The sequence below is a fragment of the Tetrao urogallus genome (genome assembly GCF_951394365.1).
Source record: "Tetrao urogallus genome assembly, chromosome: 19".
Classification (NCBI taxonomy): domain Eukaryota; kingdom Metazoa; phylum Chordata; class Aves; order Galliformes; family Phasianidae; genus Tetrao; species Tetrao urogallus.
The window spans coordinates 9448059-9519055 of NC_136832.1; the positions used below are offsets into that span (position 1 = coordinate 9448059).

The 70997-nt window shown below is 46.6% G+C and overlaps 2 protein-coding genes across 2 annotated transcripts in view; one reads left to right on the forward strand and one right to left on the reverse strand.

Annotated features, from left to right (window-relative positions):
* Positions 1-4664: 4664 nt before the first annotated feature.
* Positions 4665-50214, forward strand: NEK6 (NIMA related kinase 6; the record flags this gene model as incomplete). Its single annotated transcript, XM_079544666.1, is given in 12 exon segments — positions 4665-4721; positions 4724-4777; positions 4779-4791; positions 22165-22289; positions 27578-27718; positions 28005-28067; positions 29803-29913; positions 33282-33390; positions 34616-34723; positions 43339-43433; positions 47411-47524; positions 50104-50214. Coding segments are annotated over 12 exon segments (1101 nt in total).
* Positions 50215-52842: 2628 nt separating this feature from the next.
* The window catches only part of PSMB7 (proteasome 20S subunit beta 7), a gene marked incomplete at its 5' end in the record, with an annotated part of 19335 nt that continues 1180 nt past the window's right edge, over positions 52843-70997 (reverse strand). The window contains 4 exons of the mRNA XM_079544524.1: positions 52843-53026; positions 53781-53932; positions 64810-64868; positions 70052-70167. Of these exons, the coding sequence (XP_079400650.1) occupies positions 52915-53026; positions 53781-53932; positions 64810-64868; positions 70052-70167 (439 nt within the window). The 3' untranslated portion in view covers positions 52843-52914. The remainder of the gene's footprint in view (positions 53027-53780; positions 53933-64809; positions 64869-70051; positions 70168-70997) is intronic.

The window sequence follows — 70997 nt, forward strand, 5'->3', positions numbered from 1 at the left end:
CCCGCATCTCCCCCAGATGCAAATCCCAGTGCCTGAGAAAACGAGAGCAGGAATCGATCTCCTGGCTAGTGTGCTGTTTCCATCTTGGAATACCCTGGAAGCCAAGGCACCAATTTTCCATATTATTATTTTTATGGTTCTGTGGAACAAACAGATGAATATGGTGCTGTGAGTGAATAGCAGGGGAGAAGCTAATCTGTGCTGTAAGTAATTTGATCACAAATCATTTAGAGAATGTAAATTGTAGGGGAGAGATGTCACTCCTGGCAGGAGGTCGCCCGTGTCACCTGTCAGACCATCCCCAATGGTGGTCATGAAAAATTCTTAGCGGATTATTAATAAATAAACATAATGCTCTGCATTTCTGCAGCACCTTTCACAGGAGGGACAAAAAACACCTGACCATTAAGAACTGTGCGATGCCAGTATTTTAACTTCTGTACGTAACATTATTTTAAAGGTTACATCTGTCATTTGTTTCCTGGGATGGTAAAATGACTTTAAATTTAACCTTCGAGATGGTCTCACAGAATTTGTAACTTAATACAAAACTGTGAAAAGCGGCAGAAATGGAGGAGGCAGTGGAAGGTTGGCTGACTCTGTGGCTGTTCAGATCTGCTGTGTGGGACGGGAGGTTACAGTCGTAAAGTTGTAGTGCTGCCATTCTGTGTGCGGCGATTTATTGCCACACTTTCCCAGATCTGGGTCCAGGCCATGCATCTTAGTGTAGGCATTGCCATCACTGCTGATGAGGCAGAGGAGGACACAAAAGGGTGACAGAAAGATGGAAGAAAAGCTGTTGCCATTGTATGAGCCCTAGGTGTTACTCTGACAAGCATTGCCTCTTTTCATTTGCATTCTTATGTCTCGTGTCCATATTGTCAGTCTGAAATGTAACACGCACGTGGAAGCCTTTTCTGGGCAGGAATCTGCCATTATTCTGTGCTTTTCTGCACAACACTGGGTGCTGTTTGAGCCCTGACTCGTGAATGGGACCCAAAAGACCTGAGCCTGTCCTGCTCCTGCTGCAGCCCATGGCAGAGTGCATCCTGCTTTCTCTAGCTGTGAAATTCTATAGCACCAATGCTGGGAGCAGACCTCAGAAGTGAAGAACAACTCACAAAAGAAAAGCATTACCCATATCAGATTTCCCCTTTGTGCAGGGCTGTGAACGGGAAGGTGCACGCGCAGCTCCTGGCAGGGCCACACTCCTAACATCTGGCACAGAGCTGCCGAGCCCTGCCAGCAGCTGAGCAGCAGTGGAGCGCAGAGCTGAGAGCACTGCATTCCTACAGAACTCACCCAAAACTCGTGGAAGGGTCACGAGGAGGAATGTCAGAGAAGTAGGGGAAGGGCCTGGGCCTGCTAAAACCGGAGACGCGCAATCTGGAGTCAGCTGCTTTTCTTTCTTTTCTTTTCTTTTCTTTTCTTTTCTTTTCTTTTCTTTTCTTTTCTTTTCTTTTCTTTCTTTTCTTTTCTTTTCTTTTCTTTTCTTTTCTTTTCTTTTCTTTTCTTTTCTTTTCTTCTCTTCTCTTCTCTTCTCTTCTCTTCTCTTCTCTTCTCTTCTCTTCTCTTCTCTTCTCTTCTCTTCTCTTCTCTCTTCTCTTCTCTTCTCTTCTCTTCTCTTTCTCTTCTCTTCTCTTCTCTTCTCTTCTCTTCTCTTCTCTTCTCTTCTCTTCTCTTCTCTTCTCTTCTCTTCTCCTTTTCTTCCCTCCCTTCCTTCTCCCCTCCCCTCCTCTCCCTTCCCCTCCCCTTCCCTTGGCAAGTGCGCCCCATTGGGCATGGGGAGTGTGCACAAGCAGGGCTGTAGAAAGGAAGTGCACAAGTCCATATTCATCCATATATTCATGATCTGTAGGCTCAAGTGCTGTGATGCTCATTATCCAAGCATGACCTTAAAAACTGGAGCTGATGGAGAACATGGCAGCCCATCTGCTCGGCAGCACAGGCTGCTGGGGACCTCGCCCTGGCCTCTGTGCCTCTGTTCTTTGTCTGAATGCAAAAGTGAGGGCTTGGGCTTCACCTCCAAGTCCTTGGATGGCATGGTGGCAGCTCCTGCCCCATCCTGAGAATTGTGGTGCAGATGGCGTGCAGTGAGGACAGTGTGTGATGGGGACATTGTGTGATGGGGACAGTGTGCATCCCACAGTGTGTGTCCCTCACTGAAGGAAGTGGGCACCCCCTCACCACTCTCCTCCTGTCCTGATGGGGTGAGTAGGGCTGAGAAGGCACACAGGAGGGGACACGGGGCCTCTTCTGCTGCCTCTCCGCCACTCTGCCCTGCTTCCCACTGACCAAAGAAATGAATGAGCAGTGCTCCTTGCCACTTAATCCTTCCAACATGCAAGCACCACTAAGGAGGATGTGATGTTAAATTTTCTATGTGAGCAATCCTTCTGCTCCATCCTGCAGGCAGCCCCCGAGCCTGCATTCCAGATCCCTTCTTCTTTAAAAGAGATCGTGTTTTTCTTCTGGGCAATTGAACTCCACAAAAAGGGACATTTTCTCCATCATACTTTCCCATCTCCCCTTTCCTGGATGGCAATCCCAGGCTCCAGCTCTCACGCTGTGCAGGATATTCTGCCACCAGTCCCATCTGGTTCCCTGATGAGATCCACAGGTGGTGTGGCTGGAGCACTCAGGGTCGCTGTGTCTGTCTGCAGGCCGCTGCTTCATCTCCTCCACTGTATTTCTCTCTTTTTGCAGTGCTCTTATCAGCCTGAGACCAAACTGTTGCACAAATGCTCGTAAGATCCATCTGCAGATCTTAAATATGGTGAAAAAGAGGTGTTTCTCTGAGCAATCTGTTGGAGAGATTTCATACTGACTTTTAGACGAGTTCCATGCTGGTATGCATTCCTTTAGCATTAATGCTTCCTCTGGGACTCAAACCTTACAGAAATCTGAGAACTGAGCGTGGGGCTGCAGACACAGCATGGAGACGGCGAGCACACAGCGTGTGCGGGGCAGCGAGGGGAGGGGAAGGAGCTCATGGCCATCGCCTGTGGCTGCTGCTGGAAAGTGGGATCTCAGAGAGCTCTGCACCTTTCAGTGCAGGAAGGTTTTTTCTTCTGAAAATGACTTCTAGCAGTGGATGCTGTTAGGAGATGAACCATAACTCAGTATGCATATATTAAGTCAGTAAGGCCAGGAATTACCAATACAGGATGGGGGATGAAAGGATTGGTGACAGTTGTGTTTAGCACTTGGTATAAAGTAAATCAATCATATTGACTCTGTGTTGATTTAAAATCCTCGAAGAGCTGGGTTGAGAATGTTGCAGTTCCCACTAATGATAGAATCATAGAATCATAGAATCACCAAGGTTGGAAAAGACCTAAAAGATCATCCAGTCCAACCGTTCACCTATTCCCAATAGCTCCCACTAAGTCTTCCAGAGATAGGGTCATTGCTGGGAACCTCTTATCCACCAGGGTGAGGGCATTCCCCTCTGGCTGTGCTCAGCCCTGCAGTGCAGTGCCACGATTGCAGTGGCCATGATTGCAGTGCCCACCTATGCCTGAGCAGTGGGAGCAGGGCGGTTGGTGGGACAGCAGGGCTGCCTCATGAGCCACCCAGAGCCACAGAGAATTGGGGCAAGTCTGTATGAAAGAAAGCCTATTTCTGACAAGACGTAATTGAGGAAATTTAATTTTCTTTCTTAACTGAATCGCCACAGATAATCCAGATTCTGTCTTGTGTGTCTAATTTAGCAGTGAAAACCTGGATCTTGGAGCTGTGCATGAGAACGTGGTAGATTTTTAAAAACAGCTTTCCTGAATCGAAAGAGGAACTTGTGGCAGCCGAAGGAAGGATCCTTTCTTTGGGTTTTGTTTTGATATAAAACACGTAGGTTCTTGCACCTCCATCCACCGGCACTCTGTTTTTCAGAGGGAAAAAAAAAAAAAAAAAAAAAAAGCGTTTTTGGAACAGAGCACCGACAGACCTTGGGAAAATCGAGTTGGGAGGAAAGAAATGGAATTCACGTTGTTTCTCTAAGCACATTCCATGTTTCAGATTTCGCACCGATAGATTGATGGCATGATTTGCTTTAGAACCAGGTGGCCGCACGGCGTCCATCTGTTGCGTCTCCCGCTCTGTCTCCAGCGAGGAGCGCCGCGGAGCTGCGCGGCATCCGCCCGGCGGGACGGAGCTGCGCGGAGGCCGGGCTGTGCGCGGAGCAGCGCCGCGGGACGGAGCGGGAAGCCTCGCGCTGTGCGGCCCGTGCGCGTTCGCCCTGAATTTGCGCTCGTTTGGCGCAGAGCCGTAGGAGGAGAGGCGGCGGTGCGGCCGGTGGGGCTGCCGGCACCCATCGGGACGCGCTGTCCCCGGGGCCCGCAGGTGCCGCTGCCCGGATCTGGGACGGCGCTGCGGTTCCGCCCGGTCGGGCCAAGTAAACCAGACTTGCGCTTTCGCTTTTATTGACCGCCGCGTTCGCTCTCGGCTTTTTCTCCGCTCGTACAAAACCCAGCGGAGCGCTACGTGGAGGCGCAGCCTGCGGCCCTTCCCCCGCCTTCCCTGCCCCGGGGCCGCGATCGGTTGAGGGCCCGGCTCGGCTCGGTCCCGCCGCGCCCTCCCCGCCGCCTCCGGCCGCGCTGGGTGCGGGGAGCCGGCCCTTTCGGGGGGGAGGCCGGCCGCGGGAGGGCGGTGGGAGGGCTCCGCTCATGCTCCCTCGCTCCGGGGCAGCTCCGCGCGGTGACTCATCGCGGGACGTGGAAAACACGCGCGCGGACGCAGACGCGCCCGGAGGAGAGGGGGCAGCGCCGGCCGCCAGGTAACGCGGGGCCGCAGGTGGGCAGCGCGGGGCCGCGCGCGCTCCCGGCCCGGCCTGCGTGGCAGCCACCGAGGGCGCGCGCGGGAGCGCGCGGCGCGGACGCGCGCGCGGCTGAAGTCGTCTCCGGGACGCGGCGCCGCTCCGCTCCCGCTCCGGGCCGCCCTGCGCGGGCCCCGCCGCTCCCCCGGCCGCAGGTGAGCTCCGCGGGGACCCGCCGAGCGCCGCGTCGAATCCGGCCCCGCCGGACGGCCCCGGGGAGAACGGGCCGCGCGGGGGCGGGGGGCGGCGGGGCCGAGCCCGAGCCCGGGGCTGCGTGCGGGCACGTGCGGGGGGAGCTCGGAGAGCCCGGGCGGCGGGGGGGGCGGCGCCGCATCGCTGCTTTTTGTCTTTCGAATTGTTGGTTCGTCCGCCGGTGGGAAGGGGCGCAGCCGCGACTCCGCGCACGTGCCGGGACGGGCCGCCAGCAGCGGGCAGCGCGGAGTGCGGGCTGTGCGCCGCGGGGCGGTGCGGGAGGAAGCGGGGCAGCGCTGAGGGGGGCGGTGATGTCAGTTCCTGACACATTCTGACTGTCCCGCTGTCATCTCGGCGTCTCTTCTAAAAGTTCAGCGCTGTGAATCACCGCTCGCAGCCGTTTGAGTTCTGCTCCTGCATTGAGACAAACCTCGGCGCAGCACCGCCGCCAACTCTTTCCACTGCTACTTTTTTTTCCTGTTGACATTCTTGGTGACAGTCGTATTCTTTTAGGAAGCAACAGGGAAAAAAAAAAAAAAGGAACTTGTTTCAGAGAAGCGCTGCAGCCCCCACTGCCTACGGCTTTGTGCCCTAGGGGACTTAGCAGCGAGCAGAAAAACGGGGGCGGCTGCTGTGGCAGGAGGGTGCTGTGGGAGCAGTGCTGGGTCTCAGCCCCAGAGGAGGTTTCGGAGCAGAATCGGCCTCTGGCTGCAGCACTTCTGCCGCGTGCTGGATGCTGCTCCAGTTTTCTTTCCCAGCACACAGACGAGAGAACAGACGCAGTTCAGAGAGTTCTGCGCTTTCCGGTGCCTCGGTGCTCGTTTTCTCTAGGGAAGCAGCTGTGGGTGCACGGCTCGGCGGGGCCCGGTGCCTGCAGTCCTGCTGCTTCTGGGGCTTCGTGCCGGTTGGAGCGCTGAGCAGGCCGTGCTCCTGCTCACGCCATCGAGGTGGTGCTGCAGATGGCAGCAGGGCGTTCTGCCATCCATCTCGCGCTCCCACATCTCCGTGAGCTGTGGGTCTGAGGGCCTCAACCGGGCCTGGGTTTGGTTTGGTTTGACATGCAGAAGGATCCATTTAGCAGTTATTTTTTCAGAGTGAAATAAGTTAGGGATTTTTGTTTATTTTTGTGTAGGGGTTGGTGCCAGAAATACTTGTGTGGGTTTTCTCTACTCCTGCATTTTTGTGACTGCAAAATGAAGATAGTGACGGTCAGGTTCATCTCCTGTGCACCTTCAGAACACTTTCTAGCTGTGTAGAAGATGAATTAGTGAATGGAAGGAGCACCTTTTCCTACCTCATGTGTGCCAAATATATTGAACCTTGAGGCCTTGGCAGATAGATGCCCTGGGTTGGGGCAGGCCCCCCACGGAGCTGCAGTTGCTGTGTCTGTGGATGCCAAATCCCGGCTGATGACGTTGGGCATCAGTGCAACCCTGGGGGCCTGACTGTTGTGCTGTCCTAAATGGAAGCCTTGCCAGGACGCATTTCTTGTAGAAAAGAGGTTTAATAGTGCAACTTTCAACTTGAGTTTCTAGCTTTTTTCACTCTGATCTGCTCTTCTTAGATGGTCTTGCTGTAGAACAGGCTGCTTGTGAGAAAAAAACCCTTGAAACTTGTCTTTTTTCCAGTTAGTGAAAAAAAAAAAAAGCCACCCAAACAAACCAGAAGCTTCATTTGAAAAGCTGGGCTGATCTTTACTATGTAACTTCTTCAGTATTATTAAAATTCAGCACATTGAGATGGAAAGTTGCTGGGATGCCTTGTAGGGTGTGGGCGCAGAATTCTGGTTCAAGAAGCCAGGAATGAGCATTTTACCTGTGACACATTCCTGTGTTTGTCTCATGAAGTTGCTGAAGCTGTCCATTCTGCCCTGTGTGGGAGCAGCTGATGGAGCACACACTGTCTGGGTGCTGTGCTGGTCTGTAGGGAACGTCAGCCTTTGTCTCCAGTCTGAATGCATGCTGCAGCAGTGTTATTACCATGTAGAATACAAACACAGAACATCTGTGCAGCTGAAGTAGAGCTCTTGGTTGCATCGATAGCACTTACCGAGGGGTGCTGATGTGCTGGGGCCAGAGGGTGTTTGGTGCAGCTGGGTGATGTTCAGTGCTGGACTGAATGGCCTTCCCCTGTGTAAAGGTATGGGAAGGCTGAGGGTGAGCGAGAAAGGCTGAAAGCTTTGAAAGACAGGGACCCTGAAAAGTTTCTTCTGTAGCAACCCTGTTAGTGCTGGTGTGCTTGCTGTGCTCACTGGCTCTGTTGGGAAGCTTGCAGCGCGCATGGAAGCACTTGGCACAGTTTGTGCGCACAGTAAGGGTGGGTCAGCTCAAAACTGAGGATAACAGAGATAGCGTGACTCGACATCACAGGGAGCAACTGGGTGCTGAATTTGTTCCACAAAATGAGCTGGTGTGAAACCAAGAAGGCGAAGAATTGGATTCTTTGGAACCACTTCATGAGGCTGCTAGGGAAGAGAAACTGCTGCAGGGGCAGTTTTTGCTGCCCCCATGGCTCTCTGCAGGGAGGAACAGACCCAGGTGGGATGTCTTCACAAAGGAGTGCTGAGTGTGTGCACCTGGGGCAGCAGGCAGCCCCTGCCCCTCGTTGTGCTCAGCTGGGCCTGGGGAGGCCGTCCCCACACCAGGTGTGTGGCTCAGTGCATCCCACTGAGGGTTTGCTCTCTGCTTTGGCAGTGCTGTGGCAGGTATGGCATGGTGGTTGGATATGAGAGCAAATGGACAGTGATTATAAAGCTTTTCCACCAACAGCGGTAGTAGGTTCCCTAGGGAAGGGGTGGTATCCCCAGTGCTGTTTGCTTTGGGCAGCAGAATCTACAAAATGCAAAATCTACATTTTAAAGTACTTTTTAAAAGCATGCTGGTTTTTTTCCTCCTTGCAGGTCACAATTGCTGCAGAGTGAATTGCACAGACCTTAAGCCCTTGTTTAAAAATGCTGGGCAGGTGTGGGGGAGGTTTGTGGGGCCGGGCAGGGGGTGCTGAGCTGGGGCAGCAGTGAGGCTCAGTGACATGGGATGGTGGTTGTGTGAAGGCAGAAAGCTGTGGGGACTTGCTTTTAATGGCGGTTCCAACACGGCAGTCTGTAAAACTGTCAAAGCTTTTTATGGCCCGATGGGGCCATATCTTCTATCTTGGCTTATTTCTTGTATGCATATTGGCTTGGATGGTTACTTCAAGTTCTAACCTGTGCTGAGCATTCAGACACCTGGCCGTGCAGCACGTGGGTGTACGCACACAGCTCTCTTGAGTCTTCCTGACGGTTTTAGGGTTTTTTTTTAAAGTTTTCAGAGTATTTAAAGTATTTCAACAAAATACATTTTTTAATGAAATGGATGACAACTGCCTGTTTAGCTTCCAGCATTTAATCAGATGACTCGGTTTATCACATGGCAACTATCATACTGAGAGTACTTCTACACTGTCAGTGCAATTAAAGAAATTAGATTTCCGCAGTGTTTACTTCAGCGTGGTGCTGCTCTGAGTGTCTGCTACCACAGATTCCAGGCAGCGAGCAGCTGTCTGCCGCAGATGGAGAGGAGAAATCCTTCCCCTTCGCTTCTTACTTCTAAAAAGGTTTCCTTCCAGAACCGGCAGTAACGTAACACTACCTGCAGCTCAGATCCCAGTTTCCTGTTACACGTTTAAGTGAACCAGAGGCAGGCTGTATCCAAAACGAAATGGTGCAAGCGAAAGAGACTCGAGGAATTTTGCATTCCAGAGCATTCTTGAAACCTCACAAATGCTTGTTTAGAAGTCAGAACGAGTTATTTATTATGTCTCTTTTTAAGGGGAAAAAAAAAAAAAAAAGGAAGTAGAAATAGAATTGCAGGGCATAGGTACTGATTCAAAGCTCCCCCTCCTTGGGTTGGGGAAGCAGTCCTCACCCACAGCAGTGCTCCTGCACAGACTAGGAGATGACAGGCATGTTTGGTGATTTGGTGACCTGGGGGTACTTTGCAAATGACCTCTTTGGGTTCTGCAGCGTTTTATTAGAATAACAGTGGTATTGGCAGTCCTGTCCTTGTGTTGTTTGCACGACAGAATAGAGAGGTTCAGAAGCTGGAGGATGAGCAGCAGATGCCTGTTAGCATGGTTCGGGCCTGGCATGGAGGGCCCCTCCGTGTCTGCTGGAGCCAAGGCCACCTGCTGAGGGCTGTGCTGGGGAAGTGGGGACCCCACAGCAGTGTTCTGGAAATGGGTTTGTGCACAGAGCTGTGCAGCTCGGTGTTGGGATCAGAGGTTGGGGTGGTCGGGCGTCCTGCTGTATTTCTGTATGTGCTGTATCAGCTATGGGGCGCTGTGGGCGTTACAGCGCAGCCCAGATGAGATACAGGAGATGGTGAGATTGCACTTTTATTTTCTTGTTTTCTTACCTGCAAAAGCAGTGGCTGCTGCTGTACGGCTTTTCCCTTTATGACTGTTCCTTTGCCATTGGTTTGTTTTCATTTTTGGACTGTTGGCGGTGGACCACATCCCCACAGAACTCGCTGTGCTCCTGCAGTGGGTGACGTGGCCCTCAGCCACGGGCTCCATGTGGGCCGTGTGGGGCTCAGCACTGCTCCGTTTGGGGCAGTGGGAAATGCTCTGTGGGGTGGATAGAGTCCTGAGCCCACACTGACCGAGGAGCCGGTGCCGTGTGGATGCTCTGTGAGCGCTGTGCGTGTGGGGAGGGCCTCAGCAGTGGGGAACACGTGTTCCTGGTTCACTGCTCCGTGTTCTCCCTTACTTTGGAGAGTACTTTGTCCTTAACCTGGCGCTGTTTGCTTCCTGCCTGGAAGTTAGAGTTGCTGTAGGTGATGCAGCAGCAGCTGGGAAGTGCTGGCCTGCAGGCGGACGCTTCGCAGGGAACTCAGCACCACTCCTGTAAGGAACTTCAGGTGTAGTCTCAGCTGTGTCCTTCCCCCGTGGACAATTTTCTGCCATCCTGAAAAGCGGTGGTTTTGTCATCGTTGGGATGTCTTGTGTTTCCTGCATAGAAATGCTGTGGGTGCCAGTACTATTGTGGAGACCTTGTGGTGGGTTCTGGTATGCGTGGCCATTATTGCAGGCAGGAGATGGGGAGAAAAAGCCGTCGGTATTGCAGCGTTCCTTTTCCCTCAAGGGGAGGAACTTGTACTGAAATAGATATTAGCAAACGTGGGCACCAGAAGTCCCCTTTTCCTTCATGATACTGCTGTTTTTGTCCTCGTGTGCTGTCGGTATTTAATTAGATCATCTATCAAACAGCTGCTCAAAACGCGAATCTTAAAAATGCTCAACTAGAACAACAGCAGCAGGAGAGCGTTGGAAAGGTCCCCCGGCGCGTGCGGGTCTGTGTCAGAGCAGCCACGTAAGTCAGAGCGGTGTGCGGCTGTGTGTTACCCTTTAGTCAGTCGGGAAATCCAAGTGGTGACTTTCAGCTGTCACTATATTAAGAACCAGCGCTGCCTTTCGTGGCAGTCTGTATATACTGGAGTCGGTGCTATGTAGTAAATATTCTTGCTGTGTTTTCATAATCATTCTACTTAGAGTAAGTGCTTCTTGGGTGGGTATTACAAATCTGTTAATCTTTATGGTATTTATGGGGTAATTTTTAACTCTCCTGAGCTCCTTACTTCCTTACAGGTCAATTACTCAATTTATAACGTTATGTCAGGCGTAAGAACTTCACCGTCCAAAGGGTAAACAGTGCTGGGTACAGTTCTTTACCTGTGTTTGCTCATGGTTTTTTGTGTGCAGTGGAATGCAATAACTTACAGTGTGACCTATTTATTGGGATTTCTTTTACTCTCCCTGGTTTGTACTTTAAAGTGGCTGTGATGACTTATTTTAGCTTTTGTGCTTCATTGCTAATGGAGGGAGCGGGGAAAACTTGCCGCAGCCCTCTCTGAAGAACTCACTGTTAATCACATGGCAGCTACTTAAGCCAAAACTGCTGCAAACAGTGCTTAGGTATTTTCGGTCGGGCACTGCTGTAACTGATGACTGTAAGTCAAACACTGCCGTGCCTGGCAGCACACAGCTCTCTGGGGGAGGCCTTGGCCCCGTGAGATGGGCGCTGACCCCAGCCTGTTCTCACTGCAGCTGTCGGTTTTAAAGTGGAAATCTGTTCAAGTCGACGGGGTTTTGGTGGCCTGTGACAATGAGGCGATATCTCTGCAGTGTCCCCAGGGCACGTAGTGCTGGGGCAGAGGGGTATGCTGTGGTGGAGATAGCTGGTGGCTTGGAAACCCTTCTGCGGACATCGCCGATTGCTTGTGCCGCAACCAGCTCTCGTGGAAGTTGAACGGTGGCAGATTTCTGGCAGGTGGTGGGTTGGTCGGCTGGAAATGCTGAGCAGTGTCATATGGAGCTTTCCTCCTCCTGCTACCTTTGTAACTGACGTGCGGTCTGCTGTGTTTTCTTTCATGCTTTTCTGTTCTGTATGTATAAGATGAATCTTCTGCTGCAGAAGCAGGTTTCAGTGTCTGTGATGGCTCTGTGAGGATCTAATGAATCCCCTCAGGAACCTGTCTTCCGGTTGTGCTTTTCTTTCTTCCCAGAGGTAAACCACAAGATCTCTAGCACTTTGGGTATAGCAGTGTTGTTTTCAAAGATTTGGCCAGGTGTTTCTTTCTGGAGTTGGTTGTGTTTTGCAAGCGCATCACAATGGCATTCTCTGTAACCCTTTCTTTTTCCTCCAGTAATGCCCATAATACTGTTTGCTTATGGGTTAAAAAAGGAAGGGTAATAAAGGAAACAAAGTTTGTTTTCAGAATAGGAAGGTGTTTATGGCTGGGGTATGGGGTCTTGGGGGCATCCCTGGGGCTGGGCTGTGGGGAGGTGGGGCAGCTGGAAGGTATGTGAGGAAGGCAGGCCTGGGTTGGCGCGTGTGTCTGAGTGACCTGTGTGCTTGTAAGAAGCAAGGTTCAAAGTGAGCCACGGATCCTTGGTCTCATCAGGCTTTGGCACGGTTGCCTGTTGTCTTTCCTCTTGTTCATCCGAGGCTGGGGACAGCTGAGTGCCAGCTTGCTCCTTTTATTGCTGGCACAGGTAGCGCTAATGAGTTTGATAATAGCAGCTAGATGATGTGGAATATATTTTTCCTTTGGAGACTGTCTCCAATTTGTTACACAGAACCTTATTACAATTTCTATTTACTCTGAAGTCATCCAGCAGCAGGCACAACCTGGGTAGCTTTTGTTTGTGCGTCCGGTCCATGGCATTCCAGACTCAGTTGCCTTTGCCCGTGGCTTTCCCTTCGCACTGTTCTGCAGAGTGGACTGCTGCTGCTCTCAGGCCTGTGGCTGAGCGCTCTGCTGAGCGCACGTGGCCGCTCTCTTCCTCATAGGGCAGCTTCACTTTGCCAGCAGCTTTTGGGCTAGACTGCAAACTCTTGAAGGAGTGAGTCACTGCGAGCCGTGGCAGAGCAGGCTCCTTGTTGCCTCCTGTGCCGCAGAGGTTGGTTGACCTCCAAAGAGTGGCACAGCTCTGCCTCCTCTCCGCTGTGTTCCCAGTGCTGGGACTTCACATTCGCTCTGTGCCCTGTTTGATCTGAGGCCGTTTATGTCTGCTCACCTGTGGCTCTGACTTCCAACACCTTCTGAAAGGAAAAAAAAAAAAAAAAAAAAAGCCTCTCAGAATACTTCCTCTTCCTGAAGTGTCAGGTGTGTCATCTCTCCTCCGTGAGCTCTGTGCTGGCTGCAGATGCATTTGTTTAACCTCAATTCAGCTCCATTGATTTATGAAGTCCTCTTGCAAGCACTGTGTTGCAGGACTGAAAAATCACTTGTTCACGAGGCTGTGCTTCATGAGTGAGCTGAGTGGGCTAATCAAGTTAATTAGAAACCCCATTAAGGTTTAGGAGCAGTGAGAACACCAGCTTTTCTGATCTGCCATGTCTAAAGCTAGCTGGAATTGTTGCTCAGGCTGCACACTGAAATTCTGGCTCTTGTGTAATGTGTCTGACCTAACTTTGTGGTTTGAAAACTGTGTATGTAATATGTTGTTTTCTGTTTGGTTCTACAACAAAACGAAGCTGGGTTTAAAACAGAGCAGTAGTGTTGCTGTCACTCTGTCTATGAGCCGTGAACAGCAGTTCTGAGCTGCAGGCAGCTGGGAGCTGTTGTCTGTGGGCAGCAGCTTCAGTCTCTGGATGCAGCTAGGACTGCTGCTGGGAGCCATGGCCTTGTTGGAGGCCCTCGGCGTGTCTGTGTGCACTTAAAATTCCTTAGAGTGGTTTTAATTTGTATAGGAGATGTAATAAAGGCACTGGATGTGTTATAGGAATACCTGAAAGTATGACTGCACAATGGAACTTCTTGTGCGAATGCCTTACACAGGCTGGTACTTGTGCTCTGGGAAGTACAGAGGGTTGTGCCTGTGCAGCAGCTCTGTTTTTCACGGCTCTGGACAGAAGGCTTCCTGGCACTGGGAAAAGCCCCGGCCCCTCCTGGTCCCCATCCACCGCTCGTGAGAAACAGCTGCAGGTGCGAGGTGGGGAAAGGAGGGGATCGTGGCAGTGTGTGATAGAAGCACATGGAGGATGGGTCTGAGTTTACCTGCGCTTACTTGGTTTAAGCGATCCCCTGGCACTGCTGGGCTCATCCAGCGTTGGTGCTTATTAACATAACACAGTCATTATGCACAGAGCGGAAGGTGGCACTGAATGGTTTCTGTGTTGCACAGAGCTTGTGCGTTCAGTTATGATTTTCTCAAAAGGTTGATTCCCAGCTTCTCATCAGAACATTCTGTGCAGGCCTCTGCAGCAAGAAAAATTGGACCCAATTTAAATAGACAGTCTTGTGAATCCTGAAAGAATTTGGGCATTTAGCCCGGGAAAGGGAGAGTTCTCTGCAAGAACTTAATTAACCCTGTCTGTCAGCAAAATAAGGAATCAAAGTAGCTGTGCAGACTTCCTGAAGAACAGATCTTCTTGTTCTGCCCCACAGCCGCGATGTGCAGCGCTGATCCAGGAGCTGTGTCTGCAGGAGAGGCGGTGGACGTGCCCTGGGGAGATGAAGCCAAGAGCAGCGTTAGACATAGAGCAGGTGCTGTCAGTTCCAGATCCTCAGGAATGTGTAGGGAAAGACAGTGTTTTACTAATAGAGATGCTAATACAGTTGTCCTTATCATATTTAGTGGACGAAGGATCCAAACCTGTTTCTAATGTGGCTGTTTTTGCAAGTAGAGAAATGTTAAAGCTGTTTACTCTGGGAAGAGTTTCTGCTTCCGTTTGGCTGCTCCTGCAAGGTCCGGATGCTGGGAAGCTCCTGCAGCATCTGGCTGTGTGTCTGCTTCACGCAGGCTTTACGAGGTGGCTTTGAAGTTGCCTTTGGATTTGAATGGTATGAATCTTCAGATCGGCTGTGCTGCGTGGTACTCAGCATCATTTCCTGTGACTTTTGATTAGGAGAAATGTAAATACTTCAAGCTGTTGTCCTGACGTTTTGAAGTTGGATGTGCATATATAAAAAACGTCCCCTGGGTTCCTTTTCCCTGCATGAGAGCCAGGTGTGCTGGCTGCAAGGGCTGTGGTGCAGAGCACCCCTCATGGCCACGCATGAGGTTACTGCAGGCAGGAGGAGAGATGTGGCAGTGTCTGGCACATCTAATCTTTCCTTCTTCGGAAATGAATGAGTTCTGAGGAGGATAGCATAAATGTTCTTAAATAATTTGGCTTCAGGCTTGAAAGTTCTATTGCATTACAAGTTAGAAGATAAGCATGTTGCTGCATGCTTAGTAAGCAACACGGTAAAATTCCAGGTAGTTTGAGTATGTGTTTGTTTTCAACATGTTTCGTTAATGCTAGTAGTGGCCTGCGAGGTCTGTCTCTGCTGTTTTAAAGACTGTGAAAATGAATCACAGAATCACAGAATGGCCTGGGTTGAAAACGACCTCCAAGATCATCTAGTTTCAACCCCCTGCTGCGTGCAGGTCGCCAACCAACCAGGCTGCCCAGAGCCACATCCAGCCTGGCCTTGAACGTCTCCAGGGATGGGGCATCCACAGCCTCCTTGGGCAACCCAGTGCTTTCAGAGGCTCAGAATTGCACGTAGAAGAGTAGGAATTAAGGAGCCTTGGCTTCTTGTCTGAATTTTATGCATATGTGAGTGCTGGCTGGAAAAAACACAGCCCACTCTTGCTGGTCAGTATTTGCTCTATTACTTGTCTTCAGAATAACTGTTTTTCACTTCAAATGCAGCTGAATGCTGTCCATACTCAATTTTGTATGTGAGTATGTATTGATTATATCTGCCTACAGTAGGAATAATGTACACAGAGATGTGCAGGTGGCGGCACAGTAGGAAGTTCTGTGCAGGGAAGGAAGCGGTAGGACTGGTGGAGAGGAGCGTTTGTCTCATTGTCACCGTGACTCCTTATTCATGGCCATACATCACTGAGTACCTCTGGCATGGGTTTCATGGGAGCCCTGTGAAACCGTCCCTTGTAATGAATGGATGGAGCTAAATAGTGTTTAAAATGTGTTCAGAAGACTTCTAAAAACAGTTTTATCTTCTGATTTGGGGCTGAGTTCTAAGGAGGTGATTTCACAGAGTGTTTAAAGAAGAACACCACACAACCAAAAAAAATAGCACTAACAGCAAAAATCTCACATTAAACCTGTTGTGTGCCACAAGAAGGGGATTTGCAGGAAAACAGTGAAACAGCAGCAAGGATCAAATAGAAGGGAGAAAGAAATTGTTCAGTGTGTTTGGTGTGTTTGGAGCCGCGGGGGACAGCACACAGAGCACAGGCACATCAGAGCCTTTTAAGCTGGAGGGTGCTGCTGCATCGAGGAGCTGTGTGAGGGGAGGCAGGATGGATATGTGGGAGATGCTGAACCAAAACTGGAAGCAAGCTGGTAGCTGCCTGCCTGCTTGGTGGTGGGAGCTGATGAAGGTAAGGGCACGAAAACCCTTCTGTCAGACCTGTCAGCTCAAGTACCCTCTTCAGGTATATGTATAGATGGAAGGAGGGGAATGCTGATGCAGAGAATGCTTGGAGGATACTTCCAAGTTGCACTACAGATTTGTCCCTGAACTAGACTGGAGAGTACTTGAGAAGATAATGTTGCCACAAATGGGAATAAGTTTGGGGTAGCTTAAAGTTTGTTGACTTAATGTCATTTTGCTTCTGGGTATGGAGCAGTGAATTACAGTGTCTGTCACAGCATTTATTTAATGAATATCAGTTGTTGACATGAAGCTGTAGGGCTTCTCAGCCATTTTGCTGCAGCATTCTTGGTGGGTTTAGGGCGTTCAGGAGGCAAGCACCCTGTTACTGCCTGCTAAGGCTGTGCAAACTAGGATCTCAACATTTCATTCTTGGAGGTCGTTTCCATAGTTGGAACGTTTGTAACTTGCACCCATATGAGTTGGATGAAGATAACCTTCTGAAAGGCTTCAAAAACATCATCTGTTAAATGTCATTCACATGAACTTTGGTTAAAAAAAAATGCAGCACAGTGTCCTTAGGACTTAAAACTATTGACAGTTTTAGTTTGAAGCACAACTATTAGTTGTGTCTGGTGGCTGATGCTTAGTTACTCACAGCACCAGAGCCAGGCTCTGCCATTTGAAGCTTCCCTGGTTCCACAGATGGAGAAAGCCAATTTCTGCCTGCTGTGGTTCGTCCTTCAGAGCTTACTTCATTCCGAGTGAATAGCATTTTATTAGATAGGATATTAGCCCTTTGGTCATGGATGGCATTACTAAACCTAATCTAAAGTTGCATAACTGGGTGATATTAATATTGTTTTTAAGAGTTTGTTCACGCTTCCATGTATTTTATGCTTTCCCAGGCTCTGCAGGTGTGCTGTATTCATGCTCTGTTACATTTGCTGCTGTGTATGTAGATACAGTTTCCTCTTAATGCAGAGCCTAAGATTCTGACTCTCCTGGCTGATGGCACATCCACATTTGTGCAGCATTTGTGCCTGAATCCTCTCAGTGCAGCCTGGACAGGCAGTAGGACAGCAGCAGCCCGTGGGGCGCTCCTTCCCAAGTCCTCCCCATGCAGTACTGCTTCACTGCCCCGTGCATTTCAGTGGTATTCCTTGTGTTTTTTCCTTCAATGCTTGTATTTACAGGGGCTTTTTTCCAGTGTTGGCAGGTGTGTATTTCACGTTAGCACAAGGGGTTTTTGGATGTTAGACTGCTATTTGCTTATGGTAATTTCCAGTCATCATAAGGTGACTGAGAGAGATGAGCCGGAGAGGAAAAAAATTGTCAAGCATTTACAGTAAATACTCCCTGCTTTTGGAAACGCTGTCAGAAGTTTAATTGTTGGGTTCAAGTGAGTTTGTCACACGCCAGACAGAAGCAGTCTGCTGCGAGGAGCGGGTCGTGCCCTCCCACCAGGCAAAAGGGAGAGTGAGAAGTGGGGCTTTGCAGGGCTGCGTCACCTGGCGCTGCAGAAGGGATGGGGCAGGCGGCTGAACCCAGCCTGTAATGAGGTTCTGCACGGCGTGCATGGCTGCGCTTGCTTTGCCAAAGCTCTTCAGTATGATGGATGAGATTTAAAGGTTGATCTGCCTAAATTGCAATGAGAATACTAACGACTGAGATATTTCTGTTGTGAACTATTCCTACCAGACATCACAGCCGTGACAGAAATGGTGTAAGATAATGGACAATAAAAGTCACTCGGAAATAATACTCTCTCAGGACTGGGCTGCCTTCAGTACAGCACGTACTCTGAACTGCAGCGATAATGTAATCATGAGCCAAGATCATCATTTAAATATATAGGTAATCTCATACAGCATCCTGACAGATTTATTTTACGAGCAGGCAAGAGAGAGAATGTTATTGGGCAGTGGAGAGAAGGAAGCGCTGCTGGTGCGGCTGTGCTGGTGGGACAGCAAACCCTGCAGCTCTGCCCCCAGGGACCCGGAACCCACAGCCAGGCCTGCCCTGCAGCGTGGGCCCTGCCTTCCTGCCCCTGCGGGGGTCGGGGCAGCAGCCTCTGGGCTGTGGTTTAATGCCCACGGGTGGCTGGGATGATGCGAGGACGGGTGTCTGATTGTGCTTTACACTGGGTACCCAGATAGAGCTGTGTGGGGACTGGGAGAGGGAGGTGTGGGGGAGCAGCTGAGTGGAAAAGCACGTACATACGTACATAGCTGTGTACATCTGTCATGATACTGGGGGGCGTTGCAGCAGGTCGGAGGTGCACACAGCCCCGGGACATCCCAAGAAGGGTGCAGATCTGCTGGGAGAAGCAAAGCAGCTCTCAGTGAGCTCAGGTACATTTTCTCAAAGATGAATTTGTTGCAGGTTGGGTTCTGGTCCACCTGGGAGCCTTTCTCTTCCTTCCGTTGTTGTCAGAAGCTGTTTTTTCCCAGTGCTTCAGGTGCAGACTGACTGTCCCCACCACTGACATATCTGCAAATATTGACACAGGCCGCACATTCAGCAGTGTAGGATCTGCCCCTTTGTGGTCACAATGTGTTGCACAGCTAGTGCCAATATTTCAGCAGCGGGGAATTCTGGTGTGTTTTGTGTTGACAAGAGTTCCCTCTGATTTTGGTACTGTTGTGTTGGGAAAAAGGAAGCATTCCCGCTTCTGGAAAGGATCTTGTCATTGAAGAAATAAACTGGATCACATGAAACCCAGAGCCGAGGTATAAACAACTATTTTCCTCAAGAGAAGAGGCTGCTAAAATCTCGCTGTTCCTTTTTTAACCTTCCAACCTTTCAAAGAATAACAGGGACACCTCATCACCAGCCGATAGCAGCCTGGGTTGCAGTGTTGTTGCACGCTGTCTCCTGGCTGAGCATCACGTGGGGCTGCAGGTAACCGCTCACAGGTGGGACCTGTGCGCTCCCTGGGCCTTGTGCTTTCCTTGGGGAAGTCATCCAGCTCCATGGCTTTTGGTGTGCTGTGCCTCATTCAAGTACTTGTATGAGTTGCAAGGAAATGTGTCGTGCTAATTGTTGGAATCCACGGGATAACTGAATGCACAGGTTGTGTGACATGGCTCTCCAAAAGGATTGTGCCGTGTGCTGCATGCACCTCTTTGGATGTCACAAAGGGCCCTGCAGTGCCGACCTCGCGAGGATCCCAGCCACCTCCACATGCTGCCAGCTGCCCAGAATAGCCAGGCTGCTGCTCGGGAGGACACGCTGTCCCGTAGGTGTCAGCGGGCCGCTGTCATGTGAGCTGTGTGTATCTCTTTTCAGAGCTGATATTTGGTTCTTACTGCTTCCTTTGCTTCCAGCTGCAGCGCCTTAAACAAACAGTGATCAAACCCAGACTCTCCAGCTGATGAATTTGTGCTGCCCTGAGATGCTGACTGCCTTTCCTTGGCTCAGCCCTCGCAGTGACACCGTCTGGAGTTTCCTGTGGCTGCCGAAAAGTTTGGGCTCCCCAGGAACGCCCCGGATGTGTGTCAGATCAGGTGGTGGTTCCTCACATTCAGAAGTGTCCACCTGCACTCTTTGAGCTCCAGTCCCATCCTGAGGCAGGACACAGATCCCATGTTGGGTCAGTGTGAGGCTGCGGATGCTTCCTGGCATGGCATGGACGTGCCTTTTGGTTTTGAGACTGCAAATTCCTGAATCCCTTTAGAGATGGGTGATGAGAAGGGCAGCTGCCCGAGCTCCAGGTGCACTGCAGCATTCTCTGCCTATGGCCTCAGATGAGAAAGAGCTGCATGTTGCATTCTGCCTGTAAGGAAATGACATTTCTTAGAATAACTAATAATAAAATAATTAAGATAGTTCTGGCAGTGTAACAGAGAGTAGCAGTTTCATAGGACATTTTAATATTGATATTGAGACACGTTTTTCATTTTTAAGTATTCACCTTTGCTGCTAATAAATCATCAGATACCTGAAACTAAAGGAAAACTAAAATTGGACTTCGTTGTGCTGATAGCAGCCATCCTGCTTGCAGCAGAGCTGCAGAGCACTGCCTTGAGAAGCGCTCTTCCCCGAGGGCAGCTCCTGCAGCAGCTGTCCCTGCGGCCGTGTGCGTCTGTTTGCTGCAGCTCACAGGAGCTGCTGCTGGCCGGGTCTGGCACGGCTACTTCAGGCACTGCTGACAACTGTGAGAAGAGCTGAGCCTGACTTGCTGCAGAAATTCTTCTGCATCGTATTTTCTCTCTCCCCGTTCACCCCCCTCCCCCAAATATTTAAAATACCTTTGCATTTTAAATTAAGAATTAGTCATTGCTCAGATGCCAGGCGTGCACTATTAATACACTAATGAGATCAGGTTGTGCTCTTGCTGAGTGAATGCTTGCCAAAACTCTTCAAACAAAGTTCTGAAAATGCTGGAGCTGCTGTTAAACATTGCCTTGTCAGTGCTAGGGACAGCAGCAATGCAGCTCTAAAATGGATCTCCCCCAGAACGTGTGTGGATGATGAATATTTAGCTAGGAATAGCATTCCTTAGTCACACAGAAAATCTAGAGCATCCTATTGGATGGGAAAGGAGATCAGCGTGGTTACTGTGCATGTGCTGTATATGGGGGGAGTGCATTTCTTGGCTGCGTTGCTCCCAGGCCAGGTCCTCTCACTGCTGCAGGAGCAGCACGGTGCACACTGAAAGTGCCCCTGCGTAGCGGGGAGCCCAGCCAGGCTGCGTCCCGGGGTGGGCTTGGGTTGGGTGGCACCGAAGGCTTTGTTCTCTGAAGCAGCACTGCCCATTGAGGTCACAGTGCCACGTGGCATCAAAACCTGCAGCTGCACTGGAGCTGGTTGTGGCATCCTTCTTGAACCTCCCATCCAAGCGCTTGTCTCTTCCTGTTACCTGCAGGCTTCTGCTCTCTTTTATAATACAGCTCAAAATACACGCAGTGTTGTCTTGCTGAGGAATAACTTGCTCTGATGGAGGTGCAGGATGCGATGCCGGGGGGTTTGTGTGAGGTGCTGGATTTCACAGCTCTCTGCTGTGCTGTGTGCAGCATGAATGAGGTTACGTTTCAATTTGTGTCGTGACTCTGAACTCCACAAATGAGATCTTTGTGCTTAAAATGGAGAGGTTGCTGGATTGGTCTCCATCAGGTATGAAGGGTGATGTCAGAGTGAAGTTGGTGAAACTGTTTTTTTGCCGAGATGCCTCCTCACTGTTGATGAGCTTACTTTAAGTTCTCTGCCTGATAGTTTTGGGGGATTCTTTTCTCCCTGCTGTGGCCTTTTGCTGGGTAATGTGGCTGTGATGCAGAGCGGAGGCTCCAGTTCCCGTGTCCTCAGCAGTGGCCTTCTCACGCTTTCAGATGTGGGTTTATGGAGCGTGCACTTGTGCTCGAGCACTGTCTGGCTCTGAGTAGCACTTGGGCATTGTTTTGCTCTTCCAAATGATTTGAGGTGTGTCATCTCCCATATCTCTCTGTTGAGTCTATAACAAAATAGATAGTAACTCTGATTCCTGGCTTACCAAGTGCATGAGAATCGTAAGGGAAGTTTTGGGTATTCTGTGTTTGAACGTATTACCATCTGTGGAAGAACACACAGAAATTCATGTTGAATGTAAGATACAAAGTATTGCAGGACACTAGAAGATACAGATCCTAAAACAGCACTTAACAAACGTGATGTAGGGGAGAGCTTGCCTTCTCCTTGCCCTATGCATACCTCATTGATTGCGCATGCCTCAGATTTTCAAAGAGCTTTAAATGCCTTAGAAGTAAGCAATGTATGTCTGTTTGGAAATTTTCCGGGGCTGGGTACCACTGTGCATCAGCACAGGGAATGTTCTGCTGGCTTATAGCTTGCTCTGCTGGTTTGCAAGGACTGCTCTGGTGCTCCAGAACCAGCTGGAAGCTGGCACACTGCATCCACTGTGAGTTCCTGATGCCTAGCAAAGGTGTCCGCAGAAGTGACACTCACTGCTGTTAGATTTCATATTGAAGTCTTTTGTGGTGTACCAGAGTGAATAAACTGCTGTATTTCTTACTATGAAGTTACACCCATAGTGTCTGTGATGAAGCCGTTCTTGCCCTGCACCCTCAGGAGCACTGGCACAGCTTGCCCTGGTGCTGTGCTCCCTCCTGTCCGCTTGCATGCAGACGTGCTTGCGCTCGGGTTCGTCCTCTCCTGGCAGCTGCTGCTCAGGGGCAGTTGGCTCTGCTTTGCCCTGGTTTAGGGAATTACACGCATTAGAGGAGGGAGGCAGGGGATGGATGGTGTCCCAGTGCACATTCCTGGTGTGCTGATGGCTCTCTCTGCTCACAGCCCGCAGGTCCAGCAGCGCTTGGCATGTGGGCATGGAGGGGCAGCACGAGCACCCGCAGCACCTGGGGGACCAGACCAGCGCGCTCTGCAAGCTGCCAGGCCAGGACTTCCAGCACGACCCGCAGGTGAGCACAGCCAGCCCTCGCCTTCCCTTCTCTGCCCTTTGTGCCCTTCTCTGCTCAGGACCTCTGTGGTTCTGAGCGCTGTGGCTCTTTTCCCCTTCTCTGTCTATAGGCCAGGCGTATCCAGTTTGAAATGCTGCCAGGCAGCCAGTTTCCTGAATCCGATTTTTGATGATGATAAGAGAAAAAGGAAACACTTTAAATTTTGCTTACAGCAAGTATTTTTAAAACAGCCTGTAAATACATGCATTGCGTTGGCTTTCTCTCTGATTCTTTAAAGAAAAGGACAAAGAAAAGCATGTTTGAATGTAAACAAATAATATTTTATTTCCTTGCATACTTTCATAATAAATGCTGAAGAAGTAGTTACAAAATACCAGACAGAGTTCATTCTGTGTGAAGCTGTAGGCTCTGTGTCTCTGTATTGAGTTTTTGGGAGGTTTCTACCCCAATGTGTTGGGTGGATTCTGTTCCCACCCTGCCTGGCGGTGGTTCCCCTGCTCTCCCCTCCCTTCCTGCAGCACTGGGGCAGAGAGCCCCAACCTGTATCCAGCAGTGAGGCTTTTCGTGGGATCACGAGGTCTGTATTTTCTGCATTTTTTTAGACCACAAAGCTGTTTTTTAGAGCAGAGTAGTTAGAAAGCAGAAGCTGATAGCAGAGCATTGGAGCTGTGGCGTGGGGCCGTGCTGAGGAGGGCACGTGGGTGCTGCTTGGGCGCTCTGGCCGTGCAGCCAGCAGTGCTGGTGGCTCCTGGGGCAAGGAAGGGTTGTTCAGAAAGCTGTGTCTGTGCCCAGCAAAGGATTTGCAATGACGATGAGTTGCCTGCACGTACAGCATGGCAGTGAATGCATCTTACGCAGCACTGCTTGGAAAATACATCGTATGGAGCAAAGCCCCCCTCTCCTAATGCAGCAATTTGTCATATTAAGTCACTTAATAATAATTGAATCCCCTTGATTAATCTCCCAGAATTAGCCAGTTGCATTTTGAGCAATTAGGGTTAATTACTGCCTCATTTGGCAGGATAGAGCCCCTGTAATTATTTCATGAACAAGATTAGGAAGTGTTCCTGTGTAGCAGATACGTTCATGGCATCTTGGAGCACATGTTAGAATTTGTAATGACATAGTTAAATGTAATTAGTAGCTAGTAATCTGCGTGCTGCTGTTGTGCTGATGCTGAGTGGGCTCATTTTGCTGCGTGGTCTCCATGCAGTGAAACCTCCCCTCAAGGCTCTGAGCAGCCAGGCTGTGGTGGTAGGACTCTTGCAGTAAATTGTCTGCCTGGAGAAGGATTAGAACTTTAGGGAGACATGCTTAGATGTTTTTGTTTGTTTGTTTTAAAAGAAGCAATAAGCATGGTTTAGAAACGAACACACGTTGTCGTGCTCACAGGGCAGGCCCCTCGGCTGATGGCATAAGATGGCCTGTCATGTGCCGTCCAGCAGCAGAGGCTCTTTGGTTTTTCCAAATTGCTTTGCTTATTTCCACGTTAGTATGAATTTCTCTCTTTCCTTGTCGTGAACTACTACAAATAGCTGTCGATAGAGATGGTAAAAGTTTGAAATTCAAGCCAAGTTCATCAGCAAACTTTAACTTGTAGGTAACCTTTCAGGTGAAGGATACCTCATGCTGTAGTGCAGTCTGGTTTTGAAGCCACGGAATGCAAAATCTGATGTATTTCTTCAGTAATTACTTGACTGCCTGCTTGAAGGATAATCCATATTTTAGAAGTTTCCTCATCTCTTGTGAGCTCAGAAGTTCTTTTTTTTAATCAATCTGCTCTAAAGTGTTCTCATAAATTCACACTGGAATTTCAACCTCAAAGTATACGAAATTCTTTTCAGGTAAGCGTTGCTGAGTGGATCTGGGGGTACAATTTGGGGCATCGTAAAGAGGCTCTGAAATGCTGATGCTGATAGTAAATCATTGCCTATAATGTATGTGTGTTCAGCTGTAGGGGCTAAAGCTTCTCCATCTCCTATCACAGATGTCTTTTAAAGGTGAAATTAGTTTACGGTAAATGTCATTCAGATGAAGTATGCACTTTAGAAGCAAGGAAACAGTTGCTTTAAAATTAATGATGCATTGCAAATATCAGAAAAAAAACTTATATCCAGCGTAAAGATAATTAAAATTCAGGTCAGAACTATATGACTTCGTCAGGCTAAATTTTTTAATGAGATTTCAGAAAATTAATTGGGCGAGTATGTTTTTTACTCTTCTAAAGAGTATTTCATTGCATGTCTCTACAGGAAAGGAGCTTTTATTAGTATCGAAAGGCAGTAGTGTCTGACCTTTAACTGTTGATTAACCAGTCCTTAACAATTTTTTAGCTTGATTAAAAATAATGTAGGGCTGGTGCACCTCATAGCACCTGTGCAGACTGCTGAGCAGTTTTCCACACGGCAGTCAGAATGCAGCACAACAATTGAACGTATCATTAATTGGTGTTAATGGGTGGCATTTACTCAAGCACAGGGTGGTGGCCGTTCCCACGTACTTCTGGGCTGCTGTTCTCTTCCACCCCTCCAGGAGCAGCAGTCCCACAGGTGCTGCTCTGCAGCATGCTGACATTCTGCTGACTTTGTCTTGGTTCCATCTCACCTCTTGCTGTGCTTTGCTGCTGGTGGCTGCAGGGAGGGCTGCTGGGAAGGCTCTCAGGACTGCTCTGATTTCCCCTAGTGTTCAAATAATAACAGAGAGGTAAACTCATTGGTCTCATGTTCACAAGAGCACAGGGGCTGCAGCTCTGCTCTGTTCTCTATGTCTTTGAGTGAGGAGAGCCAGGTAAGTCTCCGAGCATCTCTGCGTATCGGTACTTCTCTTGGAAGGGAAGCAAAGCCTCTCACCAGGGAAAACAGCCCAGGAGGTTGGCTGGTGTCACTGCAACAGGCAGCCCTGAGAATCTGAAAGCAGGAGTAGAAACTGCGTCCTATCAAAGAGAAGAGTAAGGATTGTTTCTTTCTTTTGATGCTGTTCTCTGCAGTTGCCTGTGTGTCTTCGTAATCTGGTAGGTAGGGACTCCCATTTGCCTTTCATTAATTTCTTGCCACTTTAGTGTGTCTTTTTGGGGGTGTGCAAGATAAAATGGCTGAAGTCTTTATTGCATTGTTTTGTTTTTTCTATTACCAAGCCTTACTGATGCTGCTTTGCAGAAAAAAACTTGGAGGCTGAAAGTTGAGGCAGATGTCGCCCTGAAGTGTTTGCAGAGGGCTGTCGCCCCATAACTTCGGGGGGCTTCAAAATTCTTGCTTTTGCATCATTGATTACATGTAAAAGAGAGCGTGTATGCTGGAGATGTAGTCCAGAATAGCTTGTTCTTGGAGTGATCTCTGCATTTTTTCTGAAAAATGAATAGCCTCTTTATTTGAGTGAGGAATTAATTGACTCTAATCTTTGGCTTTTTTTTTTTTTTTAATGGAGTTCTAGAGAAATGAGACTTCATTGTGTGGATAAAGAGAACGGCCTTTGTCTCAGGATGTGCTCTTCCCAGCCTGTCCCCTTCCTCCAGCTGCCCCAACAGGAACATGCAAACAGCCACATTTCTCAATGTCTTTACAGTTCTGGGGCTTTGCTTTTCAGGGTTTTTTCTTTTTTTTCTTTTCCTTTTTTTTCTTTTGAGCTCTATCATCAACCTCGATGGCTCGTGGTGCTCCACTATTCAGACAGACATGAACACTTCCCTGAGCCTGAATTTGTCTGAAAATGAGAAAATAGCTTTGACAGAGAGGTCTGGAGACAATGGTGTTATCCAATTGTACATCCAGTTTGTGTATGGAACCTCTTAGATTTGCAGAAGTAAAGGTCGGGATTTATTTGAGCAAGGAGGTGTTGGTTCTTTGGCTGGGGCTCTTTATAGAAAGTTGTAGTGGTTCAGCCTGGGGGAAATAGTGAGACCCCTCTGCCAGAAGTCATGACAGAAGTGCGGTGTGTTTAAGGCCAGATTCGGGGGCGAAGCTCTGAGGCGGTCGGTGTTTCTCAGGTGTGCTGGATGTGTAACACAATGCGTGTTACCTGCTTAGATCAAAGTGCAGAAAGCACAGGAGTTGAGACAGCCATGGGAAAGCCGCCCTGGGCCGGAGGGAGCTCTGCTGCAGCCTGGCCGACCCGAGCATGCTCTCTGCTTTGTGCTGCGATCAAACATCTTCCAGCCTGGATGAGAGCTCCATTATTTTAATTAGGTCTGATAGGTTGTGATAGCGAATGCAAATCTAGGTCATTGCATATGTAAATGTGCAGCTGTAGTCCTGGAGGATGCCAGAACATATCAGCTGAGGTGTCCAGTCGTCACCCAGCATTAACTCCAGCGTGGCAAGCAGACTTCAGCTGTTCACCATGGCAAGTGGTGGGGACACACACGTCCTGTCACTTGACTAACATTTATTTACATTTTCAAGTTAAGGAGTTGCTAGATATTTCTTGGCACATGGTTATAATACTAATTTGCACTTAGGCACTGTAGGTGTAAACACTCAATTTAGTGAAAGGCAAACAGGTACCATCCCTGATCCTAGTATGAATTTCTTTCATAAGAGAAAATTTCGTTGTAGCTGCTTCATAAAGTCTCATTAGAAGTGTTGTCTTTATTCCTCCCAGGCAGGAATCTCCAACTTTCACAGTACTCAAGGGGAGCTGTGTGGAGGCTGAGGGGCAGTGGAGCTGTGCAGGGCACGGGGGGCTGAGCTGTGTCTGGGAAGGGGAGCCCTGAACAGTTCCAGTGAGATGCTGGAATGAGCTGCTCATTTCTGTGCGAGCAGCCTTGATGCATAACTGCAAAGTAAGCTCTTATCGTACTGTCCTCTGCCTGGAGAAACGAAAACCATTTCTCATGGTATCAAAGTACTGAAATGCTCGTCGTGTTAGATGGAAAAAATGTACCTGTGGCGTTGGTGTTTCAGAAGGAATTACTCAGAGTGTCATTTCATGTGAAGAGGAGTGGTTTTGCTCTTTTAGGGGAGTTAAACTGAGAAAGCTGCTGCTGATGGCCTGGAGACAAATATCCAATTATGTGCCTGCTTTAATTAGCAGGCATTGCATGGACATTAGGGTAGTGTGTTATTGTGTTCTCTGGAGCCCTAAGTCTGGTACAAGGAATGCATCCTGTAAGGCATCCTTATGCTGGTTGTGCAGCACTGGTAGAAGTTGCTGGGCTGGCAGCTGTACCTGCGCTGGTTCTGTTCCCACCTGCACCCCTCTGGGCTGCGAGGTTACGGCAGCTGCATTCTGCTCTGCCTGGGTCTGGGGCTGGAGCTGGCTGCTGAAGATGTGACTTGTTTTAAATCCAACAGAGACATTTAACGTCGTACCCGTATCGCTGCACGCTGGCAGACTTTCAGATAGAGAAGAAGATCGGGCGAGGACAGTTCAGTGAAGTTTACAAAGCAACTTGTCTTCTGGACAGAAAACCTGTGGCGTTAAAGAAAGTTCAGGTGAGCACTGGAATGCAGTCTTTCTGTGTAGTGAACAGAATGGCACTGTTTCTCCCACTGCTTGGAACGTTGCCTACAGCTTCTAAGGCTAGTTTACCTTATTGTTAGCCCTTTGGTGGCTTCAAAATAAAGAAAACATTCGTCTTTGGTCTGTGGGCTGCATGTGTGTACGCTCATTGCAGTAGATGCTGTACAAAGGCAGGAAGCAAAGACCAGTTCCTTGTTGAATAAGTTCTTGGATTTTGTCACCATCTCACTTTGATCTTCTGCTTTTTTGTCTTTGAAGATTTTTGAAATGATGGATGCCAAGGCTCGGCAAGATTGCATTAAAGAGATTGACCTCTTGAAGGTAAGAATTTTATTTTTCCATTTGTTTGTTTTGAGGAAAAACACCAGCTGATGACATTTTTTGTTGTTTGTTTGCACAATATCTTGGAGAAGACCAGACAACGTTCCAAAAAATTTGTTTAGTTAGGGTGAAGGGGAAGTGCAGGGATATTTACTGACAGTCTGCATACATCGTAGTATCTTGTTTAATATGCAAATCGTTACTGTGCAGGTTGTTTAATTATTTTCTGTTGTTGAAGGGAAATGAATCTTCATAGCTATCACTACTCAGACCTAAGCATTGTTAGAGGTTGTGTGGGGTAAACCAGAGGCTGGAATGCAGGAAGAGAGAAGCCCCAGCATGGCAGGAGGGGCGCAGGCTGCCGTCGCTGTCACTGCTGTGGTGGTTTGATGTGCTCTGTTGGCTCGTGGTGCTGAGGGCTCTAGCTAGGTTTGTTGGATTGCATGAACTCCGTGATGCCTCCGGGAGCTCAGCAGAGTTTTCCCATCAAAAAGTCCTACAGAAGGCAGAAAGGAGCTCTCAAATCAGAGGCTTAGCTTTACCTACAAGAGCAGTGTGCAGCGCTCTGCCGTCGGCCGTGCCCTGAGAGCTGGTTTGATGGACGCAAGGCGTCCTGACGCACGTTGGGTGTCAGTACCTGTTCTGCTCGAGGCTTTGGTGCTTTCTTGCCTGGAATCTGATCTTAGGCTGATGTATCTGAGCGCAGACACATGAGAGAAATTGCCCAGAGACGATGGGCTCTGCGATTTCTTTATTTATCCATGTCTCTGTCTGGTGGGAATGCTCCTCTCCTGATGCCTGCACATGGATCCCATTAGTGCTAATGTGCGCCAGTGTCGAGGCATCGCAGAGGAGAATCTATCCCTAATGTGCATGCGGAGAGCCTGATTAGCATGATGGATTGTAACAGTGTTTCTTTTGGCTTTGTAACCCCTGAAATAGGCAGGTTGAGTCGCAGCTGTTTAGTAGATGAAATGCTCACTTCAGTAGTTTCTGAATTTACTGCGTATCTAAGAGCTTGAGTGAAAGAAAATGTAATGCAAAATGAGCAAGAGGGAATGAGGAGAGAAATCTGGGTTCTCCATTTTCTCCTAAGAAATTACAGGTTTCCATTTTAAGAAATTCAGATATAAAATAGTAAGATAAATTTTAATTTGAGCAAGTTTCTTAATTTAGGTCTGCAAGTAAATTAACAGTCAGAGTAGATGCACATTTTTAAGGAACATTGATGGTAAAAAGATACCATGAGAAAAAAGCCTATTCTTAAATAAAAGTAAGAAACAAATATGTAAGCATAAATAATGGCAAAAGTAGGCCGACATACTGCAAGCAATTTGCACATTATTTTACTTCTATCAAATTTTAGTTGAATTCTACTTTTGTTTTTAGTAAGCAGTGCTGTAATCAGTTGATTCTGTGGTTCTGTTGGGTTATTTGTATGTCTGGTGTCACTGCTCACCAAGTTTCAGAACGCTGCTTTAAAAATGTGTTTACAAGAGGAAAAGCAGCTTCGCCTCCTTCTGGGCCGTGTTGCTCTCTAAACACACTTTATTATGCTGTGCTTTTGATAAATGAATTTCTCTCACGTACTTTTTACTGGGATAACCTGGAGCACGGTTTGTAGTTGCATCTGTTACCAAGTGCTTTGCATAACGATTACAAAAATGATGCAGGTTGTGCATCTTTGAGTTGTTATTGCACTGTTATTCATCTTCTTGCTCTCCCTCTTCTACAGCAACTGAACCACCCCAATATAATTAAATATTTGGATTCTTTCATTGAAGACAATGAACTTAACATTGTCCTGGAGCTGGCAGATGCTGGTGACCTCTCCCAGATGATAAAGGTAAGGACCTGTTGATTCTGAGGGGCTGCGGGCACTCAGCCATTGGGCCAGGAGGCAGCTCTGTGCTGGTGCTCCTTGGGGTTTGCTCACCTGGAGGACGGTGGCAGGACCTGGGTGGATCAACTGAAGGGGTTGGAAGACACCTCTGGAGGTCCCCAGTCCAACCCCTCCCAAAGCAGAAGCTGCAGAGTGGGGTGGTGAGTGCATGCTGTTCCTTACGGCATTGATCTGTCCCGTTTCTGATTGATGGGGACACTTGATTCTTGTTGGATTTGGTGTTCACGTAGCGTGTCTGCCACTCCGAAGACATTCAAGGCAGTGTATTGACTTTCCTCGCAACAGGGATTTGGGTTTGAGAAAATGTTTCAAGTTCTTGCTCTTCTCTTATGTTGCTCTCAGGAATACTTGTATCGCTGCAAACCAGCTTTAGTTAAGCTGTTACCACCTGCTTTTATATTTTCTTTGACATGTTAATCTTTAGACATACATCCCTTGTGAGAACAGATGTGTTATATCATGTTTGTTAGCACTCTCAACCTTCTCTCAGTGTTTTACCTGTTTTTTTGCCATCATTATTCTGTAATTATCATAAATGAATGTTTGGAAAGTTCTCCTCCTCCTTGTTGTCACAGTTAAAATATCTTATTAACAGATTTGTTTTCTTTGCCAGCAGAGCTATGAGGCACTAGGCCAAAGGCTGTCAAACAAGTTACACATTGAGTCCACAGTCAGTGGCTAGATTTACACTTCCCATGAAAATGTGCTCCGTCTCAGGGAAGTGCCTGGGGTGTGAGTGTGCTGGGCTGGGCCACGGCAGAGCAGACCCAGAGCCTCCTGTCATTCCTTACTGAGAGCTGAGAGCCTCACCTGCAGTTACCTGCAGCCAAGAGTGGAGCTTTATGAGGAATTCCAGATACCAGGTTGGGGCAGATCCCAGCACCAAGCTCCTCCCATGCTGACCTTTCCTCTTTTCCCAACAGCTCTTAGGAAACCTGCAATTTGCCAAGGCCTTCGGTAGCAGGTGGGGCTGTGAGGGCAGAGTTAGGGCTGCTGTCTCCCTGGGCCTTGCAGGTCTTGTTCTTAAATCTTGTTCTTAAATCTGCAGGTCAGTTTGTCTTGTTCTTAAATCTTAGCTTACAAGAAGTTTTACCGACATAATTGTCAGAAATCATCATGAGAAATACTTGCTTCCCCCCCCCCCCCAGTGTTCAGCTGTTAGTTTAAAACCTTTCTTACTGATAAATACATTTTTTCATCTGTCAGAATTGGCTGTTTAATTGTCATAAAATTATTTTTATGTCATATATACAGACATGTTTTGTATCTGGAAACAGCATAGCACACATTCTCTCTGCCAGGGCTCCCGGTCCGGTCTGTTCTCCCACACCTTTGTCACACGAGTGGGGAGAATGCTCAGGGCCTTTCCTGAGTCGTAGAAGTCGCCTTTCAGTGATGCAAATATTTGAATTCAGATGTTTATTTGTTGTTGTTTTTTTAGATTGTTTTTTTAATAACTGAAATACCCACCAACTAACACAGGAGGAAATTGAATTCTCCTCCTGAGCACAGTTGGAAGCAGAGTTGCTGAAGCCAGGTTTGCTGCCCGCTCCTCTGCAGCACCACCGCTCCCCCGCCCCTGGGGAGTTCAGGCTGACGTGAGGGTTTTCATGTTGGAGAGGCTGTGGGAGCAGCAGCAGCAGAGCTCTGAAGGTGCGAGAGTGATAAAAACAGGGACTGTCTTTGTCACGCCCCTGTTGCCTGCATTATTTATGAGGAATTGTAAAGCTGATGTAAGGGAGTGCCGCTGCATAACCCACTGGAGAGTTGGGGCTCTCTTGTAAATGTCAGACAAGTCTTATTGGACATGACATTCGGAAAATTATCACTTGTGGTCTTGCATATCCACTCTTAAATACTTTACTGAAAATTAAATAATATTATCGTGTATATAACACTTTATCCTTCACCCTCTGTAATTCCTCTGTGCTCTCTATCAAGTTTTGGTTTGAAACTGTTGCAAGCTGTCAGACTTGCTGCCTGGGGAATTGCACGGTTGTGCCCCTTCACAGCTGATGTGCAAAATAAAATTTGCCATTACTTGAGTCAAACATGAACCAGTAACAGCATCTCACATAAAATACAAAATGTGACAACGGACATCAGATGTCTGTACTGAGAGGAAAAAGCACAAGATGCAGAAAGGGGCAACAGCCAATTTCCTTCCTTTATTCTTGCTTCTGCATGCTGCTGACTGAAATTCTCAAGGGTATGATGCAAAAGAAATGTGGTTGTGGAGTGCTAGAAGGATGAACAGCGTTTCAGAGCTGGTTGTTATCCTGCAATACCTTATATATCAAAGACCGAGGGTAAATCTTAAACCACTGCAAGTGTGTTGGAAGTGGATTTTGTTAGTGCTCCAGAGGAAGAACGTGCTCAGTGTGTAGCACAGGAAGAAGCAATGAGAAGTCGGGGACCAATAATTGGAAGTAGTGCAATTTTGGGAAGCATTGGAGGAGGCTGTGGTACTTTGCAGGATGTGCACAGCTGCAGTGCAGTCCTGAAATGGAGACATTGAAGGTGCATCATGTTTAGCCTTCACTGCAGCGTATGACTGGTTGTTTATCCTGTAATAAGTTACTGGGGAGGAAGAGTGAAGTGTTGGAAATAACCATTCCTGTGCTGCATTGCTTCTTATTCGTGCATCATCTTTATGATTATTTTATCTGAGAGTCGTCAGCACCCAGAGGTCCATAGAATCTGGACTCGGCTATGCTTGACGCTGCATAAATGCACATAAAAACTGTCTCTTTCCAAACCCATGTGTGTCCTGATCAGCACTGTCTTTGCATCTCACTGGAGATACTTCGGTTAATTTAATATTCCTATTATGCATGAAAAGGAATGTATTATCCCACCTGATCATGGAAGAAATACAGATACTTTATTGATGCTATGTCCATCTTCTCAGAAGAGGAAACACATTTCTCTGTTGTTAATAGACTGTATGATAATGAATGTTTATGAGGTTGTTTTTTTTTAATGATCTTTTGTTACTTAAGGCAAAATATTTGAGACATTTGTTGTTTTGAGGCATTAAATATGTTTTGCAAGGTAATTAAGGAGATTAATGCTGATTATAATTGGTGTCCATTCAAAAATGTCAAACCTATTTAAGCGTATTTTTCGTAATAGTTGTTAATTAGTGAACTGCATTGAAGTTTGCATACAGAGAAGAGTTAAAGCTAATCAGAGAAAAAGTCTGTTGCAGATCTGGGAGACGTGAGCAACCGGCAGCTGATGAACGCGAGTCCAGGAACAAGTCAGATGTGTTGCTTTTTCACTGATCTTTTATTTATTTCCTTCCCCAGTATTTTAAGAAGCAGAAGCGGTTAATCCCAGAAAGGACGGTGTGGAAATATTTTGTGCAGCTATGCAGTGCGGTTGAACACATGCACTCCCGCAGGGTGATGCACAGAGGTAACATTAATTCAGTCTCTTTTCACTGAATAATAATATAATGTTCCAATTAGTAAGCGCCTACATTCAAAAACAATTATGCTGATGTTCAGCCAATGCATGTTTAGAGAGGCTGGAGCTTGCAAGATGGATTTCTCCTCCTGTCTTTTTGCCTCATTGTTAAAGGATTCAGTCCGAAGTGAGTGTGCTATTAGGAAGATGAGCTGCTTTGTATTCCAGACACCAATATTGAGTAGAAGTGTCAAACATGCCATTAGAAAAGTGTCAGAAGTAAAATGCTGAGACTACTGGATACAGTGAGCTCTCTAAGAAATAGGCTTCATTATATGAGTTGTGACCTCAGAGAGTTTAGGAGAGTTTTCCTCTCCTGCAAGATTTTCTCAAGTATTGATACAAATACGTCCCACGCTCTGATTGCCTGTTCTCTATTTCTGTTAATTATTGTGAATCTCTTGTCTTAGAACTTTTTGCTTTGAACTTCACAAAAAATTGCATTGCTGCTTTAGCGTAACTAAAATGCTTAGTGAAGGACCTGACCCAAGGGGTGCAGGTATGCAAAAGGCACGAATACCAGCCTCTGCTGCTTCTGCCATTTCTTTCCTTCTTGGAAGCAGTGAACTCTTAACCAGTTTTTTCAGCTGTGTGATGTCATTTTTGCTCTCTTTCCACCCCTCGTGTCGCTGGTCCGTACCTGGATTACTTGTACCGTAGGTAACAGAAATGTGGGATCCTGTGCATTTAGTCTTCACTAACTGTGAGAAAAAGCCTCCCTAACTTTTAGCCTGATGTGACTTCTTGGGAAACCAGGGTTCTGGTGATTTTTACAGCACACAAGCAGAATGGGCTGTACGGAGCCCAGAATTTAAGTATAGTAGGACAGTAATTTGTGGGTGGTGGGCAGTTTCATGCAGAAAATTGTTTGCTTCCTTTGGGGAACAACTCAGCGTTGCTTTGATTGATTACATCTGTTAAAGAGGTTGCTGCTGTGTGATGCTATTTCCAATCACTTTTCCTCACTGGTATTTTTTGTGTGTTGAGAAGTATGCTCTGTTGTGTGTGTATGGAACCTGAAGTTGTAAAAGACTCAGCCTATCAAAGCTGCAAGGAAACACAGTTCTGTTCGAGTCTGTCCTGTACAGGCAATGCTCCAGGCTATGCTTCTGTTGCAGTATTAGAACCAAATAACCTTTTGTGGCTTTGACCTTCTACCTTTTTCTTCTTGCAGACATAAAACCAGCCAACGTGTTTATAACAGCCACAGGGGTGGTGAAGCTGGGAGATCTTGGATTAGGCCGGTTTTTTAGTTCTAAAACCACTGCAGCACATTCCTTAGGTAAGATGATTCTTCTCATCAGTAAGCAAGTGCTACTGTACAGTTGTCAACTGTGATGTTCAAAGGAAGTGGTGTCTACTGTCCTGTAATGACAGCTTTGGTTTGGGGGGCACATACATTGTTTTCTCCTGTTTCCTTTTTGAATATTCTTGAAACACATGGAGTATTCCTATAAAAATTCTTACTGTTTTTTTGCTTTAAAACTTGCACTTGATGGTTTTGTTGGTTTTGTTGTTTTTTTTCCTGGAATGTCTGGCCTGTTAAAGGTGTGATTTATAGCAAATGTAACAATTGCAGCTTTTCCACCCTAAATAGCATAGTTGTCTGTACTCTGCCTACTAGAATTAGATGTTGCACCACCACTGTTTTTTGGCAGATGCTGCTCAGCTGTCTTCCCCTGAGCAAGGACTGCGATGCTGTCTGAGGTGAGGGAGGTATTTAAGGCCCTCACAGCTTGTCTGTTCCAAAGAGGGACTTCACTTTGAAATTCAACTTCAGTTTAATAGATCCAAGTTTTCTTAATGCCTTCCATGTATCTGCAGGTTGTTTTCGTGCTCTGCTGTGTGTGCAGCTTTGTTTCTGCCGAAGCATAGTTTGCTTTCTCTACTTTCATTCTTGCTGAATTGTATGCTGCTTTCAGACTCTGATACTTATCTCTCTGAAATTTTATTCTATGCTATGCTATGCTTCGGTTCGTTTCAGGTTCTTGTTATCCACAAGGACAGCAGCATTCCCACAGTTAGTGGATATATTCAGCAGAACTTGGGCTGCCGGGTGTCTTGCAGGACATCACTGGAGGTAGCCTTCTGTTACAGTGGTGAACTGTTCTCTGACCAGTTTTACATTTTTGAAGTGGTTTATTTCAGGCAGATTTCAGAGTTTGCTTATAAGCAAAGTTCATGTTGATGTAAAAGGTTGTAAGATATCTGTTGCTTATCTTTCCCTCCCTCAGAAGCCCACGGCCTTGTCATGGAATCAGAGTGATAGCAAGTTTTCTGGATAAGTCAATGGGAAAAAGCAAAAACAATTGTGAACAATATACATACCGTGTTTAAGTAACAGTGGTACCTTCCCATCTGTTTGCAGAGAAGTAACTTCTTCCACCATTTTAAAATTACAATTCCAATAAGATTTCTAGAAAGTTAGCTGTCCATAAAGCTGGCAAAGCAAACTGATTTCTTACACAAATGAACCTCCGTGCCTGTTCTTACAGGAGAAAGTAAAAGCTCTAGGAAACCAGAATGGCTGTTTGCTTTTTCTCACATCCTGTAAGAGAATTGTTAAAAAACATCTTACGTTTCATGTTTTGTTCTGTCTACAAGTTGAAGTGCTTAGGACAAATCCTTTCCTTCAAGGAGAATGTGTTTCAGTGTGAATCAAGTGATAAATAGTGATCGTTTGTTAACGTGAAGGAACTATGTGGAAACTGCATCATAAAAATTTTATTATTAGCATTAATTACAGAGCTGTGGAAAAGTGTACAGTATACAGAGTTCATTCTTTGGCTTACAGTATAAAATCTTTCATAGTTGTTAGTTGTGCCCTAAGTGCCTGCAGAGGAGAGGTGGCTCGTTTCCCGTTTGTGTTGACGTGTCTGTTGAGTCATGCCTGCTGTGCTCAGCAGAGGAGGGCCCTTGCTTCTCAGCACAGTCAGAGCTCCCACATGTAGGGCGCTCTGTTGATTTTTGGAACACAGAACTTCTTTGTTTCCCTGTTTGTCCTCACCCATTCGATTTCCTCCATTGATGCAACTCTTGCTCTGTTGTTTGTTTATATGAATGCAAACTTAGTTGAGTGTCGACACTGGGGCTTCTCAACGCACGAAGAAGGAAGATGTATGCCTTATTTTGTGTGCTTAGAAGAAGCTTAGTCATTTCTCCAGTTAACTTTCATAAAAGGCTAGATTTCCTTTTGCATCAGCTTACCCTAGGATACATGCACTAGACTCACTAGGTTAAAATGAATCCTCTTCACGGAAAGTTATAAACCTCATCATCTGAACAGGCAAAAATGGGACTGTCTAATTACATGATGTTATCTAGTCTGACTGCTGTGCTTACTACATTAATAAGAATAAATTGGGGCCAGAAAGCCACGTGCAGCCAGCTTCCCGGCCCGTGGCCATCACCAGGACTGCTCTCTGCTGTTGAGAGCTCCTTAGGAGGAGATGGGAAGAGATGGGAAGATTGGGCCTTTGCTTCCCCTCCTCGCCATCTGCAGCCTGGGTGGGTGCAGAGCATTGCTGGGCAGCAGGGAGCAGATTTGGAGGCAGCGTGTGCTGTGTGGGGATGGGCAGACTGCCGCCCACCGTCCTTCAAGCGAAAGGAGCGTGTTTGCAGGCAGAGAAGGTATTGCATGCTCGAAGCTGTGTTTATTTGTTTATCATCCATTTGCCAGGCACATAGGCTGTGTGGCAGCAGGAAAGTCTGATCCTAGTTTTGGCACGATGAGGACGTTTGTGGCAGTAGCCGTGAGGGATGGCGGCACAGGCTGGGCTGAGTCGGGCGCTCAGTGCAGCCCCGTTGCCCCGGCAACCGGCCTGGGCCTCTGCTGGCTGCTGACCCATGAATCCATCGCAGGGCTGTGCGGATGGAGCCACGCATTTCTCTCTCCCTTGCATTTGCCAATACCGGGCTGCATGAAGGGGTGTTTGGCCACTCCATGACCCGTCTGACAGGTGAACCACCGGGCCACCGCGCTGGGGATGGGAGCTGTAATTAGAGCACGGAGCAGAATGAATGTCAGATGAATTACCAGGCAGCAGATCATATTTGTCAGGAAGGATTGCGTACATAAAAATTAAGTGACAGTACGTGCCGGGGTAATGAGAGAAAAATGAAAGATTTGCCCGTACACGGCTCAGGATAGGCTGGCGAGCCCTGTGTGTTGAGGGATGGCTGCTCTGGGAGCTGGGCACCTCCTGCCCACGGCCGCTCCTTTGCTGCATCCCATCTTGTTCCCCCCACTGCCCAGCACTGTGTCCCCAGAGCAGCCTGTGGCCCTGCAGGCAGCGCCTCGTCCCAGCTGTGCTCCCCAGGCTGCTCTCCGTCTGCATGCTTCAGCACTCCCAGGGCCGGGACGTTCTGCTCTGCCCGGCTTTGTTGGCGGTGCCTGTTTGTGTCTGGTCTTTAATTTGGTGATCCCTGAGACGTGCATCCAGAGGCAGATCTGCTCAGCTACGGCGTGACCAACAGGCACGTTAGAATCGCCTCGTTGTTAGGTTTTGCTCTAAAGCCTAATTATTTAGGAATATTGTAAATGTTACAGTGGTATTATGAATAGGGAGCATTTAACATTGCATGGACTTTGGGAAATTTAACAATAAAAGGAAAGATTTTATTTTAGTAGGAGGATTAATGAATACAATAAATGCAATTTATACGGAAGAGTTCCATTAATTTTAAAATGAACCATTTTACTGTGGAACTGAGTAACGTGCTCATTCTTTTGCCAAATAGAGTTGGCTTATCCAAAGCTTCTGAAGGGCTTTGCATCTTGAAAAGCAAAAACCAGGATAGCCTTGTTTTGGAGCAGATGACTTGTGAATTGTTCTTGGACAAGAAGGAACTCAGCGGATTCTCCTTCTGGGACGTGTGTAAGGCAAGCCTTCTGTGGGCTGCATGGGGCGCTGCTCGTCCTCCAGTTCCTTGTTGGATGTGCAGGTGAACGGGGAGCAAATGTGCAGTCATCAGAGGAACTCGTTTGTAAATAGGTTGTTTGTTGATTTTTTTCCTTTATTGTTATTGGCTTGCTGAGCCAGTTTGTCATCTGAAACAGAGTACGAGTACCCTGGGGGAGGGGGAAATTTGAGTGGTTTTTTTTGTTTTTTTGTTTTTGTTTTTTTGAGAGATAGAGACACACACAAGAAATCTCCCTTATACTACAACAGACAATATTCCTTGCATCACATCCTGAGAAACTTTGGCTTTTGGATGTGTTCCTGAGGTGCTGTTTGTGTAAGAAACAATTGCTGCAGTTACTGCAGGTATATTGCAGTACCTGCATGTGAGAGGTGTGACTGAAAGTCACCTCAGGTTGTGTCTGTAACTTTAAAAAAAAAAATGAAAACAGAGAACTTAAATCATCAGGTCTCCTAGGAAGAGCTGAAATACTATTCAGAAAATGTTCTTTGTAGGAATAAGTAGATTAATTTTTGTTTTCCTTGAGACAATTAGCCTGGGTACCTCACTGCAGTTTGAAGTAATTTAAGGTACATTTCAATGCTTTTGCCTTCAGCTTCGTTTTTGTTTTGCTTGACATGCTCTGCCAGGGCTTGGGACACAGCCTGCCCATCTCCTGTCAGGCACTCACAGATCTTCAGTGTTTCTGCCACTAAGGCATGGCTGAAGCAGGGGCAGCAGTGGCTGAGATGCTCTTCTGAGCAGCTCAGCTCAGGGAAACCAGGTTTCGGTTGCTTCTTTTGTTTGTTCGCTTTATAATCCCAGTGTAAAGAGAAGCTGTATCATATCTAGTTTTTGTTATTTAATATTTCTTCAGCAGTCGAAAGAAGCTTATTCTTGACAGCTGAGAACATGGGAAGCTTTGTGTCTTGTCACAGAAGGACTAGGGACAGATGAAGTCTCCTGCAAATAGGACAGAATACAAAACTTACTGCCTGAAAGTTGGTCTGATTCCCAAACCATTCTTTTACAAAAGTATCTGGAAGTATCTCCCAAGTAATGCAAACATTTGGCGACTGATACTTAAAAACCAGACAGTTAAAATAATGCTGAGACTTCATGGGAGCCCATGAGCTTGTTTGGAGAGGTGAGGCAGGTGGGAGCAGTGCCCTTGCAAGCAGAACTGCTTCCCTGCATTATTTGCACCACCAGGTATTAAAGCTTACTAAAATATTTTTCCTAATGTCATGGCATGTGTTATAATGTGTCTTGAGTATTAAAGTTAAGCTAGTTGCTTAGAAGGTACTGTATTAGTATCTTTAAACTGTTTTTAACAACAGCGTTACTTGTGGATGGCATCAACTGCTTTTGAGCAGTTTTTTGTTTTTGTTTCATTTGTAATGAACACGTTTCAAAAATCACGAGTACTTCAAACCACGGCAAAGTTTGTTTTGACAGGAGCAAAGCACCTCTGAAAGGAAGGAGTGCTTTAATCACCATTACCCCTTTGAGGCCCATGTTGTGCTCTGATATCTCTTGTTTTGAAACTGGGAATACTCTGTAAAGATACATAAAGGTCAGAACTTGTTAGGTTCTTTCATAGGCAGAACTGTGTTGCCTGCTGTGAGAAAGTAAAGCGGTAGGTAGAAAGCAAAACAACTTATCAGTTGGTTTTGTATTTTTTTAGCCAAATATGGCTGTGGATTTTGATTCGTGTCAGGAGATGCCTATGTCTTATAATGTTGTTTAAGAAGCATAGAGAGCCTGTGAGAAAAGTGGGAAATGTTCTGTGCTGGTTTGGATGTGCTGGCAGTGTGCCTGAGGTGTGGGAGAGCAGTGCTGCGAGAGACCAGGCTGTGCTGTGCTGCGTTCAGTGAGTGAGCCTCTTTGTGAGGGAGCAGCTGAAAAACGTGGGGCAGATTTTCTCTTATTTTTGCCTGTGAGCAGCCAAGTAGAAATTTCATGGGGAGCATTGATCCCTGGCTAAGCTGTGTTTGTGCGGGGGGAAGCTTTGTTTAGAAAACAAAATTTTGTATGTACAAACTCAGCCGCTGTCACTTTCGCAACAGAACTCCTCTGATCCTCTGATTCAAGCTGAAGAATGTTTTCAAGATCGTTGAGCAACATCTTCCCTGCGTACTGAGTGCCTTTCTGCATTGGAGGCGATGCAGCTCTGCTCCTGGTGTTCCTGGGGCAGGTTTGGGAACTCAGTGCAGGGTATCCATGCTCGGTGGCTGCTGGAGCTGCACCATTATGTTTGTTTGGTTCAAACTCTGTGTCAGAGCAAAGCTGTGTGAGTTTTATTTCAGAAATAGCTTCTTTGCCTGTGTGTTTTCCTGGAGAAACAAGAGACTGCTCTTCATCTCACTCAGAATAATTAGCGCTTTCCTCCCTTGGATGTTGCACCGTAGCCGTTCTGGTCCATGTGTGTGTTTTAGCTGCACACACAGTGCTCGGGGGGGGTAGGAAGAGATGTTGTTCTGAGATCTTTGAGGCAGGCTGATATTCAAGCAAAGTGCTTTGACTTCCAGGAATAGAATAGGAAGATGCTTGCTTAGTCATAATCTTCTCTATGGCTCTGCAACCTTTGTAACTTTAAAGGCATTACTCTAGCAGCTGGTGATTAATATTGAATCTGAACAATATTCTGTATTTTCAGCTGGGCGAATGCCAAAGAAAGTTTCTGATTAATGGTCTCCGATTAGACTATTCTTGTCAAATTGACTAATGTGATGCAATGGTGAGCCCTGACTGATTGCATTGGAAGTCTTGTGCGGTTTTCTAGAAGATGCTCATTACAGGAGATTCCCACGTAATGTTGGACAGGCCATAAAGAGAATTGGGCTTGTCAGTCTTTTATCATGACGGCTATTTAAAAATTAATGCATCAGTTCTGAAATGCGGAGCCCTGCTTGTTCATATATTTGCTGACAACACTACAGTAATGATAGGTAAATGTGCAAGGTAGACTTCATAAAATCAGATCAGGCACGGACTGCTCCGCAGGCCTATTAATATAATGGAACAGACTAATGCACAAAAAATGAGATCTGGACCATAACGCACTCATCCGTGTTACAAACCCTGTCATTTTGCTTTGATCGAAGGTTGTTTTAAGGCGTTATCTGAAACGACAACTTTAGCCTACCAAGCAGACCCCTGCTAACATGGCAGGCAGGACCGTAACTTTAGAGCCCACACGTTGTTATTTGCTCTGAGCTTGTCACGCAGCGACCCAGAATAACTGATAGCAAGAACAGCTACTGCTGGAGGCCAGCATTGGCACCACGTGCTATAGAGCATGCAGACGTTGGGCAGGGAGAGCTGGAATGGGCTCCATGCTCACTCCTGTGGCTCCGTGCTGCAGCCCTGCTCCTTTGCTTGCTGCTGGTCGTGGCAGGCTCTCTTCCATGTAGGTGTCTCTTTCATCTAGTCTTGTAGGCTTCTTTCAGATTTGAGAAGGGAAGAGGCACAGACTTAAAAGTTGGGATGTGACTTATGTGCTTGTGTCTAATGGAGACTTCCAAACCAAGAACTTCATATAACAGATTGCTCTATTTCTAAGGAGGAAAATGAATCAGTGCTCTAACCATGTGCAGTTCCTCTATGCAAATCTGTATGGGTGTCTATCAGTGAAATATCAGTGCCTGTCTCAATGGGCTCGTGGCCCATGTTTCGATCCTGTGGATGATGGGAATGCAACCAAGTTCTGGACTCTCCTGTTTATTTAATGCAGCATGCTCTGAGCTCCAGGAGCCTGAGGTGATTTTGCTCGGGTCTCACGCCGATGGCGGCAGCACCCCGTGTTGCTGGGCCCTGTGTGCTCTCTGAGGGGGTTTTGCCTTTCAGGAGCTTTCCACTCCAGAAGTAATTTGTTTCCTTCTGTGTGCAAACCCCTGAGGAAAGCCGGGGAAGGTGGTGCAGCTCTCCCCCCTCTGCCTCCAGCGCCGCTGTTCATCTGCTCAGGAATCTTTCAGCTGTCTGCAGTCAGGGCTTTGGGTGAAGAAGTGGCAAACTGAAAGTTACAGGCAAAATAAACATTTGCCGTCTTGCATGAAAGGTCTCTAATTAAGAGATGGATGCTGAAAAAAAAGAAAAAAAAAATTGACAGAGGATGGAAAAGCATGGGAAGGGAAAGAGCATAGAAAGTCCTTGGATGTTTTAATAAATGATGTATCTGAGGTTTATTTGATGTAGTTGAAACTGCCAGGATGTCTTGTATTTTCAGTACCATAACTGAAACTTATTTAGGATTTTTAAAAGAGCCTTTTTGAGGTAAGGAATTTATTAATAATTTCCTGCAAGTCCTGTCCAAAATGCTGTAGTAAATTTCTTGTGATAAAATACAGACTTTTGGAAGTACATGGAAATCCAACAGCTCCTAATGGGACTGGAGCTGGAACAGCGTTTAAAAGTTTGGAAGTACTCTCTTGGTTCTTCCAGAAAGCTGTACCTGTCCTGTGTCAGGTTTGTCACTGGCACCTCCCTGCTCCAGCCAGTGGTCTCCCAAACTCTTAGCGGGGGCACCTCATCATCTTGAGCTGGGCTGTCGTGCTACTAGTGCAGGTATGGCAGCGGATGCTCAGTGGTGTGCTGTCCTGGGATCTTGCTGTAGCACTGTACATCCGTGATGTGTATCTCGCTGCTCCCTGTGCCGCTGAGTGAACCAAAGAACTGTCGTTTTATGGTGGCTCTGCCCATGGGAGACGCAGCGGTGGCTCAGGAGGAAGGAAAGCTTCCTTCAGATTTCTGAAATAGAAAAGATGCTTTCAGCAATGTTCAGCAGTCATCAAGTGTCCATGTGGTTGTATTTTTGGTTCTAGATGAGAATATGCCTTTGAAAGCATGATTTCTTTCCACAGTCTTGTGCCAGACTTCTCTAATGAGCTGTTTCTGCTAACCCTCATCCTTCAGCTAAGTCACATTTCTGTACAATGCGGGTTGCGCCGTCTCTTTCTTGGATGGTAACTCCTCATTTGTTCGTTTTCTTTGCAGTGGGAACTCCATACTATATGTCCCCAGAAAGAATACATGAAAACGGCTATAACTTTAAATCCGATATCTGGTCTTTGGGCTGTTTGCTGTATGAAGTAAGTATCATCTTTTCCCATTTGTCTTAGCTCACGGTACAGTGAATCAGCAGTTGAGCAGGTCAAAGTTATTTTCTTTTATTTGTTCAGAAACCTTATGAGAAATTAACTCTTCATGTTCATGGCGTGATTTGTGAGCGTGAACAAGAAGGGAATTGTGGCACGCAGCGCTGGTGCAAAGTGAATGTGCTGGGTCACGGTGGGTGCTGAGGGCATGGGCACAAAGAAGCCAGTTTACTGTATTCATTCTTCCCACTGTGAGCAGAGCTGTAATTAGGGCAGCATATTCGTAGTTTCTCCTGAATACCATTTGTTCTACAAATAGAAAATTCATTTGAATGTAAGCCACTGGTTTGTTTAATTGAATTCTGAGTAATTGGAAGATCTTAACTCTGAGAACTTTCGATAAAGAAAAGCGGAGTTTTTACGTAATGTGAAATCACCGTTTCTGTGCCCTTGTCAGAGCTCAGCTGGGATGTTCCCCCATTGCATGTTGTCCTACAGACAAAGGTGGGGTGGCGGAGTGGGCTCTCCTCAATTGAACTGCACGATTTGTAACTCCTTTTCCTAAAACCCAGCTGGTTTTCTTTACCAGTGCATGCATTTTAAAAAGAAGCGCTAGGATTCTGTCACAGCGCTCTGAGCTTTGTGATTTTGTTTCTAGCAGGAGTCAGAACAACATTGTAGACACTTATCGTTTTAAATGCATGTATCGTTTTGGAATTTAAGTGAAGGTGCGAGTCAGCAGTTGTGAAGTTTTATCCTGGCCCTGAGGATGAGAAATCCCTGGCATGTTGAATTCTAAAGCTACAGCTCGCATTGGGAAATAAAGCTCTAAATGTCAGGGTCATGCTTTCCTGAGTTACTTGAAATTGTGTGAACTGATGAGATCTTGTTCCTCATTGCAATTTCGTAAACCGCACGGAATGAGAGAATAAACAGGAATGCAAATTGTTTTGCAAGTGAGCAGCTATGAAGGCAATGGTAGTTAAGCATGTCATTCAGCTGCTTTAAAAAACTGCCTTTTGGGACGAGAGGGTATAAAGGTAAACGCTCGGATAATAGATCTCTTCCCGGCAGGAGTTCAGTGCTTGTCACTGTTATTTCCTTGTGGGAAGGATGTTTGTCTCAAAGAACAAACGGCTGTTTGTGCACGACTGAGCGCTGAGCGCAGCAGCTCCATGGGTGCTGCCTCGTGAGCGCCGTGCGGCTCTGTGCAGATGGGGCAGCTCCACGGCCGCCATCGCTGCCATCTCAGCCCGCGCTGTGAGCGCGTGGGGCAGCGGTGCAAAGGTGTTTAAGGTGTTTATCAGAGGCACTTGGAGAGAAGAGGGAGCTTAAACTGCGTGTTTCTGTGCCTGTCCTCAGGCAGATTCTTCTGAGCTGTAGAGAAAGAATTCAGGAGTTTGGAAGCTGAAGCAACAGCGGCAAGCTGTAGAAAAGCTGATGTTTTCAACGGAGGATGGGATTGTGTGTAACACTTCTGATGAGATACTGGGATGAATTTCTGATGAAAACCAGGGTCATAAAACATAGCTGTGTGTATCTGGGTCTCGTGTAGCCATTTGAAAATGAGTGCAGAGACTCTTTTAAGTGGGAGCAAGGGGAAAGAACCTGAGCTTCAACCAAGTCAGTTACTGTTTTGAAGAATTCCAGCTTTGTGTCATTTATCAGACCTCACCAGGAGTTCCCAGCGCAGGGTGTTGAGTTGGGGATATGGGCTCTGCCACAATGTGTGAGGCTTAACCCAGGCTGCCAATAGAGAAGGGCCCACGTTGGGTACAAGGCATCCCTGAGACTGAGGGCACTGCTGGGGAAGGGACTCCAGATTTATGCAGAGAGAAATATTTAGCGTTGTGCTAAGATATGTTTTTGTTGCAGGCAATATGGTCCCCTTATGGCACAGTAGTCTTAGTACTCTCGTATTTCAAGGAGCTGAGTTAATTGCGTGCTGAACAGTAGCAGTACTGTAATAACGTGAAAGATTTGGCATGCAAAGCATTTTTAAATGTACTTCCTACGTAGGTAAGCCTTTACTTTGTGAGCAGAAGCTCGAGAGCTTGAGTATTCCAAGGACTGGACGGTTCCCAATTTTGTGCTCACCAGATAAGCAGCCACTTGACTTTTAAAACTTTTTAGATATTTGAAAATGAAAAATCAAGTTCACGTATCTCTGAAAGGGCCTCCCCCCCCCCCCCACTAATTTCTTGTAATGAAAATCTTTTTCCATTTGGCTTAAAAGTAAGGAAGCAGTGTTTGTTTGGTTATGAGTCACTTCTGATATTTCTTCAGATCCGTTGTGCAGATAACTGCAGGGGATGCAGTGCACAAATTGCCGTCAGAGCTGTGCGTGTCCGCTGCAATCCCTCGCATAACAGTGAGGGTTTGGGCCGCGATGGCAGACAGCACCGCTTAACTTTGACATTGGTAATCGCACAGTGATCATTATTAAATCTTGTCAATACAGCAGTAAGTCTTCATCCCTCACTTCCTGTAGAAATCTGTCAGCAAGATCACTTCAGGGAATAAAAATAAGTTGTTAATTCCCAGAATGTAGCTGCAAGCAGTGACTTCAGTGGTTCTGGCAAGAGCATCAATTTAAACACCAACAATTCTGCATAGGAATTTTTTTAACCAGCCATCCTGCATGGTGGTCATTTCCAATGGAGATCTTGCTGTCCTTCAGTAATTGCTCTAATCAAAATGCCAGAAGCAAGCCCAAACAAAGGCACACACAGTGCTGTGCTGGTGGTTGGAGCTGTGTCAGCCAGAACGGGGGGACACCACTTCCCAACGTAACCCCCTCTCTCTCCACTTCTGTGCAACTGATGGAGCAGTTTGCTGTCAGTCTCTAATTAGCAATTACAACTGTAACAGAAATGTGCCTTCACTTTTTTGCCCTCTATTTTGTGTGGAGGCAGTGGGCAGTGTGGCCCTGGGGCTCAGCTCCTGCCTGCCCTGCTGCTGTGCCACACTTCGTAGTTCCAAGAGCATCGTGTGGTGGCTGATCTCCTGAAGCTCGTGGTTTGGGGTTCGTTTGGACCTCCTGACCAAGAACCCGCAGTGTAGGTGATATTCTGTGCAGACGTGCAGTTTCTTTCTGACACTTCAGTGTTAGACAAGCACCTCTCTGTACTGAGCTGGAAGTTCTTTCTCACCAGTAGCCTTCAGTTGTGCTCTCCGTGCTGTGTGCTCGGTCTGTTTACATCAGACATCTGTTGTGGGTTTGGAGTCACAAATCTGGATTAATAAAATAGAATGTAAAGGGGCTGAAGACGTGGCTGATGAGGAGAAGGTTCTCTGGTTGGGCTCCCAAATCTGCCTGGGACGTTCTATCCTAAGCAGCAAATTTCCAAGAGGAGAGAGTGTTTGTTTTTGAGGTCCGTTTTTAAGGCAGAGCTGCATCACTCACATTTATAAGGTTCTTTTTATTCTAGGCAGCCAAATTCAAAATTAATCCACTTATTTCTTGTAGCGGTTGATTAAAAATTTACCAGTGATAGAGAGTAAATGCATTGGCAGTTCTGAGCATGGTAGTAACCAAGGAGGGCTGAAACCACGGCGTTACCAGGAGCAGTAGAGCTGCCCTGTCAGGTGACCGTTCGTGTCAGAGGTGTTCGCAGCTGCTGGTGTCTGACGGACTGCCCTGCAGCACAGGCATCCTATTTAATCCTATTCACATTAAGAGAACGTTTCTGCTGCATACTTGTGGAATTGCCCACTGACAGTGTCCCACATCTGCAGTGTTTTCAGCGGAAATAACCAGTGATGGGGAAGCACGGGGAGCTTGCTGAGTGCCGAAGCCCAGGGATGCGTGCGGTGCGGGGCGTTCAGCAGCTGGGCTGCTGCATGGGCTGGTGGAGCAGCAGCGTTGTTTGCTTGCCATCGGAGAACAGAATTTGCTCTTGCAAACCGTTAGTACTAAGGCTATTGCATCTTTACCGTTTCTGAAATGCTCTCTGTGTTTTTCTCTCCAGATGGCAGCTCTTCAGAGTCCTTTCTATGGAGATAAAATGAACCTGTTTTCTCTTTGCCAAAAAATAGAGCAATGTGACTACCCGCCTCTTCCAGCTGAACATTATTCTGAGAAGGTAAATTGGGAGCATTTGTGCAGGGGAAGTGGAGGGGTGTGGGGAAGAGCCTCCCCATCCCGGCTGCAGGGGTGGGGGAGTGCAGTGCTGCCCTGCAGCTGCCCGGGGAGCTGCTGAGCCTCTGAATATCAGCGCGCTGAAGTGAGGCAGAAAGGAAGATTTCTTAATGTGGTTTCTTAACATGGAGAGGATTTTGAGACTGAAAGTCTGTTACGTTGGCAAAAACCAACAATGAACCGTGGGAAAGCCCTCTCCTTTGCCTCCCTTTGCTTAAAATAACATACCGTGAAACCATGCTTAAATTTTTGTTCCTGTAGTTTCTTCTGCTTGCTACAGGGAGTCGTTTTTGTTTCTTCTTGTTTTTTTTAAATGGGGAGAAGAGGAAAACAGTTTAATAATAAGGTAATCATCAATAAACCAAGCTGCATAAGGGGGATTTTTGAAGTCTGGGTTCTATGTATACGAAAGCGAAGGATGGAGAGCAGTAGCTGAACTGTATTTTAAGAAGCTGTATTTAAAAAAACACAATTGCAGCTATGCATTGCTTGCTCTGTGAGGTTGCACTTGGGCTGCACATGGTGGTTGTTTTTATGCAAGGCCTTTTGAGCTGGTTTTTTCCTGACGTTTTTTTTTCCATGCTAAACCAGCTGTTTTTCTTACTTTCTCATTCAGTCGTTGGTGTCTTCTGTTGGAAAGGAAAAGGTTAATTGTAGATGTTGTTTTACATTTTAAACTGTAGGCTGTGCAGGGCTGAGCTGCTGGGGCTGCAGTCTGCCTGCACCACACTGAGCTTCCCAGCTCCGACCCTGGGCGCTCACAGCGTGGTGCTGCCCCGTCCTCTGGGCTGCCGCACAGTTCATGTTCGTTCTCTCCTGCTAAGGAACTCTTGCAAAAAGATAATTGAAGAAGTGTTGTGGAAAAGTGGATTATTTTTTCCCAAGCTGCTGTAGCAGCACGTCCCGGCTCTGTGCATTCACGTTTGCCGTGCTGCTGTAGTGTGCAGCTCAGGATCTGCCTGCTGGCAGCAAGAATTAGTGTAAGTTGACAGATGTGTTTCCTGTCTTTACAATTACTGTCTGTTTGCTTCCCTCTGGCAGTGCTAAAGAGTGTGTGTAGTGTAGTGATACAATCCGGGGTGAGAAGGATGGTTTAAAGCTCAAAGGCGCCAGGTCCCAGAGAACCAGACTCCAGATGGTGTTCATGCACTATTAACAGAATGCCTGACGAAGTCTGAGAGGGCTGTGCCTTTGGCTGTAGCTCTATGAGCTGCTGCTGCCTACATGAACCACAAAGAGCTCTGATTTCCTGAGTCTTGAACACGTCTCTGCCATGAACGCTGTTTGTTTTTGTGCCGGTTTTAAAGGTTAGATTTTCAGATGCTTCTTGAGTACGGAACTGAAGGGGAGGTGGGTTGGTGTCTTCCAGCAGCTGAGCAGGGTGAGCCATTGGGTGGGAGCCCTCGTGCTGCAGGGCTCGGAAAAAAGCGTGGCAGCGCCTTCCTGCAGCAGTAAGTTGCACCAGCAGGAGTCAGTGCTGCCAGGAGGTTGGCTGCTCCCATGTGGACGTGTTCATTTTCCTGAGGGTGATGGGGCAGATTCTCTGGGCCACTCCAGTATTGCCACTGGTGCAGGATTGGGAGTGGTGAGGGGCAGCTGCCCCTCCATCCTCTTCCCAGGGCAGAGATGAGCATCAGCCAAATGAAGCTAGCAGAGTGCTTGGTGACGTACCCCCAAACAAAGCTCTGCTGCAGGGGAGCTGCTGACCCTCGGGATGCTTTGCTTGCAGCACTGTTGTGAATGAACGGGACGAAGCATTAATTGAGGAATGCCCGCCTTTCAGTGATGGCCTCCTGGCTGTGGCCTTTTCTCCAGTCTGGATCTCATGATGGTCTGGAGGAGCTGAGACTGATTGGTTTTCTGTCTCAGAAACAAATGCGCTGGTAATTGTTGGCACCAGTTGGGGCTGCACGTCAAGGTCGGGTCTGGCAGTTCCTGCTGGGACGGCTTCAGGCCCGCGGCGACCCAGCGCTCGGGAGGCAGAGCTGTGGCCTCATTTGGGTACATTCAGTAATGCAGCTGAACTGTGTGCTTGATAGCTGTAGGGTCATGCTTTTAATTACCATTAAAATAATTGGCACTGTGGCTACTGAGAGGATGTGAGAAGATCAGAGGCTCAAGGCTGTTTCTCCCTATGCCTCGGGGGTACGAGCAGCTTTCAGTGTCTGTATAATTAAAAGCTACAATCTTTCATGTGCACAATAAAGAGGGTAGGGAGGTGGGGGGTACTTCAGCCCTTCTGCATTTTATTTATTAAACATAATCAATGACCAGTCTCTCCTTCACAGAGGTTCTCTAGGAAACACCGGGGTCTGACAGCCGCATTCGGGCATCCTGTGTCTTAAGATGTGTGTACAGGTTAACTGTGATCCTTCCACAGAGGTGGGGTGCAACAGAAGCGTGCAGCACCAGCCTCAACAGCTGCACGATGAGCTCCCTGCTCCCATCTGGGGGAGCCCCACACCCGCTGCCAGTTAGGAACAAGCTGATCCATTTCTGTTCCAATGTCTTTCTGTCTTTCAGCTCCGGGAGCTGGTCAGCATGTGCATATATCCTGATCCAGATCAAAGACCCGACATTGGTTACGTGCACCAAATAGCAAAACAAATGCACGTTTGGACCTCCAGCACCTGAACCATCTGCAGACACTCTCAAAAGCCAGCACAGCTTAGTCTTACTTGAATTTTTTTTCTCAGATGAAACCGACTGGTGCCTAGTCAGCAAGTGAGGGGAGCACTCGTAGCAGGATGCTCCATTATTTCTGCAGGTTATTTGACAAGGACTCTTACAAGGTGGTCATGCTTTAAAGTGAAGATTCTGTGAGGTATTGCAAGTGATTTTTTTTTAAGCCAATAAGATGTTACAGGTGTAGATCATTTAAGGGTCTTTTCTTAAACTGTCGTGTGTAATCTAGGATAGATGATATTAACCGGGGTGTCAGCGTTGGGCACTCCTCCTCTATCTTAACTGTAATGTGAAATATTGAAATAATTCCTTCAGTGAAATCACTTTATACTAATGTAAGAATTACAGTAGGTTTTGTGTCGTTTGTATAACTGCTACTTCGCCTCTTCTGCAAATGGTTTATAGCAAATTTCAGTTTTTACTTTGTGTATTTTAAAGCATCCATTTATGTATTTTTATTAATTCCCTCCTTCAGATTTAGAATGGGGAGCGGTTTGGGGGGTGGGAGGGGGTAAAAATGCATTTATTTCATGACTTTTTTTTTAACTGAAAACTTAGAGTGAGTCTTTTGCTGATGCATTTAGCTGTTAACTCAGCCACTGAACTGAATTCAGTGTACAGCTGGGGAAGAAAACCCACAAACCCTGTGCAAACCACTCCACAGAAACGTGCTTCAGCAGGGCCTTTGTGAGCACCTGACTGTCACGACTTGAGACTGCAGGTTGCTATAAAAGCAGTGTTTCTCTGCCCCAGCTGGATTTTTGGGAAGATGCTTGTACACGTTCAGTAGTGTGTTAGGTACCAGTAGGCAGAACTTTACACAAAGCAGTGTTTGAAACTCTTTGAGACGTACAGAAACCAAGTCAGTCCAACGCTCTGTGTGGCCAATTCCACACCAGGATCAGCCCCGTCTACTTAACTGTGAAAGCTGATTTAGAATGTGAATTTTTATAAAAATCTCAAGCTGATTAGAGGGGGTCATCTTCTTAAATTAAAACTTTAAACCAACTAAATTCATTCATTGAATCAATGATTTGTTTCGTTACTGCCGATGAAAAACATTGCCTGCTTCAGGAGCAGCCCTGGGCAGTGTTTGCAGCGTGAGCCGGGGAGCAGAGCAGCTGCTGCAGTGTGGGAGCAGCTCTGCTGCGCTGATGCTGAGCTGCAGGCTGGGTGCTGCAGTCCCAGTGCAGCCTCTGCCTCTTTTGGTTTTCTTCAAGAAATGAATGCAAGCCTGAACTTTTTTTTTTTTTTTCAGTAAGATTAGGGTTAGAGGGTTATTTACTCATATATGCTTTTAGTGGATTTTTTAACTTGATTTTTTCTACTTAAAGGAAAATTGCAGTGCCATCTTCAACTACTTTCCACCAAATTTTGCATATTTTTATAGGGTAGCAAGGAGAACTACTAATTGCTGTGAACTATGTTGGTATCATTAATGCAAGGTGCCATTTTATCGTGGCTTCTTAGCAGGAAGCTGAGTCTGCTGCTCTCCTGAGAGCCTGAGGAAATTCAAATCAGCACGAGAATGGAGGAGAGGCAGCACGTTGCTTCCCACATTCCCATGCCAACTTGTTTAATTTATAGCCATCTTCTTTAGCAGTTCTTAGGCATAAGTCTTCAGACCGTCACCTTTACACTGCAGGTTTCCTTTAAGCCATGGCAGCAGTGGGCCGGGCCGGCTGTGCTGTGCTGCTGGTCGTGGAGGTGGACCAGCAGAGGGGCTCTGCCTGTGGGGCACAGCTCAAAGTGCAGTGCCTCGAGCGCTCCGCTGTCGTGCTAGATCAAATTTATTAGTGCCTATAAGTAAATGTATTTCAAAAGGTAATTTTTTTTGCAATTGTGCATTTTTAGATAAATAAAAAAAAAATGATTTACAAAATAAACACCTTTGTTTAAAAAAGAAATAAAGGTTCAGTATTAAAGGGGAGAACATTAAAACTTCGCTCCAAACAGGTGCGTGAGGTTTGCTAACAGCTCTGTGGGTGTGTGGGTACTGGCTGGAATGGGGGACAGCAGCTGCCAGCACTGGTCCTGATGGAAACCTCACCAGGGAACAGCGCAGCTGCAGGCTGCTGAGATGGAGGGCTGCACCACACAACCTTCTGAGGCTGAACGTAGCCTCAGCCCAACCCTTTGAGATTTTCCTTCTTAGGATGTAAATGTAAACACGAAATGAGTTTATCTCAAATAGGAAAACGAGCTCAGGGTTCTAGGATGCGGCCAAGTGGAAATTTGCAGACAACTTCAGGTAAGTAACAAGACGGTTAAGGCTTTTCAGTTGTGTTTTCCTCCCTGATGAAATATAGTACTTAGAACATTTATATGAGGTGAAGGCTGGATCTGCTCAGTAGCTTGTCCCTATCTACAGAAAACAGGGAAGAAGGGATGTAAACATCACAATACTGCTCTTAATCCTCTGTGATAATTCAAGTAGGAGCAGTTCTGCATGAGCCCCATGTTTATAACAGCAAGCATAGAAAAGCAGTAAAAGAAATGAGCACCCCGTGAAACACTGATGAAGAGAATGGTCAGACCCCTCTTTATTTATTCTGTGTGGGTCGCATGTTTCTCTCCAGGCAGGAAGGCTTCCAAAAGTGAAACACACTTCGTGTGTGTCCTCAGTGACACAGCAGCTGCACGTGATGCTCAGGAAGTATCCATGGTTTGTACAGTTTCATCCACCACCTCAATTTCCAGGTGTGCTACGTTCTCTGTGAGAACAGCAGTAGTTCCTCTCTCACACTTGTATCTGCCATACCTGGTAAATGAAAGCAGGAGGGTTAATCTGGGAGATGGTAATGCCTAGGAAAACTCATTTGAAAGGCCAGAACTGATTAGCTGGTCATGGTATGGAAGTTTCTTGCAGTAGTCTAAAGTGAGTGAGGCACAGTGGTTGCTGCAAAATCTAAACTGCTGGCAACACGTGCCTCAGCTAACCTCGTATTTCTAAGACTCGCATCATTACAGAAATAAGCTGGATTTCATTACTGGACGGGCCATTCTTTGCTCAAAGAAAAAGCATATTTAATTCTTTTCAGCTCTAGATTAATTTTACTAATGTATTAACTTTGGGTTTCTGTGCAAACACAGCATTAAACACAAAGCCAGCTGCAACCAAGCCACGTTTCAGAAACGTTGCTGCATCTGACTTAGCATTGCATGGCACAGCGAAGCCGTATGTGGCTCTGAAGGTGTAACACACTCTCCTGGCAGCCAGGAGTGGTAAGCCTCTGCTCAGTCCCAGATGTGAAACTTCACTCTCAAACTGCCTGAAATTCCAAAGGCAGTTTCTCAACGCAGTGGAGATGACAGGCAATTAATTTCTTTCACTTACCTGTAGATGCCACTAAGCCTCTACTCACCTGCCAACTGCAGCCACTAATTTTATTTTCTTCATTAGCTGAAGTTCAGCACACCCATGTAGCGTCTGCTGACTGCCCAAATTCAGCATTATGGGAAACAGGAACTGCTGGGAGCAGCCTTGGACAATGCACAGCTTCAGAAATACCAACCTTTCGCCTTTTCTGTTGGCCACGTCATACGGACGGATGAAATCCAACTTGTTCTTGCTTATAACACAGATATCTATGTTACTGCCAGAGCCCAGATCATTGTATATGCCAGCTGCAATGGCATCCCTCACAAGCTGTTTGGCTTCTTCTTCCTGGACAAGTTAAGAAAGCTGTCATTGCACAAGTGTTGGCATTTCACAGAAATGTTTGTCCATGTGACAGTGGAAGCTGTGAGCTCTCACAACAATAAATGAGCTAAGCACTACAGAGCTGAACAACAGCATACTGAGCAGTGGGCTGCCTTCCTCCTGCTCACCACCCACCTCTTTCCCCCTTTACAACAGACACATCCAATTTAGTAAAGACAGTCAAGGAAACAGGGTTTTTGTCTCAATTAATGGAGAAATTAAACGTGTGGGTTTTATCATCAGGGCTTCTGCACAAATGTACAGGTTCCCTGTTGTGCCCCCTGTCACAGCTGCACACAAGGTAAAGCCCCATACTAGTTCAGTTACTGCCTTCCCCAGGTAGGGACGACTCGATCCTTTGTAGTACTAAAATTACTTATATGATTTTGGAACACAGCATGGTTTGCACAATACATTCTGCTCATCTTAACAGTGCTGCAGGCAGCCTAGCTCCAGACTGAACTGCAGCCAGTAGTTCTAATTCCAGTCCTGAACACAAGTGCAGTGAATTTAGAGGCAGGTGCTGACCGAACCACACACAACAGCTCCAAGATTCCCATTCTAACAGGTTTGTATCAGCTGCTTTCTTGTAAAAGTGCAACACAGCAGCTGAAATGCATTCTGGTGGGTTACCATTCTTGGTTTTCACGGTTTAGGAGCTGTCTACGTAGTCTGAAACAGGACAGCACGTCCTGTTAGACAAACAGTCACATCCAGGTTAATGTCTTTTACAGAGAAGTATTTCAGAACCATCAAAACTGAGTTACAGTGTTGCAGAAGAGCTGTGGTCACTCTCCTGTCCCCAAAGGCCTCAGCCAAGTTGTAATGCTCCCCATAAGCTCTTTCCTGGCCCAGGCTGTTCCAGCTGCACTGGCTCCCTCTACAGCTCCCAAGGAGGGCTTTTCATTTCAAAAGCAACTTGCTGAAAGTCATAGGTCAGATGCAGCAGTATTTGAAATCGCCTGACAGTGCTATTGCACCCTTAATTTTACACTATAAGTGATGACTGCGAGCACAGGGGAATGCTGCAAAACCACCTTCCTATGGCATCTATTCAGCTGCCACAAAAGTGCTGTGCAGCCACACGAAAGTAGCCCACCCCATCAGAGCACCAGCTGCTCGGTGCCCAGCAGCAGCCCAGGGGATGGGGCTGGGGGCTCAGGGCCTGGCTGCGCCTCCATCCCGTGCTGCAGCCCCACTCCCCTCAGCAGCTCCAGAGCACCAGAACACAGCACACTCACTGCCTCCAGCACAGCTTCTCTCCTGCACACATAAGGGACACACTGGCAGGCCACATGCAGACGTGCGCTGTGGGTGGCAGGGAGGCTGAATGCAGCCCACGAGCACAGAGCTCTGCTCCCAGCTTTACCCCATCACCTCCCACCTAACCCTAACCCACCATCCCAGTCATCATCTGCCCTCAGCGCAGAGCAGCACAGCAGCTGCCCCCACTCACCTCGACCAACCCAGCTCCTCCATCTGCCTCATGTTAAAGGCCTCAGGCCTCAGCTCCGTGCACAGAGCAGCAGTGTCAGGGCACCGAGCCACAGGGCGCCCAGCAGCGGCACCCGGCTCAGCCTCAGCACCAACCACTGCCAGCACATACCCACATTCTGCACCGGCTGCTATGCAAGAACGTTAATAGCAGCAGTGCTCCTCTGACAGCTTAATTAAGGTACTGGCCTGCAGTGAGGCTTCTCTGCAAAACTACAGAAATAGCATCCATTTCTACCGGCCCTGCTCTTCAAACACCAACAACCTCCACCACCACACTGCACTTCCAGCCGAGGCAACCAGCCACGCTGGAGAAGCTGCTCCTGCAGGAAGGACAGCTCTGTGCACAACGCCGTCCTGCGGCCGCAGAGCTGCTCAGAGTGCTTTGGTGCCACAGCACAGCAGGCACAGCAAAGAGCTCCATGCGGCGAGGTGGCTGTAAATTCATTTTTAAAATTAACCGATGGCAGAGCCAAAATTACTCTACCCAATTCTATGAGCTTAGTGTAAGAGAAGCACCACAGCAAAAGCACAGCACAGGAAAAGCACAGCAGGCTGGTGGGTGCTTCATCCCCCTTGAATTCAATCTTTTCTTAGAGCAACGTGAAAATCTTGCAGTGTCATCTCGCCACATTTTTTTCTCCTTTTTAGAACGTGCTGTCAGCCTGCTGCTATCAAAATAGTTCCAAAGCCGCAGTCGCCACAGCTCAGCTGTCCCCACACTGCAGCCCTGCTGCGCTGCGGAGCACAGCCCAAAATGTCACCTCAGCTCTTTGATCTGATGGAGTGCTGCCCAGCTCGTGAACCCAGAGTAATTTTAGTTATAGAAAACCCTGCCACAGAGCTGTTTGCTTTTCCTCCCCTTTCCATAATTTAGAAAGATGACCAGAATAGCCACGAGAGGAAAAAAATAAAATAAGAAATTCTTGATAGAGATCCTGCATACGAAGTTCCAGCATAGACTGCTGCTTTACAGTCTGGAAATAGGGGGTTCTTGGAAAAAGTGCTGACACAGTCCTGAGGACGGGGACAGAAGGAGTCACTGTAATAATTAATCTTAAAAAACCCTAAAAGTTCAGAGTATATAAAAGGAGCACTTCCTACTTTACGGCTGCAAAGACCAAGCTAACTGGGAATATCATTCTCTCGGGTCCACGCTGCTTCTTAAATGAGATTACAGCAAGAGTGATGTAGTGCAGCACCAGGCAGCGGTGACGAGCAGCGCTTTATAGAGCTATCTGTTTGTCTCCATCACTGCATCACACAATGTGTCCCAGGACTCCAATGTGCAGCTCCATTTACCACTCCATGACAAACGGGCAGCACTTGTAAAAGGCGCAAAGAGGTCCAGATCAGCCCTGTAATGGTCACCACAGATGCAGCGCAGTACTTGAGGGGGAAACGCAGACCCCAAGTTCATTAAACTGACCAGTAATGGATCTTTCAAAGCGTGTCTCAGGAATAGCACAGTAAAGGCTAAAATAAATAACTCAGCGTGGAGGGCCAATCTGAAACGGTGTTTGATAAATTATTTATAACACAGACAATTGTCTGCATTTAATATTGGAGCTACTGGTAGCATCTTTAAAAGATGATTTATGTGTTGTAATGCCATTAAGCTTTATATGGGCCCACTGCTAGCTATAAAGTCTGCTGAGATTTAGAGAATGAGTTTTAAACTGTCACTGCAGCATCATAGTACATAGAGGCTGTATTAAATCTTTACTTTAAACCTGTTATCTGGAGAGTTGCATTTTGTAGACGCTCAGAACTGATGGATTGCCTCTCCACTGCTGCCACGGCACAAGTCCCAAACAGCACCAATAAGGAACTTTTACACATTACTCTTGTATATGACTTGAATCAAGTTTCTCCTCTCACTTAAGCAATTTCCAGATTTCAAGTACTACTGGAACAGACTTTTCCACAGCAGATGTGGATATTTCTACCTCACGTTACTGCAGCCTGTGCCAGCAGCTCTGACATAAGTTAATCACTGCCTACAGCAGTGAAGGGAACGGCTGCACTGCTTCAGCAGCAGCACTTCTATAACTTCACAAGTCAAACACGACATCTTTTCCAGATTTGAAACTGTAGAAAGCTTTTTTTTTTTTTTAATTTTTACCAAAAACAAATGAGTGCCTTCTGCAGGTCACCAGTATCCTCTGGGCATCCAATATGCTGTGCTGCTCTCCAGCACTAAGCCTCATCAAGAATCTGAAATATCAGTACACAGTGAGTATCATAGGGTGCAAGAAAAGCCATTATAAAATCTGACTTTTACAGCAGAATGAAATTTGTTGGAATTCTGTCACTCATCCTACTTAAAGGAAGAGCCCCCTGGGCTGGCAGGCCGGAAAGGGAAGAAATCAGAAGCTTTGGGAAGGACTGAGATAGTTAAAAATAAATACACGCATAAAAAAATCTGTAGAGAAGTGGTGGGAATTGGAGGGCAGGAATTGGAGGCTGGGAACGCGATACCTCTTGAAGGACATAAGCACCTACAGAAGCATAATTAGAGTTCGGAAGAGAAATCGGCAGGCTGCAGCATGTGAGAGGATGTGCAAGTCTGTCTGGAGGGAGGAACTGTGGTAGAGATCAATACATAACTGGAAGCAATGCTAAAATCTGTGCTAACTCCAAAGAGGGAACAGAACTGAGAAGAAAAGCACTTTGCTTTCTCACTTGTAAGGAAACACCCAAAGAGCCCACTGAGCGAGAACAGATTTGTTCTGAGCTGGAACGGGCTGCGTCCCTTCAGCCATGCAGGTTTCACAAACCTTCCCCATAAAGCAGGTGCCAAGCAGCACCTCCTAAGCAGATGAATTATAAACTTTGTTTCATGAACGTGTTTTGTACAAGCAGACAACCAAAACAGCTTGCTTTCCCTCCATCTCCAACAGTGAACACGCTCTGGAAGCGGCCTGTCCTTCCAGCTGCTCCCTACTCCTTCCCCACCATCTTTCATTGATTCTCTGGAAAGCCACAAAGTAAGGCTGAGGTACTGTGGAAAGCAGAATCTGTAAAGAAAGACATGCCTTCAAATATCATCCATAGGAGTATTCAGGACTATGAGCAGCTGTTAAAGACCAGGAAGCTGCCCCAGAAGCGGCTGCACCACTGCAGGCTCTGCTGAGGAGCAGCGATGGGTTGGCTGCCCTGCACTGCAGCTGATGTGCTTTGCTGTGAGAAACGCAGGTATGTGTTACAGAAAATGTCTGTTTTCCTAAACGTTCTTGTAAGAACTTTCCAAACAAAATAAAGCAAAGTCCTTCATTACGATTCTCAGTAACTCCATTTTTTCCTGCTCCATCGCTACGGCTGCCTGCACGCACCGACTCGTCGCAGCTCCTCCTCCCCAGCACTGCACAGCACATCACCACAATAAACCACGTTAATATTTCATACCAGTGTGAAATATGCTGGAGTATCAATTCAACATCTGCTGTCTTTAGGGTACTGGCATCCCGCAGAGACACTTTCAATTTGTAATTGAGTTCTATACTGAATTAATCAGCAGTTTATCTTTTTTAGTAAAATAATGTCTTCCCCACTAACCTGGATTTACATTAACAATTTATGCCAAATTACCTGCCAAGGCAAAAAACGTATATGACTGGGAACTACTGTTTGGTAGCACCGGTTCCTATATTTCATTCCTTACATGGAGACGTGCACAACGTCTGCGGACAGAATTAAATCACCAGCTCTTCTCACAGCCGCAGGATTTCTTCTAATGCTATTTCCAGACTCTGAAGTGAGCACTAATAGGAAAACACATTTAATCTATCGCTTGTACTCGGGAGAAGCTCCTGGTGTCCAGGAGGGCGGTGCTCAGAACAAAACAAATTTGCCCCGCAGTAAGGGAGCAGTAAATCCCACAGGCTGTGCTGCTGCAGGCTGTGCCATGGGCTGCTCCGCTGCCCTGCCCTGCAGCACCAAAGCCGTGCACAGCCTCCTACCAGCACAGGGCAGCACCCCTCACCTCCCTTCCTTCCAGGCTGTTCTCACTGCGCGAGCGGCTCCGCAATACCCGAAATATCATCCAGAGCACTTGGAGCCATTGGGCTCCGGCTCTGCAGCTGTGGGAGACGCACAGACCCCAGCAATTTAAGGTAGAATGCCTGCTCCTGAGAAATGCATCCAAAATAATGACCTGCCTTGCAGCCTCCCCCAGCACTGAAATGATCTCCTAACATGGAGCCCTGTGTCTGACTTGCCCATCTACACTACTGTGCACAAAGTTTAAGAATTACTTTGCAGAGGTGAAGCAACGGCTGCCCCTGGTCATGCAGCAAGGCCCCATTTAAACCAAGGCAAGATGTGCCTGTAAATGGAGAAGCAGAGGTACATGCTCTGGCGCTCTGCTGGTACCAGATGGATCCCATCTGACTTCTGCACAGAAATTGTACTTTGATATACTCAAAAGGAACACCTCAAAACATGTCTCCAGTGACTTCAGCCATTTCAAAGCCTGCCCAGCTATGAAGTGGTACAGAATGTTTTAAATCCAGCAGTCCTACAACAGCAATCAATCAGCGCAAGGCGCAATGCCATGAGAGTGAGAACAGAACCAATGTCTGACACACCATGCAAAAACTGAGTGAGTGTACAGTAATTTTAACCCATGAAACAGCACAGAACAGCACAGAAAGCCTTTGCTTCCCATCTGACTGCAGTAACCCTGAAGTTTACACACAGAAATCCAGGTCTCCCAAGGAGAAAGTAACACAGGTACACATGGACAGCAACAAACCCCATCCCAGCGAGCTCCATCAGCACAAGGCAGCAGAGATGTGCAGCCAACCATCTCCATTACTGTCACTGCTAATGGAATACGCAGTATTTATGTGCTCTATATATCTAAGTAATCATTTTTGTTCACAGAATCAGGATTTTTTCCCCCCCATTTCCTTAATCTCCGTGTTTGACACCAATACAGGTTCAAGTATCCCAGGCAGGCTCTCCAGCTTACCTCCCAGAGCCTGGCTTGATCCCTATTGTCTGCTGCCCGAGTTCAGCCAACAAACCTCCCAGCAAGCGGTCACCTTCCAGAGTCATTAAAGCTGGTGGTGTCAGCTGGTGGGATTAGCCTGCAGCCCGCACACCTGAGCCCTGTGGCGGGACACAGGCATTCTGATCACCATCACTAATGAATACAGCATTCATATGCAGCTTGTCATTGCTCTTGAGCCTTGAATCACACAGATGCAGCCTAAATAAGACTGATGAGACAACTATTGTTGGAGATCAGAGAGTTCTGACAGTTTCCAAAAATAGCTCAGTGTTATTGCCAGTAGTTAATAAATGAAAATAATGCCACCCTACCAAGGAGCAGTAGGAAATATAACAGAATGGTTTGTGTGTCACCTGTTCAAAAACAGAAGAAAATGACACATTCTTATAAAATTCTGTACTATGTCTGATGCTTATTTCTGTAAAATAAATATGTGATATGTAGTCAACGTGGTGAAAGGGGCATTTCTGCGGCCTTCCCTTTGGTACAACACAGGCTTTTGGTGCAGAGCCTGGAGGAAGGCATCCTTTACATCACAGCTGTCATGGGGACACAGCACTGGCCTCACGTCTCTCAATGACAGCAGCCATGCCAGGAACAAAGCTGCACTAGGAGAGCCGGGCCTAAGCACTGGACTTCCAGCCCTCTTTCCCCCTACAATTTCCTTGTGAGCACACCTATTCTGACAGCCACAGCTGCTACCTCTGACCGCTCACTGCTTCTCCCACAGAGGGCTACCCAAATCTGCCAGTTGACCTGCTCCTAAGGCTGCGCTCCAACCTGTGTTTGTCAAAACCAAACAAGTTAGCAAAGGCAGAACGACCCAATCTGCTAGCAGGTGAAGGAGCACAGCTCCACTCCGAGGGCAGGCTGCAGAAGATGGACACTTCTGGGGCAGCACAAGTGCAACAGCCGAGCTGCAGCAGCACAACCACCCCATTAAATCTCTTCCTGCCCCTCCAGAGGCTTCTGGTTTTTACTCATCACCTCTTAATGCCACGCTTAAAAAAATGGTATCTTAAATGACTAAATATAATCTCGTATCTTTGCAGCAATCTGCCTTAGTTACAATTACAAATATCTACCAGGCTCCAACTCTGTCCATTTTCCCCACCTCTTCCGTGCCCCTGAACTCATCACATCAAGGCGTACCTCCTTGTTCTGCAACAGCACTATTTTCCATGGCTTCTTCTCCCTCTCTTCCTTTTAGATCCCATTCTTACTGACCTGGCTGTTTTGCTGAAATGCAGCCAAGGCAGGCAGCAGAGCCTGCTCCACACGGACTCATCCATGGCGACACAGAGCTGCACGACATCGAGCTATTCTTCTACAGACAAAAACTTCTCCTTCCCAAAAAAGTCAAATACCAGGATAAAAATACACAGTGCCCCCCAGTTTCCCCAGAAATTCAACAACCACAGTGTAGACAAAGCCTGAATTCTAGCATTTACCACTGCAGACCGAGTTTTCCCCTGGATCACGATGGTTGCCATATCTCCTCACTGCTGTTCAGCACCGGAAGGCATGAATGCATTTGCAAATTCTGACTGAGGTTTAAAAACCATGTGGCCACTCTCCTGAAAGAAAAATTGGCTGCAACGGAAGATCTGAGCTCAAACCACTCTATTAGAAGCGCTGTTCTTCCACTTATGTTTTTTAAAGCAGACCTATAGCTGCCCACATGACAGATTAATATTGTTCCACAGTAGTTAGGTGCTTGGCATTACATTTTTGAAGCATCTACAGGCCTTCAGGGCTGAAAGTGTTCACATCTTCAGCAATCTATAATGGTTCCTCTAGAGGCCAGCACTTGCTTCATAATGAAACATGCCTCCATAAATCAGACTGCAGAAGTGGCACTTGTGTACGTCACCATCCATCTTAGCAGTTTCTCTGAAGGATGTTGGGTAAAGATCATCTCCCGGCACTGCAACCAGGGAAAGGACCATCACAGCTGGCACTGATAAAGCGTGTGCTGCTTAAATCTGAAGACACACTAAGTCTGTGGAAAAAAACACATCCTGCTGGTGTTAGCATGCCTCAGGCAGTGGTAGAAGCTTCAGCAACTCATCTTCAAAAGGCAGAGAGCCAGGGCTCTAGAAACCTGCAAAAATTGGCTAAGCCTGCAGTCTTTTTTTTTTTTTTTCTTCTTTTTTTTCCCCTTTTCTTTAAGTTGAGAATCTTCAAAGTCTATGATTCTAACTGTAGGGCACAGCAGCTGCCACTGCAGATTTGATCCTCTCAGCTTTTGGCAGCTCTCAACTTGAAATTCTAGCAAAAGAATTTTTCAAGTTGCTATTATTGCCTGTCACGGATTTATAAATATTGTGCACTATCTGCTGTGGCACGGCTCTCATGGGACACCAGTGCATGCCAAAAGCATAACAGAATGAAAAACAGTTCCTATTCTTCAAATAAATGCTAATTTTTTTTAACTGCGCTCACACGATGTGTTTGGTGATCAGCTTCAATAGTACAGAATATATATCAGAGGGAAAAAAGCTGATTGTCTTTTCCAGTAGTATTCAGCTGCTACTTTCATTAAGCTTGTTTAATTACATTCCAGATGCTAATTTGCAAGTCGATACCAGAGGGTGCAGGACAGTTTGCCTTTGAATCATGTTTCTGTGATGTGATGGTCTTGCAGCACACCACTCCCCTCCAGTAGCCTTAGCAAGATATTCTGACAATTAGCACACAAGAAAGCAGCATTGATCTCGGCAGCAAAATATCCATCCACTGCATTAAATTAATCTGCAGGAATTTGAACTTCATCATCGCCATTTCACAGCAAATTTTCTATAGAATACACAACGTCCTTCAGATTTAATTCCAACTGAAATACCACGCTATTTGGATACGTTACTGGAAAAATACATTTGGCACAAAAAGGTGAATATTTTAAGATGGCAGCCAACACACGAAGAGATGCTGAAGAACAGGGCTGGACTCGAGCACCTGAAACTCCACTGGTGTGGATGTTCAGATGGTTGCCCTGTTATCAGACAAAGAACGTTGGATGAAGACAAAGGAAGGGTTAAGGTGCTCTCAGAGATCTCAGTATCTGCCTCAAATTGGTGCGCTGCGTTTCTACACGCCTGTTTCAGCAGTATCTGTTGCCATTTATGGTTGCGTATGAAGGCAATTTAATTAGGATGACCTTTCTAAGTAGGAAAAGTTGGAAATTTACCAATTTTTGGTGCCTTTTTTGGTTGCTCTTACACAAAGAATGACTTAAAATACAAGCTCGAGAACTAGCTGAGAATGAGGTAAGATTTTCAGTTCCATCACACAGCTCTCTGACATTTGTGTCCCTGAAAGGGGACTATTATGCTGTAGCTGTTGATTCCAAGGATTTGTATCCCTGCTTTCAGTATGAATAGCACACAAGTGCCAAGTGCGCAGTCACACAAGAGGCTGGAAAAGAGGCTGTGCCATTCTCCCAGCAGTAGAAAGGGAAAAAAGAAGAGCAGGAAATCTACACCCAGCGGTTCCTTCTGTCAGGCACCTCCTGCAGTGCTGCAGCAGAAGATACTGAGTGCCTACTTAAAGATTACCATTTTTTGGACAGCATTTATAAACATCCTCAAGGCCAGAAGTCTCTTCAGATCCTACCCAAGATACTGAGGCAACACAGACACATTACTGCGCTTTGGTAGGCATGAGCCCCTACAGCTATATGGGATAAACAGCACAGGGCCACATCTGGGAAGCACCAAACAACTGCTCACTACTGAATGCTCAGCAGTTCTGCTACTGGAAGACTGCCCAACCAACCTGAACATCTTTCAGGTTTGATCCATATCATCAGCAACACAACTCACAACCTTGCAAATCTCCCACTGATCAGTTCTTAGGTAGATTGGAAAAGTAAGAAAGCAGCTGCTAGTTCTGTGTTCAGAACCCAATCAACCCAAAATCCAATGACTTTCCTAAACAACTTCAACACTTTGTTGGTTTGCAACCATGTTGTTGTTTTTTTTTTTAAAGATTAAGAGTTGCATAAAATAAAAAGATAAAAAATAAAAAGAGATGGACTGATGGCCAACGGAAAAACAGCAAAACTGACTATGCTAAGGTTGTTAAATTCCTGAAGTTTTTCATCTACATTAAAATCACACGAGCTTTTCCATACATAGATCTGAAAGAAATTATTCATTTCTTAAAATCCACCTCATCCTTAAATTTTTTACAGCTCTGCAGTAAGCTGACATCAATACATTAAAGTGCTAAAGCAGACTGAGCTTCTTTTCTATAGCCCCAAACCTCTTCAAATCTTAACACCAAGTATTACTCAGAAAGAAACACCTGTTTTAATAACATTTCTTACCTCCATGTCCGGTTTGTACTTATCTTCAAAAACAGCCATAGCTGCCAGTGAGCCAGAACCTGCAGCAACACAATCGGGACATTTATTTAGGCAATAACATATTGAGATACTGTATGTAGACACAGGAGTTTGGTTCTCTGCACTTATTTGGCAGGTTTTAAAGGAAGCTGACAAAAGCAGCACACGTAGGCAAAGCCTACCTGCGCACCGACCTGCTGCAGCCCAACCAACCTCCACTGCTCCCAGCACGGCCCCAGGGCTCCTGCCCAGCTCTGCTCCCATCGCTCCGTGCCGTTTTACTTTCAGCTCTGGCAGACCAGATGGCAGAGATGAGAACACGAGTTCTGCTGTTGTCCAGCAGCACTGCAGGCACAGAACCACAGCAGAGCCCGGCTGCACCCACAGCACTCAACGGCACGTGCCATCAGCACTCTTACACCCACAAACTGACACAGAAAGCAGCACACCGCCATTTGGAACCGCAGACCGGCTTTGTTCAGAACCTTCGGGAAGAGCTCTCGTCTGTCTGCAGCCCCGACCATATTTCAGAGCGCTACTTTTGGGGAGCGAACAAAGTTACCTGCCATTTTTTACTCCAATTAGAAGATTTTTTGGCATTTATTACTTTTTAACTTGTTTTGCATACTGCTATCTGTTTAGCTGGGTCACAGAGAAAGCCGTATTTTCTATTTAAAATGATTTGTGTATATCGCTTGACCACCTCAATGGTTTAGTGAAAGAAAAAGGCAGCGATTAAACAGTTTCAAATGAGGTGTCCTGCTGATTTTATCAAGTCTGCTGAATGTATAATGAAAAAGGAGAAGCTGACAGCGACACTGTTGAGAAAATACAGACTACCTTATCTGAACCATTTAAGGAGGCCCAATTATAGATCAAATTTAAAGGGTAGAAACAGCAGATTTACAGACACAAATCAATGAACATGGTAATCCCAATGAATATGACAGATATTCCTGTTACAGAATATTGCTGTGGTTGAGGATCATTACCTTTACAGTACCAAATACATCACATCTAAAAGCAGTAGGACGCTCTAAGTGTGTACTTGTATTACAGGCAATGACTATTCATTCACACCTCGGAGCAATACGTGACTCCTTTTTCTAAATGCTGAAGCTGGGAATAAAAAGGATTTTTAAGCAGGTAATAGCAGAAATGAACTGCTTATAAAAACAGCTGATATCACAGAACAAACCGCCAAATAAAAGGGCTGCACTGATCCCTGCAACAAGGGCAGAATGAGGTGCGTTCCAGAACAAACACGGCACTTCAAACACGACTCCTTTTGCAGAATAACGCAGGAGTATCTCTAACAAAAAGGGAAGAGGGTTCTGAGACCAGATCTCAATTTTAAGACCATGCTCCTTAGGCACCCTACTGAAGGCCTACCATAAGCAGAAGGGGAAACCCTGGAACCAGAGCATAGAAACAACGGCACCCTCAGATGAGGCGTCCTTGAGACTATGAAGCCTAAAATATTTTGCCAGAATGAAAACCTGACAGATATTGGCTGACAAATTCCTACACTGAAACCACTGAGCTATGAAAGAATGGTCTTCATTTCTCAAGACTTGCAGTGTCTGATAAACTAACCAATAATGGAACACTCCAACTATTCCATAGATGGCACAGACTGGAGTTATTCCTCCAGCTCCTTTTTAAAAGCAGTTCACCAAAGAAGTGGACAGAGCTCAGCAGGCTCCAGGAGGAAGGGGAAAGGAAAGGAAAGCAGCTCATGCTGTGGTACATGAGATAACCACCACATTTATTAACTTTAAATAAATGCAGACAGTCCCATAACAGAGGTTTGTAGAGAGCTGTCAAAAGTCTTAATTGATGGTATCTAGAAGTAAACATTTACATCTAAAAATCCTTTTCTTCTACTAGTTACAAACAGTAAAGGTAAGACTTACAATTTTGCATTTCCTTAAAAAAAAAAAAAAAAGCCCTAGCAGAAGCACCACATCTTCTGAAAGAAGAGATTTTTGTCATTTTGAACATCACAATGGAAATTCTCTGTTACCAGCACCAGCTGTAACAACTGCCCTTTAGAAACACAGATACACACACACTTCTCCACCAAAACACGTCTGCTATTCGACAACGGCCACAGGAGCTGCTCTGAAGCACACTTACACCACGCACCCACCCGTAACACCTGGGGAAGCCTGGACCCACCTGGCTGTGGGAACACAAGCAGAAGCACTGCACTGATTCCAAGGAATGTCCTGTGCATACATGCTCTGTGAGCTACACCTCCAGAAGAGGAATACTTGGGAAGTATTAATCTAACATCTAAAGACCTAGAAACATTGACTGCTAAACAGACAACCATAAAGAGCTACACAAATTGGCAAAGCTTACTTGGAGACAAGTGTTTTTCAGTCTAATGATCAGCACAAATGAGAAGACTTATGACACCATAAGAGTTTGCTTTACTTCCTCAAGAAACACGGGCCGTTTACTAAGCGTTCACAACCGAATCATTCAAAAACCTCCTGTATTTGACTGGAAGTGACTTTAAAAACCTCGACTGGTGTTTACACAAGGAGCCGCGCCACTTCAACACGCGATTTAGAGGCACAGGTAGCTGTCGATACCTGCAGAACAGCCAGCTGACTCCTCCACTGTGGTCTGCAGCCACCACTGCGTTCCCAGAGAACTGGGCCCGTGGGCAAACCACCACCAGGCAGCTCTCAGCGCTTAGCACAGCCCGCTCCCATCAGCCAGGACCTGCCAGCTCCCCCGGCACACGATGTGCACAGCCTGCAGAGAGCAGCGTTTAGCACTTCCATCCATCAGTGCCGGGGCTCCCTGACAGGGCACTTACTCACCCGCACTCATTGCAATTCAATCGCCGCTCGCTCTGGGTAGGAACCCGGCGATCTCCACAGCCCCATCGATCGCGATCATTTTTCAGCCCGCTTCCTGGCCGAGGGGCCTTGGCTCAGCAGTGGAGCTGCTCGCTCGGCAGGACAGCACTGCTAGTGCATGAAGAGCTGATTTATGAATATGGAGCACTGCTGGCACCGGGGGACTGGCTTCTGCCACCAGAGACTGCTGGAACACACTTACTGCTTCCGAAAGCTGAACTACAGACTTCAACTACTTTAATTTTATGCATGCATTTCATTATAAGCTTCTTGGCCAGAAGCTTTCCCAGACAAGCCAAGCAATCAGACAATCTTGCATCGTTTGCTGAAATCCAATTTTGTCCTTTGTCAGCATAAACAGTTTAATTTGATGTTTTCACTCCTGAATAAGCACTGAGTATCTTTTAAATCTGCCTTGCAAGGGAGGACATCACTATATCCATCCACAGACATATTCCAGGCAAGATATCTGAGCACATTAGAAACAGAAAAATCACATTCATTTCCAGAAAACAGCTGTTCAAAGATACGCACGCAGATTTCATAAAGCACCCTTAGAATATTTGGGGGAGGGGTGAAAATCATACTCTAAATGAAATAGAAATACAGTTCCTATTCTGATCTTTGATACATTGTCTGCCTCAGCACCATCTTTCACTGATACACATCAGCAAATCTCCTCTCGCTCAAACACACGCAGGGTACCAGGAGCAGAAAGGTAAAGGACATCGTGCTGAGAAGGGCTTTGTGTGGGATCCTGCACAGAAGGAACGTGCAATCACCAGGCAGATCTGGCACAGCTGACAGCAAACCAAAGCTAAAGCTGCAGTAAAATTAATCCCAGGAAAGTCTGCTCCCTACCTAATTGAGCTTACTCTTCTATTTCAGTTTCTTTTTGGAGAGGGAAGGAGGAATGGGCAGGATGCTCAGAAATATCACATTTTAAATCTTTTAAAACATAGGCACAAAAGTAACCACGTACATAATGGCAGCTGTGTGACTGTATTCAGGCAATTAACTGCTAGCAGTTGGCAGCTTAAAGTCAATTATGGTTTTACAGTTTTCTACAACATTGGATATAAGGCAATTACAAGAATCAGAGATTTACACTTTTTTTTTTTTTATAATTATATTAGAGGCTAAACAATGGCATCTCATAACGTGACTGTTACACGGATTTTGCCAAGGAAATAATTCACCAGTTCCTAAGGTAATGGCACCATCTATTGGTCTAGCACTACCTCTGCAGACATCTCTGCAAAGGAACCACAGTTCTCCTTACCATACAGTTAACTGCATCGTTCTGTTGAACAGCTGTACAGTTTTCGCAGGCCAAAGGCATGGAAAGCTTTAATTGTTAAAGGCTGTATGTTAAAAATAACTTTGTTAATTCCAGCAAGGCAAGTTAGTTCAGAGGCCAGAGCCTCTCCAAACAGGTACTACACTTACAGGTATGCACAGGTTCACACTTGGTGCCCTCACACAAAACCTCCTCAACCTTTATGAGATACATTGTGAGACACTTCTCTAAGTTCTGCTTTAAAGCATTTTAGGTTTTTGTTTTCCACTTTTCCCATAAAAGAAAGTACCTTATGTACAGACCTGGCTTGTGTGCACCAGAACCTCAATGTGTTTCTTCTAAGCCTTCTCTGAGTTTTTAGCATCCTAAGAAAATGATCTCAAAGGAATTCATTTTCAGGAGTACACCTTCCCTTGAAGTAATGAGGAATGAGTAATATATTAAAGCAATATATTAAAGCTCCAATAAAAATATAGACAAAGTTGGTTTGCATGCTTTTTCTAACCACTGGTAGCAAAAGCTTTGTGCACAAGAATTGTTGTTTGCCTTGGTTTTTCTTCATTTTCAGAACCCAAACTGCTGGCAGTAACACCAAAAAAGGATCCACACAGGTGTGAAGGGATTCAACACTTGCATCAAACTACTGGAGGCACAACAACGCTTACTTAAGACAGACAAAATTATTTTTAAGTTGCAAATGGGAACTTCTGGAATAACAACCCTCCTGTGAAGCCAATCTCTGCCCCTGGAATATGAGGACCACAGAAATTGAAAAACCAGCTGAAGAGGAAAACAGTATCTCAAAAGAAGACAAAGGAGTGACAGGAAGGAGCAAGGCAATCATATAGATTAAAGAATGGTTTGGTTCTCAGGCTCTAAGGAAGCCACCATCACTACTCCTGAGCAAGGAGCGAAAACTACGTGTTCAAGGAAATATTTAATCCCAAAGCAAGCTAAAATGCTGGTTACCTCTGGCCAGCAAAGTAGAATGCTCAAGTCAGGAAGATGCAATGCTCTTACACTGCAGTACAATGGAGGCAGCACTTACCCATGGTAACGTAAGGCAATTTGTCAGTGGATCCATGGGGATATATGCTGTAAAGGTGAGGCCCAGTGACATCTACACCTCCTAAAACCAAGGCAGCACCAATGTAGCCTTGATACCTAGGAACAACATTTACACATGAATCTGAGAGAACCTCTGATAAAGCAGTGGGGTTTTTGTTTGTTTAAAAGCCACAACGCACTCATCTGAGAATTTCTCCATGCTTACACCATGTACAGCTCTGTAATAGAAAGACTGCTTTTGCTATCTGTGAAATTAACTAAAACATGATTATTTCACTGTCAAGCAGAACAAGCATGCAGTGGACAAGCAAGGAGACTGGCTGTTATGTTTGTGCTAACCAGGAGATAATTCTGTTTTATAACACTACATGAAATTCCTGTATCTGTGATTAAGTCTATAATTAGGGACTTTGAAGAACACATGCTCGTTCCCCTATGAGATCTTCTTGGCTGCTGTAACTTTTCAGCTCACTGTGTCTTGTGACACACTTAAGGCAAGCTGCCCAGCAATACAGCATCAAACAACTAAGATGAATTATTAGAATCTATCTACTGAACTTAGCTTTTTTGGAGTTTTATTTGGTTTTAGGCTTTATTTTATTTTCCTGGAGACTCTCCCATAGCTTGCACAACCTCCGAGTACACACACTTCGTTCTTTCTTTCTACCAACAGTATTTTTTACTTCTATGAAAAACAGTATTAAAAACAATACTGAAACACTTAAAGGTTTGGAGAACGTGCCCTCAATTTAATGGCGTGTTTTAAGTCACATTGCTGATTGGAATTGCAATTGCCATAGTACAACAGCTTGCAATCAACCAAGCAAGCAGATAATTTTTCCTCAAGACAACAACGGCAAAACTTCCAATAATATTAATCTATGCTGTACAGCTGCAGCATGGGCTCTCTAAATACTGCAGGCTTT